Below are 70484 nucleotides of genomic sequence, written 5' to 3' on the forward strand. Positions count from 1 at the left end.
GAGCACCGCGGGGAGGGAAGAGGTGGCCCTGACGGGTCGGGGACACACGGCAGATGTCCCCATCTGTTAGATGTCTGTGGCAGGGCGACGGGTGTTGTGTTGTTTCTTGTACTTGTGGGTGCGCTGAGCTCTTCAATGGTGCGTGCAGAGCAAGCCAGCATTAGAGGAACTGGAGCCGTGGAGTCCATCCAGGCGAGGAAGCAGGAAGGTCCTTGTGGCTCTGGGGTTGAGTCCCAGGGGCCACACACAGGTTCGGCAGTGGAGGCCGGGTCTTTTCACAGAGACAGTTACCTGTTTGCATCTGCTTCCTGGATGCTGACCTCTCACCTCTGTCCTCTCCAAACGTCTCCCTCAGCGGAGGACACCAGATAGAGGGAGGTTCGCCATGACTCCCTCCAGCAGAAGTCCGACCCCTGCTCGGACACTTAATCTATTTCAGATTAATCTGAATAGACACTGAATTAAATGAGCAATCATCATCCGGAAACAGGTGTTGTGTCCTGGAACCCGGGGACATAGCATCGAAGGACACCGGGAAGGGCCAGGCGGTGGGAGGCCTGGCTCCAGCGGTGCCCTGTGCCGCTGGCCCTCGCTGGCCCTCGCTGGCCCTCGCTGGCCCTGGCTGGCCCCGGCTGGCCCTGGCTGGCCCCCGCTGGCCCTCGCTGGCTCTCGCTGGCCCTGGCTGGCCCTCGCTGGCCCTGGCTGGCCCTGGCTGGCCCTCGCTGGCCCTCGCTGGCCCTCGCTGTCCCTGGCTGGCCCTCACTGGCCCTGGCTGGCCCTCGCTGGCCCTGGCTGGCCCTGGCTGGCCCTCGCTGGCCCTCGCTGGCCCTCGCTGGCCCTGGCTGGCCCTCGCTGGCCCTCGCTGGCCCTCGCTGGCCCTCGCTGGCCCTGGCTGGCCCTGGCTGGCCCTCGCTGGCCCTCGCTGGCCATCGCTGGCCCTCGCTGGCCCTGGTCTCCATGGGCTCTCAGCGCCAGCCTCCGGCCGGCAGACTTCAGATCAGACCCGCTGGGCCGGGCCACAGCCGCATGCGTAGGAGCTCCATGCGCTCTGTGCCCCAGCCCAGTTATCTTTGTCCCCCACCCGCAGACTTTCTCAGTAGCACAGCTGGAGAATCCAGTGAGCTACCAGATGCATCCGCTGACCGCGTGCGGGTAGACACGGGTGGCTCTTCTCCCCCCTGGCATCCCAGGACAAGGGCATACTCCATTTTGTTCACCCTTCCAGGACGGTGGATGGTGCATCCTTCCAGAGGCTGAATGTTGGCTCCACGTCAGGCTGGTCCGGTCAGCCCGGGGAGGTCCGTCTATGGGGAAGGGCAGGAGTTCTGGCCACTAGAGAAGGGGGGCCCCTTCTCCACCCCAGTCCTGATCTGAGGACCGAGAGAGCATCCGCCGAGGCCGGCGTGCGGGGCCCGGCTGGCTTCGTGCTCCCGCGCCCTGGCTCCGTGTACCACTGCGAGCAGCAGAACGGTTTCCTCACAAATAAACAAGGTCTTGGGTTTCGCGTTCGGGAGGCGATGACAGAGGAGGCCTGGGGCTCTCCACGTTATCTGCACCGGTCCTGCCAAGTCCCCCCTGCCGCCAGCAGGGGCTGAGCGCAGAGAGGAAGGAGGCGGGGCGCGAGCACATTCTTGGGTCGTGGAGTCACTGTCTGGCGGCTGGCCCCGGGGCCGTCCCTCGCTCCGGCCGTGGGCGCTGGGCATCTCCAGAGCCCCCGCCCGGCCGGGCAGGTGTGGCAGCTGGGCTGGCCCTGCTAGGCAGCGGGGCTGGGAGGCGTCGGCAAGCAGGAGAGGCAGCTCCTTCCTGGCCCCGGTGGCCTGTCCTGCCTGTCCTGGGTGAATTCTCAGCCCAGTGTCCCCCATTCAGGGCCTGTCCCATCCTGGGACACACCCCAAGGACAAAGCTCGGGATCGCGCCGGCCCACAGCTGGCTCCCTGCACAGGGAAGCCACGGCCCCCGCCAAGCCACGGCCCTGGAACACGGGGCAGAAGACACCAGACCCACAGGCGTGCCACACCGTCTGGCTCTGAACCAGACCGCTGTGGTCTCCCACAGCCAGGCAGAGGGGCCGCAAAGGCCTGTGACCGTCCGGAGACAAAGGCTTCATGAGGTGTCCTGGACAGCAGGGCGGCGGCGGGCAGGGCCGGCTGGAGAGTGCCACCTGCAGGGTCAGCTGGGAGGGCTCGGCCTCCGGTTCCCCCCCCCCGGCCACGCTCCCGTGTCCCTGGGCGGCCTGGCCCGGCCACGCTCCCGTGTCCCTGGGCGGCCTGGCCCGGCCACGCTCCCGTGTCCCTGGGCGGCCCGCGGATCCCCCCTACCTCGGAAACTCTTGTCACCCGCCGGCAGGTGGCCGCCGTACCGCTGGGGCCCAATGTTCCACCAGTTTTTCCTGGCACCCCGGGCCCGGGCGGCTCAGGAAAGCTACTGTAGTGAGAAGTGAGGTCAGCATAGGTTTCCATTGACTCGGAGGAGCAAAACAAAAACAAACACGCTTGCTACTGAATGTGCTTTTCATTCCGCAGGATCCCTCCCGGAAGGCCTCCCGGGTGTCCCCGGCCCGTCTCCGGGGGCACGGAGGGCCCTGGTGGTCTTTGCCGCCGGGTGGCGGGCAGTTTGGGAGCCTCTAGCACCCAGGGCGGCGAGATGGCCGACGGACAGGGAGCGAGGGGCAGGGTATGTCTGCGTCGCCATCGGGGGGCCAGGCAGCTGCTGGTATCTGGGTTTTGGCCCAGCTGTCTATGGCCTCAGACACAGCCCCCTACTTTCCAGTCCTGAACTCTCCTACTCTGTCTTCAAAGCCCAGTTTGCCTTCCCCAGATGTTCAGGCTGAGCTTGCCTGCCCTCCCGTGCCGCCACCTGGCCGGACTCCCGGGACCACCACGGAGAGCCCCCGGCTTGGGACAGCTGAGTGACTGGATGGGGTGGGAGAGAGACCCCCACTCTGCAGGGTGTTAGACGGAGGGGCGTCGGCTGGGGCCCGGCGTGGGGCGGCATGACCGCACTGAGTGGGGGGAAGGAGAAGGGCTAGGCCGGGGCGGGCTGGACACTGCCCTTCTGGTGTCACGCTCAGGCCGAGATGGGGAGCAGGCGGCCAGCTCCCAGACGCTGTGCACACACCCCAGCTCTGCGTTCCAGCCTCGGCCCAGTCCCCTCCTCAAGAGCCAGGAGGTCACGGCTCTGCCTGCTGGAACTTTCTGAGCCTCAGTTTCCTTTTCATGAAATGGGTCATGCATGAGATCTGCATGCTGGGCGCTTGGCTCCGTGTACACAGACCCTTGCTCCCCCTCCTCTCCTCCCTCCCTCCCTCCCTCCCTCCCGCCCTCCCGCCCTCCCTCCCACAGGGGCTGAGAAGCCACGCCCTCGGCCGGCGTCCCTCAGGAAAGGGCTGCCCGGCCGAGTCCTGGTGCCCAGTGGTCAGCCCTGTCCCTGCGTGCGTGTCCACAGCCGCCTCATCACCCCGCCATGGATGGCTTGGGTCGGGCAGGTGTGGGCTGGCTGCCTGCCCCGGCCCCCGGCCCCCTCCAGACAGGCAGGGAGGGGAAACCTGACTTCATTTATTTTTACACCAGAGAGGGTGGCGGGCAGAGTGGAGGGCACCGGCGGGGCGGGGAGCGCAGGGCACGCGGCGGGGACCCCAGCCTCTCTGTGCTCTGACCAAGGACGTAGGAGAGCGGCAGCATCTGCAAACCTCGCCCACGGGCTCGGGCCCGGGGAGGAGGGCTTGCAGGAGGGCGAGCGGGCCTGGGCGCGGGCCGCAGGTGGAGCGCTCTTCCTCCCCGTTCCCGTGTCAACGTCACCGATAAATTACTCCCCTGCACAGACAGAGCATTTTTCTTTATGAATCATGCAGGGTCCGCCTCCAGCCTCACTGTGCATAAAACAACAAATCAGGAGAAATTTGACTAGACCCAAGAGGGAAATTTCCATCCATCACAAGCGGAAAGCGCGGGCGCTGCCGGGAGAGCCCTGGCAGCCCGAGGGGGCAGGGGCAGCCCGGCGCCTGGATCCGAGTTGAGGAGCAGGAGAGACACCCGGGGACGGCGGGGCACCCGGTGCTGGGGTCCCGAGCCCTCGCCCAGAAGCGCCCAAACCTCGCAGGCTCCTGGGACCAGCAGAGCACACGGGGCCCCGCCAATCTTTGTAGATTCGAACCCTTGCTGCCCGCCAAGCGCCCCCGCTGCCGCACATGCCGATAACCTCCATAACCCTTCCCATGGAGCCCAGATTCTTCCACAATGCCGTGGCTCTGTCACCGGTGCCCTGAGCCACAGTCACGGGGTGCTGGGAGCCCCCAGTGGGTCTGTCCCCCGCCCCCAGGCCAGGCCCAGCCCCCACAGGTGCCCGGGGGCTGCAGCTTCTCTTTGGGATCAGGGCTCCTGTGTGGGGGGGTCTCGGCTCTCAGCAGTGATCAGGGAGAGCCCAGGGCGGGGCTGGTACGCAGGGCTGCTGGGCCTGGTACCCCGGCCACCTGCCACCTCAGCCGCCCGCTGCCCGCCGCCCGCCACCCCCGCTGCTCAGCCCCGCCGCCCCGACCGCCCGCCACGCACGCGGCGGGGTCTGTCTCTGTGGAATGTGGGATGCGCCGAGGATGGACTGGTGTCATGAGGGCTCGTGGTTCGGGGAGTCAAGGTGAATGGTGGAACCCCAGGGGGTCTTCACAGACAAGATCAGCAGAGAGCGGCCCCGAAGACGCTCCAGCGATGCTTCCTGTAGAAAATGGAGGCCCGCAGGGGCCAGAACCCAGACTTCAGAGCCAATACAACCAGAAAGGTTTTCCAGAGAGAGCATCTCCTCCCGAGGACCGGAGGCCGGCGGTGACATGGGAAAGCAGAGGCCGGGACCCGGGGTCGCCTGCTGGTCAGTTCCCCACCCAGCAGGCCGGCCGGCCTCCTGCTGCATGGAGACCTTCGAAACCGTCAGCCACAATAACCCTCCCCTTTAAGTTGCTCACCACAGGCGTTTTGTTACTGGGAGAGACAGCCGAGCGCGTAACGGGGTGCGGTCACGGTGGACTGCCACGGGGTCCTCTATTTTAATTATTTATTTTTAATTCTACACGGAACATAACACAGCCCCCCCCTCCCCGAGCCCTAGAACACTCTCGCCAATTTGTATCTGTTGCCCTGACTTTGTTTCCCCTTAAAGGGAATCTCTGTTTCCAGTTTCCTGAGGATCACTTTCTTGCTTTGGGAGCGCGTACACTTAGGATTTTTCAGATACATATGTGGAGTTTAACAATATGTTGCTTAAAATTTTCTTGTTATAGAACTTGTGTCCCAGAAATCCGGGACATGCTTTTTCTCTTGCAGCGTATGTTTCTAAACTGTATCTGTGACCTGCGGGAGCTGCGGTGGTTGTAAGGTAACCATCTGTGCCCATTCCCAACTCTCACATTTGAGTTACCTCCAGCAGGCTTCCCTGGCACTAAGATAAAGCCCAATTGATTGTGAAATAAATTACGCCCATCTATAAGAAATCCCGTTGAGCCAACGATCTACAGAATCCAGTATTGTCAGTTTCCTGAATTAAGATGCAGCCGTGATCTCATTGTTGTAGATCTGGCTAGGTGATGATATCAGCTCTGCCCAATGTGGATGGGTCGTGTGTGTCTAGAAACCTATCCATTCCTCTTAGATGGGAATATATTGGAATATGAGTGCCTGAAGTATTTCCTAGTGATTCTCTGCATTTCACTGGTATTTTTCACCTCTAATTCTATTAATTTGGGTTTGTGTTTGGGTAGTAGAGCTAAGGATTCATCAGGCTTTACCTTTCCCAAGAATTAACTCTTGGTTTTACCAGTTCTCTGTATTGTCCTCTCAGTCTTCATTTATTTATTTATTTATTTTTTGATTTCTGTCCTGACCTTTGTTTCTTTCTGTCAATGGAGTTGGGGGTTTGGCCTGTTCTTTTTAATTTTTTTTATCTCTCTGATTTTTTTTAATGCAGACATGCAAAGCTGCTACGATCTTTACAGCGCTGCATGGGCTGTGTCCCAAAGACTCTTGTGTTTTCATTTTCATTCAACTCTAGGAGTTTCCTTTTGTCTTCCAAAGAAACATCCAAGGCGCATTCAAAGGTGTATTGTTCAGCCTCATGTGTTCAAATACTTTTTGTAGTTTTGCTCCATTTTTTCTAGTTTTATACTTTCCAGGGTTCCTATTTTCTTAATCTGTTCATATTGTGTATTAAGTGTGTTATGAATACTAAGACTCTTCTCATTCTTGGTTTTGACTTGAATCAATAATGTTACGGTTTTTGGACTCAATTTGCTAATATTTGATGGGGGAGGCAGGATGTTGCCAAGTTAGCCTCGAACTCCCTACGTGGCTCAGATCAGCCTCTGACAGTCCTCTGACACGTATATTCCCACCCCAGTCTGCTAACATTTCTTAAGAATTTCTGTGTCTGTATTCACGAGGGATGTTTATCTGGTTTTCTTTTCTTGTCATGTCTTTGGTTCCAGGATAACTGCATCGAATAAGTTGGGGAATGCTCCTGATTCATTTTCCGGATGCTTAAATGTTTGCTCACGACTATGGGACTTGACTTTTATTTGGGCTAGATTCTAAGCGATCGATAGTGTTTTCCTTGCTCCTGCGGTCATCCGTTTTTCTTGGGTAGCCTTGGTTGTCTACCTCTTCCACCAAGGTTGTTACACTCACCGTCAGAAGTTTCCCAGGGCATCTGGCATGCAGCCCTCGGGATCTTTTGGGGATCTCAGCCCTGACACTGACGCTCCGTCTCCCCAATCTCCCTCCCTGGCTGTCAGTTGGTCCGTTTTGTGGATCTTTTCGAAGAGCCGTGTTTGGTTCATTTCTTAATTGCTGTCCAGTTTTCTCTCTGGTTCACTTTTTATTTCATCTCCATTCTATCGCTCCTTTGCACAGAGTGTGCTCACCCCGCCCCCAGCTTTCTTCAGGGGGATCCAGAACACTGATTTGGGACTTACACTTCTTTCTCCAATACTGACATTTACCGGACACCTCTCCTTCCCATTGCTCGATTCACTGCACTCCGCCAATTTGGATCTGTTGTATGTCCCTTTTAATTCAGTTAAAAATATTTCCTACATTCTGTTGTGATTATTCTTTGACCCATGAGTTGTTTAGAAATATGCTTAATTTCAAAATATCGGGGGATTTTTTTCCCCTCAGATAGCTTTCCACGGTGGATTTATAAACTCAGTCCCTTTGTGGTCAGGTTACATAATTTATTATTATTATTATTATTTTTTGCCAGTCATGGGGCCTGAGCTCTGGGCCTGGGTGCTGTCCCTCAGCTCTTCAGCTCAAGGTTAGCACTCTACCACTTGAGCCACAGCGCCACTTCTGGCTTTTTCTGCTTATGTGGTGCTGAGGAATTGAACCCAGGGCCTCTTGCATGCAAGGCAAGCACTCTACCACTGAGCCACCTTCCCAGCCCACATAATTTATTTTTAAAATATATTTTTTTCTTTTTAAAGTTGGCCTACTTTGGGGCTTATAGAAAAGTTACAAAATAAATGCAGAGTAATTCTGTACATTCCTCACTCCATTTCCCCGATGATCATGTTTTATACCAGCACCAACATTAACATTGGTACAGTACTTTTAAGTAAAAGCCGTATTCTAGTCTTATCAAATTTTCCATTAATTTCATGTTTTATGTCCCCAGCTCCCATCCAGGCTGCCATGTAGTTACTTTGCATTAACCTCCTGCCAGCCCAGCAGCTCCTCAAGGCTCTGGGCAGTTCATCTGAAAACTCACCCTCCTCTGGGTTTGTTTGATGTTTTATGTTTGAATGAGGCAAAAGTCCTTCCTCCCATGAATCCCAGCCAGAGTTCATGACATCACTGACCTTGAACTGTTGGCCAAGGTGACCCTGCTGGGTTTCCTACTCTATGGTAAAGTCTTTCTGATGTTCATAGTTCATAAACGCCGTGGGCGAAGTATTTTGACAAATTCTGTCTCCCCTCATACTTCTGCCCCTACTTTAAGAATCTAGGTGTGAGTTCTGTTTTCCACAATTATTACCATGGTATTTATCTAATAGTGTGTTTCCATTTCCCACCTACCTTCTGTATTGGTTGATTGGGATTCTAGCCTCTCCCACTAGGTATGTAACTGGCCACTTCTGTGGACCTGTGGATATTTACCATATTCCATAGATATAACCTGAAACCTTCATTACTGGGCTGCTCAGGTTGGTGCAGCTGTGGACATCGGGGGCCCTTGGGGTGGCTGCGCACCTTCGTCTTTTGACAAGACCTCCATCTTGCAAGTTGGAAGCCTTGTGAGGCTGAAATGTATTTAATGTATTTAATATGTATTTAATACCCGTAACCTGCCAGGCACCACGCTTAGCCTGGGCCTCACTTGCAGAGCTATGCCATGAAAAAGTACTGAATACTGGGTGTATTTTATCCAGTGTTTGTGTCCAAAGATGCTCCAGCAGCAGAGGACAAGATTGATCCCTGGGATCAGGAGCTGGATTGAACCCTCTGATCACAGGCTGATTGACCCCTGGGATCACAGGCTGATTGACCCCTGGGATCAGGGGCTCGCCAGGAGGATCGGGTGGCTTCCTAGAGAATGGATCATCCTCCCCTGACCACCCTGCTCTGAGCTATGGCTCATCACCAGCCCCAGCACTAAGCAAAGGGCCACCCTGCAGACTGCCGGCCCGGGGAAGGGTCAGACATGGAGGCATGGCTTCTGCTGCCTTTTCCTTTCACACCATCAGAAAGTGAAGCATCACAAGGGGAACTTTTCTGGGGTTGGGATCAAATGTAACCAGAGTTCCACAAACACTTGCTGGCACGTGCAGCTCTTGGGTGCTGAGACAGTGGTGGTGAGCTCCTGGGTGTGGGGACAGCGTTGGTGAACTCCTGGGTGTGGGGACAGCGTTGGTGAGCTCCTGGGTGTGGGGAGAGCGTTGGTGAGCTCCTGGGTGTGGGGACAGCGTTGGTGAACTCCTGGGTGTGCGAAGCAGTGGCCCAGCTTCTGCCCTGGAGTGTGTCCCCATCAGACCACACCGGAGCATCAAAGCTTTGAAAATCTATCAGTATTCACAACAGGATGAACGGGCATCCATCTGCTTTTTGCTCCCTCGTGTTCTGCAGAGTAGGGGTGGCGGAAGCGTGCCCTCGCGTCACAGATGGAGCAATCTGGAGCCGGCGTGGGGCAGAGGGCTGGGGACAGAGCATCTGCGCAGCCCGGGCTGCGGGCTCAGCGCCGCCAGGCCCTTCCCAGGCCCAACCGCACCGGCAAGCTGCTCCTGGCCGTACGTTCCTGCACCAACGTGAGAGCGTCAGCGAGGGACAGCACAGACCGGGTCCCTCCTGTCCCCAGCGCGCCTGTGCGGGCGGCAGGGCAGCCCAGGGCCAGGTCTCGCCAACCCCGAGGCTGACCCCGCGCTAGAGCTCTGGCCCTTCTCCCATCTGGCCATCTTCCTCTGAGAAGGGAGGGCAGCACAGCGTTTCTCTGGACGGCACCCACTCATAATGGAAACACAAAAGACGCGGTGGTTGTTCTACGCGCGTCCACCAGACCACAGTCCAAGGCTGGGCAGCTGGGAGCGTCGTCCCCTCCAAGAGACGGACGCACTGTTGATGAATTCCTGGGAGACTTGCCTGCCGCCGCCGGCTGATTTACTGGAATGCTGCTGATTTCCCAGGACGAGCCTGCAAGGGCCGGCCCCCTCGGATGTGGAGAAGGCGGGTAATTGCGCGTCCTCGTTTCTCAGAGCCTTGCTTCTGGGGTGCTCCCCGCCGGGGGCTCCAGACCAGCTGTCCTCTCCCCAGATGCCGGACGTCTTTAGCAAGTGCTCCTAAGAAACGGTCGCTCACTCTCCCGAGATCCACAACAACCCAGAGGTGGCGCTGGGCGGCAGGGCCGGGGAGAGCCGGGCGGCGGGGCAGAGGGGCCACCGCCTGCCCCACCACCCCACCCACTGCCCCATCAGGAGCACCACAAGCCATGTCCATCCGGCATTCTTCCAATTCTCCACCGCACCCAGGTGCTGGCGGAGGCGAACGGGGAGGTGTGGGAAAGGGAAGTGACTTGTTTGCTCGCGTATTTAGCCAGGAAGGGAGCTGGGGTGTGCAACCAGTGTATAAATCCCCGAGAGTTGTGCCCAGGGGGTTGTGACTGTCCAAGAAGACAAAAGGGCATGGGGGAGGAAAGCGCCGGGCACAGGGGTCTTCGGTGGTGTGGTGATCGTGAACAGCCACAGAGGGAATGGATTAGACAAGGCAGGTGTGCTCTTGTCCAGGCGGCAGGAGCCCACGGGGCCGACGTCCAGGTGCAGCAGGGCCGGTCCCCTCGGGGGCTGCAGGGGCGGCCGAGGTCTGTGGGGTCCAGCTTCTCCGGGCCTGTGGGGTCCAGCTTCTCCGGGCCTGTGGGGTCCAGCTTCTCCGGGCCTGTGGGGTCCAGCTTCTCCGGGCCTGTGGGGTCCAGCTTCTCCGGGCCTGTGGGGTCCAGCTTCTCCGGGCCTGTGGGGTCCAGCTTCTCCGGGCCTGTGAGGCCCAGCTTCTCCGGGCCTGTGGGGCCCAGCTTCTCCAGGCCTGTGGGGTCTAGCTTCTCCGGGCGGTGACCCTCGTTTCCCGTGCTCTTAGAGTCGCACCTCCTCATCTTCCTCTGCCGGGGACGGGGCGAGCGGCCCACCTCCGGGTCTTTGTCGACTCTCTCCTGTGGCCTTGGAGGAGGAGGAGGCTTCTGGGTTCTCTGGGGTGATGTGCTCACGACTGGGAGGCGTTTCTGATTCAGCCTGTCGCAGATGAAGAGGAAGGAGGATGTGATTAAGGGAAGAGCGGGAGGCAGAAGACCTGGTGCCGGCCTTCGCGCTCAGCCTCGGGGCTGATGGGAAAATGGCGGCTGGCCCTGGGCAGACTACCCAGAATGCACCGCCAGGATGCTCATCCAGCTCTGCCTCCAGCTCCCCCCCCCAGGGGGGCTCCTGCCAAGTGCCCGCCTGGACGTCTGACCATCCTGGACGTCTTGACCACCCTGGACATCATCTGACCATCCTGGACGTTGTCTGACCATCCTGGACGTCTGACCATCCTGGACGTTGTCTGACCATCCTGGACGTCTGACCATCCTGGACGTCTTGACCACCCTGGACGTCTGACCATCCTGGACGCCTGACCACCCTGGACATCATCTGACCATCCTGGACGTCTGACCACCCTGGACCCTCACCAGTGCTCTCTCTCACTCCCAGCAGAGAGCCCCTGCGACACTCAGCCTCCACAGAGCCTCGGGCACTGGGGTTTCTGCCGGGGAGGTGACCGCCATTTTGTCCGTGTCTCCACGTGGCCCGATCTCAGAGGGTTCCGGCAGCTTCCCCGGACGGTGATATTCTGTTATCCCCACGTTTACAAATGGCCGACAAAGGTGCAGGGAAGACACACGTCTCTCGGAGAACACGCAGCATCCTTCCTCTCCAGCCCCAGGTAGCGGGTGCCTTCCACGGCCAGGCACAGATTGGAGAGTCCTAACTCCTCCCAGCAGAGAACGCACCTGGAAACTGAATCTTCAAGCAGAGGCCATACCAGTGCCAGGTGGGCCTTCCATCGGTGCTGGTGTCCTTAGGAGGGAAAGGCACTTGGCCACGGACATGCCGAGGGGAGTCAGCCACGTGAGGCCAGCAGACATCGGAGTGCTGCGTCTGCAAGCCAAGGAATGCAAGGATTGCGGCAACCCCCGGGGCGGGCGGGGGAGTCAGTCATTGCGGCAACCCCCGGGGCGGGCGGGGGAGTCATTGCGGCAACCCCCGGGGCGGGCGGGGGAGAGTCTGAGCGGGGCCAGGCCGCTTCTGTTGCACGCTGGCCCCAGGTGAGAGTTTTGCCACCTCCAGCACTCAGTCTCGCACTGTGACCATTTGTCACGGCAGCACCGGGAAGTGACCAGGCGGTGAACCCCCGCCGTCACTGGGGCGGTAGAATTCACATCGTCCATGGACGCTGGGCTCCAGCTGGCAGAAGCAGACCCAGGCCCAGGAAATCCCTCCACCTGGATGCCCGGCCGGGACGGACCCCTCCCTGAGGCTGCCCAGGCCAGGCTGCGATGCTGGTTCCGACCCCATCCCTGAGGGCCCCTGGGTTCGGGGCAGCCCCCCCGGGGCTCAGGTGGGGGATGTGTTTCTAGCCACAGTCCCACGTCCACTCCGAAGCAGCGTGTCCCTGGGGTCATGCCTGTCCCCGGAAGCAGCTCTGCTGCCACCTGTCTCCCACCTTCCTGCCCTCGCTCCACCTGAACCCCAAGTCCTGGGGTGCTGCCCCCTCGCACCCCAAGAGCTGCATCTGGATCCGGGGACAGGCCCCCACACCCCCTGCCCCAGCACCTCCATCACCTGAGGGCCAGAGGAGGGAGGGTCTGGTCTTCTGGACACCTGCCTCTGTGCGCCGACAGCCCCCCGCTACATGCTGCTTCCTTGCACACTGATTTCCAGAACCTTCCACGCTAAGCCAGAAGGCAGCAGGCAGGAGACGCCAGCCTGGAGCAGGGAGGGGCTCAGGGAGGACGCTATGAGGGCTGGAGCAGCAGCACACAGAGCGTGCCACATGCCGGCACGGACAGGAGCCTGCTGGTCACTCACAGCGTCACGCAGAGCCCAGCCCACGGGGAGGCGTGCTGCCTGCCCAGGCTGCCCGCTGCAGAGACCGCTCTGGGCCCAGAGCTCAGTCCTGCCGGCCGCCAAGACCCAGGCCCGTCCCCAGCCCCAGCCCTGCTCCGCCCCCACCCTCCCAGCAGGATCCGGGCTGCTGGCCCAGTGTGCAGGCCTGCTGGCCAGACCACGGGCCTCGGGCTGCTGGTTTACAGCGAGTGCTGGACCGGGCGGCCTGGAGCCATCACAGCGCTGTCAGCGGCCACTCCCCGCCTCTGTCTTTCGGATTGAAGCCACATGGTGGGGGCCATGGGAGAAGGCGGCAGGTGCACGGCCCGCAGAGGTTCCCCGGCTCTGCTGGGTATCGGGGCGGCTCACGGGGTTTGGGGAGGCCTGCGCCCCATCCTTCCCCCTCTGTGTGTGGAGCCCGGAGTCTCGCCCCTGCCCTTTGTCCGGGCCGACCACCTTCTCTCTGAGGCCTCTGGGATGGAGGGGCTCTGACTGGGCCCCAGACGGCTCCCCCTGGGCCGGCTCTGAGCGTGGAAAGCAGCCCTGGGGACACAGGTCGGGGAGAGGAGGAGGTGGCGGGGAGGGAGACGCGGCCACAGGGCTGAGGGCTGAGGGCTCGGGGGCCCAGGCGGCCCATGGGTGTTTCAGATTTTCTTTCAAGTCCTCTTGTTCCGTCCCCCTTCGCCTCCTGGCAGGAGTGGTCCTGGGTTTTCCGGAAGAACCTGCAGGGAGCTTGCAGGCTGGTGGGGGGAAGGCGAGGTGGGTGGACAGGCGTGCTGGCCGGGCCCTGGGGTGGGCCCGGGCCTCGGGCCTGCTGTGGGCGGAGGCTCCATCTCCAGCCACTGTCCCTTGGCATCTGCCCTGGGCCCTGGCTGGGTCCACGCCTCCCAGGTGCTGGCCGTGTGGAGGGACAGCTCTTCTCTGTCTCTGAGGTCCAGGAAGCTGCCCTGGCCTGGGGAGGTCCTGCCACACATCTAGCCAAGGTCACTGTGTCCCTTGAGATCTGGATGAAATGAACCCTGGTGACACATCGCCCGAAATCCTCTGTTGTAGACCCCGAAAACGAGAGGACTCCACTCTCCCGGGAAAGCTGGTCTTCAGGCCGAGCTTTGGTGCCAGCTGGTTGGATGGGCTCAGGAAGGCTGAGACCCAGGCCATGGAGGCCGGGGTCCCCTGCAGCTCCTGTCCAGGGTGGCCTGGGGCCTGTCCCTTTGGCTAGCTCCCCGCCGCCTGCCGCTCCACCCCCTCGGCCCTCGCTCTACGTCAGGGACCGCGGCACATGCGCGTTGGCACCTCCTCACCCCCACTCCCCTGGGAGCCCCGTGTCCAGGGTCTAGAGCACCCAGGGAGACAGTGGCAGAGAGGCTGGGGGCCGAGAGCCGCCCGGCCGGGCCACGTGTGGCCGCCCAGGCCTCCCCTGCCTCTGGGTGTCTGTCAGTCCTTGAGGACGGTGGTGACGGGGAAGTTCGTGGCTTGCTGGACCACGGCTGGGAGAACAGACGGCCAATTCATCCCGTCCAACTTGGCACCTCAAACAAAAGAAATAACAAATGTGTGCTTGGCTCCCCGGGCCTCTGCTCGGGTTTCCAGGCAGGTGACTGGAAATTCTGATGACAGGAAGTCTTGGCCAGCCTCTCTGGGGACACACCACCGTCCTGGCCAGACCATTGTTCTGACTCCCGCCCCCGCCCCCCCTCGTCCCCTCCCAAGGCCGCCCCTCGGGGTCCCCTCGGCCCAGACCCCGGGAGGCTGGCAGGGGAGGCCGGGACGCACCCACCCTCCAAACGCCACAGCCCGACAGGGCGGCCACTGCCACCTCCTGCTCACAGGTGGGAAAACGCGGGCCGGGTCCCAGCCACAGGCTCCGGCTCCAAGGGGCGCAAGAAGGGCCGGCGCAGTGTCTGCAGCCCCGCAAACCGCTTAGACACCAGATCCCAAGCCCAGGGGCTTCTGCCTTGGCCTGGCTCTGACCCCCACCCCCGGGCCTCCCCTCTACAGGTAGAGCAGCGCCGTCCCCGGCGGCGAGCACCTGCGGAGCCGTCCCCGGCGGCTGCCCCCAGCATCCCTCCCTGGGCTCTTTTGTGCCCTTGTCCCAGCGTGGTAGATAGAGCGTGGAGGCGCACAGCCCGAGAAGGCCACAGCCGGAGCTCTGCGCCTCTGCCCTCCTGCCCAGCCCCGGGGCGGACGCTAATGAGGCTGGCAGGGAGCAGCCGCACAGCCGTGCCCACAGGTGCCGGCAGACGGGGCTGGCGCCGCTCTTCCTGTGGGCACCGGGGCTGAAACCCCTCTGGGGTGGGGGGGGTGGGGGCCCTCGCACGTGAGGGCCCGCCCTTGGTCTGCGTCCGCAGGACGGCCGCCCGCCCCAGCTGGCATCCCGGGGTGGCGTGGGTGGGTCGGGGAACACCCAGGGCTGCGGGCGGGCGGGCAGGCCCGGGAAGCTCAGGGCGGGGGGATGGCCGTGAGGCCGGACTCGCGAGGCCTCGGCGATGACAGGTCCCCCTCCTGGTCTCCTGACGGCCTCTGACCTTCTCCTGGCCCCCCTGGAGTCGAAGCTGGCCTCGGTGGGAATCCCAAGGCCTGGGTTTAGTTCCAGTTGGGCTGAGGGCCCTGGGGTGTGTCTCACCAGCTCTAGGCCTCCAGCCGCTGGACTGCAGGTTTCGGACCCCAGCCCCTTATGCCCTGGTGCGTGGGACCCTCTCCCCGATCCTGGGGGGAGCGAGGCATGCTGACCGAGACAGTGGTCCGGCTTTCCTCTCGGAGACCATCTCAGGAGCATCTCCAGGTCTCTCTGGAAAGGGGCTCGAGGGAAGGGAGCAGAGGAAGGGAGGAGGGAAGGGAGCGTTCTTCATTTCATACCATATCTCACTTCCAAATTAAGTTTTGTCACCGTGTGTACAGGGCTGGGCACGCTGGGCTTTCGGCCTCCAGCTTTTGCAGGAGGGGGCAGGGGCGTCTGCGTTTGCACACCAGCCCTGGCCCCTCACAAGGCACCGCCCCAGGGGCGCTAATGCCCCATTGCTTCCAGCTGTGGCCTTTCACAGTTAGGGACAGGAAAGGTGGAGAAACAAGGGAAGCTCTCAGGCACGACCAGCAGTTCTGGACCTCTGGAACTCGGAGCTGTACCCTACCGAGTGTGTGGGAGAGGAGCGTGAGGAAAGAGGTTCTGCCGCCTCGCGGTGAAAGTCTTGAACCCAGAGGCTTTCCCCCTCACAGCCCTTCTAGAGATCAAACGCATCACGCTTACACGCTGGACAAACCCTTCCAGTCTACGCATAGATCATGCTTGTCTAAACAGATGAAAAGGTAGACACACAGACAGGTGGACGGACGGAGAGAAGATTGAACGATAGGTCTTCAGAGAGTCGGATAAGCAGTAGAAGTCTGTTCCAGCAGAATGGTGTATGGACAGATGCGTCCGTGATGGACACGTAGAGAACGGGCAAATGGGCGGCTGGATGGGGAGGGGTGGCAGAGATTCTGTTGTATGGGCAAATCGGTAGCGAGAAAGATGAATAGACAACATGGCCAGGAAAAGGGTTAGAGGCCAGCGGTGGCTGCGCAGGACGGGGCCCCGGGATTCCCAGGGCTGAGCTGAGCTCCACAACCCCCCCCCCCCCCCCCCCGCGGCGGCTCAGCCCTGGGCTCGTGGAGGTGACCTACCACTCCAACAGTGACGCAGGGCCTTGGCCCGCACGGAGGGTGTGGTGTGGTTGGGGAAGCCTGGGAGACGGACCTGGGGGAGTGGCCTGGAGTTCACTTGGCCTTGCACCGGCACGATGAGGTCTTGCCGGGAGCAGGCTGGGCCCGGGCCAGGACGCAGCCTCATAAGGCTGGCGCTGTGGGTGGATGCTGGACACATTCAGGCTTGTCCCACCGCCCGGGCAGGGCAGGGGCCGCAGGACAAGACAGGACCAGGACAGCACGCACCGCAGGAGCGGAGCTGCCTGGGAAGAAGAGAGCCTGGCCCCGGGACAGGAACCCACCAGACATGGAGCCCAGTGCAGCCCAGAACACCTGGCCCCAGCCCAAAGCACAGCTGAGGCCCGGCCCTGCCAGGTTTCAGTGCCTGGGGTACATTTTTTATGACCAGGGACTAATGAGAAGCAGGTGTCTGATTTCTGGCCTTTCCCAGTGGTGTGTGTGTGTGTGTGTGTGTGTGTGTGTGTGTGTGTGTGTGTGTGCGTGCACGTGCATGAGTGTGTGTTTGGTATGTATGCGTTTGTATGTGTTCGCATGCCCAAGCGCATAGGCAAGCGTGTTTGAGTGGGGTAGGGTACGCACAGCGGCGCACCTTTATGAATATACTTGCTCTCGAAGCGGCACTAGTGCCTGAGCGTGCACGCGTACAGGCTTTCATGGGAGTTCACTCTGTGTATGTGGCTGCTGTTTGCCCGTGTGGGAATTGTGTGTGTGTGTGCACGCCTATGCGCGTGCATGCACCCTGCCCTCCCCCCTCCCCTGCCCGGCTGAGCCGAGGGCCCCGCTGTCCAGCCCCGTCTCCTGTCATTCCCCACCCTGCCCACGCACACCGACCTCAGAAGCTAAACGGTTTTAGATGAGTAGCTGTGGCCCCTGTAGGTTGTCTCGGGCCTCAGGACATGGCCTGCTTCTGTTTGGCCAGCCTCTCATCCATCCCCAGGTTTCAGACCCACGGTAGCGTCTTCTTGGTGGCCCTGGATCTTCCCCTCTGAGACCCCGGGCTTTTTAGACCCTCTCCACCCCTTCCCCCTCTAACAGCCGCCAGACAGCGTCTGCTTTTTCCAGCCTTGGGAGGAAAACCTAATTCCTTTCTGGAACACCAGAGCCGGAGAGCTGCCCACGGTGTGAAGATGTATGCGTGCGTGTGCCTTTGGATGGGCGGGTGGATGGTGGAGGGATGGGTGAAAGGCTGGCCTGAGTGGATGGACACATAGACAGATGACTTGGTCGATGTATGGGTGGATAGATGAGAGGTACCCAGGTGGGCACCTGAGCGGATCCTACCCTCTGCTTGACTGACGAGAGGCAAAGCCAGTGTGTCCCTGCCCTTTCTCGAAAGCCCGGCTCTCCTACCTGTGACAGGGAGAGACCTCCTCCTCCCAGCGGGACCGTTGCCCATTCAGGGCTCATTCTCTCTCTCATGGGAGGGCAGGCTCCAGCTCGGCTGCCTACGCACAGATCAGGGCTGAAGAGCGTTGCTAAGTGGTTGAAGTTATCCCGTGCTGTGTTGGGGCCGGTGGGACTGCCGAGGAGGCAGGGCGGAGCGGAGGGGGGGGTGAGCCGGCCGGGCCCCGACTGCAGGCCGCTCAGAGCAGGGCCCTAGGAGATCTGAGGCGGGAAAACAGCGTTTTGTCTGGTGAATGCATTCACTTGGCTTTGCCTTGGAGAGTAGGCAGGTGTCCCCAGCGGCTGCTTTGAGCTGGTCCGGAGGGGGCAGGGCACAGCAGACCCTGAAGTACAGAGGCCTTCCGGGGAAGGGCCTTTGATGGACCGGCCTGTCGTCCAGGGTCTGCTTTGCTGCTGGCTGGAGCCTCTAATGAGGGGGAGAGGGCTCAGGCCTTCGCTCCACCCCCAGGGCAGGAGCCAGAGACCTCCTTTGATAGTCCTTAAGCCAAGTGGGGGCTAATTGCCACTGGGCACAGAACGTTCCGGCTGCCTGGGGGGTCTGCAGGTCCCACAATGCCGCAGCCGCCCTGGGTGGGGGCGGAAGGCAGCCACTGCATTGGGGTGCGAGATCTCAGGGGCTTTGGGCTGGGTTCTTGGTTTTTGATTTCGTAAGCACAGACTGACACAGAATGGGAGTCTCTCTCTCTCTCTCTCACACACACACACAAACACACATGCACGCACGCGCGCACACACACACACACACACACCTTAGTGCACTGAAGATTCAGCACAGTATTCTGGTTGAAAGCATCCATTCCAGATCAGAGTTGGCACAGGAGGAACAGCAAAGACAAAAGGAAGATGTGGGCACCGGCACCAGCCAGGTCTGAGTCCAGGTCACAGTCTGCCGGCTGCATCTCTGGAGCCCAGATCCACACTGTCTACATGCATTCCGGGGTGGCTGCTCACTGTGCACAGCTCACTGGGGGACTGCACACTTCACGGTCACTGTGCACTGCTCACTGTGTGGTCACTGTGCACTGTTCACTGTGTGTGATCACTGTGCACTGTTCACTGTGTGTGGTCACTGTGCACTGTTCACTGTGTGTGGTCACTGTGCACTGTTCACTGTGTGGTCACTGTGCACTGTTCACTGTGTGGTCACTGTGCACTGCTCACTGTGTGTGGTCACTGTGCACTGTTCACTGTGTGTGATCACTGTGCACTGTTCACTGTGTGTGGTCACTGTGCACTGTTCACTGTGTGTGATCACTGTGCACTGTTCACTGTGTGTGGTCACTGTGCACTGTTCACTGTGTGTGGTCACTGTGCACTGTTCACTGTGTGGTCACTGTGCACTGCTCACTGTGTGTGGTCACTGTGCACTGTTCACTGTGTGATCACTGTGCACTGTTCACTGTGTGTGGTCACTGTGTACTGTTCACTGTGTGTGGTCACTGTGCACTGCTCACTGTGTGGTCACTGTGCACTGCTCACTGTGTGTGGTCACTGTGCACTGTTCACTGTGTGATCACTGTGCACTGATCACTGTGTGTGATCACTGTACACTGTTCACTGTGTGGTCACTGTGCACTGCTCACTGTGTGTGGTCACTGTGCACTGTTCACTGTGTGATCACTGTGCACTGTTCACTGTGTGTGGTCACTGTGCACTGTTCACTGTGTGATCACTGTGCACTGCTCACTGTGTGTGGTCACTGTGCACTGATCACTGTGTGTGATCACTGTACACTGTTCACTGTGTGGTCACTGTGCACTGCTCACTGTGTGTGGTCACTGTGCACTGTTCACTGTGTGATCACTGTGCACTGTTCACTGTGTGTGGTCACTGTGCACTGTTCACTGTGTGTGGTCACTGTGCACTGCTTACTGTGTGGTCACTGTGCACTGCTCACTGTGTGTGGTCACTGTGCACTGATCACTGTGTGTGATCACTGTACACTGTTCACTGTGTGGTCACTGTGCACTGCTCACTGTGTGTGATCACTGTGCACTGCTCACTGTGTGTGGTCACTGTACACTGTTCACTGTGTGGTCACTGTGCACTGTTCACTGTGTGTGGTCACTGTGCACTGTTCACTGTGTGTGATCACTGTGCACTGTTCACTGTGTGTGGTCACTGTGCACTGTTCACTGTGTGGTCACTGTGCACTGTTCACTGTGTGTGGTCACTATGCACTGTTCACTGTGTGTGATCACTGTGCACTGTTCACTGTGTGGTCACTGTGCACTGCTCACTGTGTGGTCACTGTGCACTGTTCACTGTGTGTGGTCACTGTGCACTGCTCACTGTGTGGTCACTGTGCACTGTTCACTGTGTGGTCACTGTGCACTGCTCACTGTGTGTGGTCACTGTGCACTGTTCACTGTGTGATCACTGTGCACTGTTCACTGTGTGTGGTCACTGTGCACTGTTCACTGTGTGATCACTGTGCACTGCTCACTGTGTGTGGTCACTGTGGACTGTTCACTGTGTGTGATCACTGTGCACTGTTCACTGTGTGGTCACTGTGCACTGCTCACTGTGTGTGGTCACTGTGCACTGTTCACTGTGTGTGATCACTGTGCACTGTTCACTGTGTGATCACTGTGCACTGTTCCCTGTGTGTGGTCACTGTGCACTGTTCACTGTGTGTGATCACTGTGCACTGTTCACTGTGTGGTCACTCTGTGTGGTCACTGTGGACTGTTCACTGTGTGGTCACTGTGCACTGCTCACTGTGTGTGGTCACTGTGTGTGGTCATTGTGTGTGGTCACTGTGCACTGCTCACTGTGGACTGTTCACTGTGTGGTCACTGTGTGTGGTCACTGTGTGGTTACTGTGTGTGGTCACTGTGCACTGCTCACTGTGGACTGTTCACTGTGTGGTCACTGTGTGTGGTCATTGTGTGTGGTCACTGTGGACTGTTCAATGTGGACTGGTCACTGTGTGGTCACTGTGTGCTGCTCACTGTGTGGTCACTGTGGACCGGTCACCGTGTGGTCACTGGTGGACTGCACACCGCATGCTCAATTGTGGATGGGACACTGTGCACAGCTCACTGGTGGACTTCCTAGCTACTGGTGTCCACCAGAAGCTCACAGAGGGCAGAGGCCCCACCACAGACCTGGCAATCAGCATTTAGTGAGACGCACAGTTCGCCAAGGTTTTCCCGTGTGGGAAACAGAGGCAGAGTCCTCGTGCATCTGACTCCAGCACCCAGGCCCTTGGTGTCCAGCCAGCTGAAAGAGCTGCCAAATTCCTCTGGGTCTGCTCCTTCTGGTCAGCAGGAATAACAGCACCATGGCAGTGGGGATGCAGAGCAGGCCAAACGAGAGGCCGCGGCCGGACTCCCCGGAGCCCTCAGCCGTGCCAGGTTCTCGTAGGCTGGCCCCGCATCTGCTCCCTGCCCCACTCAGGAAGGGCCGTGATGGGTGCCGGCACCCAGCCACCGTCAGGCAGAGGCCCCGCCGCCAGGGGTTCTGTGCAGAGAGGCGTCTGGGCAGTGCCACGGATGGCTGTCGAGTGACGGGCGGCGCTGGACAGACTTTCCCTGCTGACGGACGCCATGAGCTCATTAGAGCCGAGGGTTTATCGTACAAGCGACTGTCCAAACAACAAATTAAGCCGTACAGTTTAGCACTTAATTATCCTCTCTCTTGTCTGCTTCACTCTGGTTCCGGGAGTCTGTCAGGCCTACGAGGAGACGGGAGATCTTGTCACCCCCAAGTCCATCCAAACCCTCGCGTCCTCCCGTGGGGTCATCTCGGGCAGCCCTGGGGTGCTTCTCCTGTCCACGTGACGGCAGCCTTGTAGGTAGCACTTACAGCTTGGTCCCTGCCTCGGCCTTCTGGCTCTGGTGCTTTGAGTCAGGGTCTTGCTTTTTGGGCTGTGAGGACCACAACCAGGTTTGTTTTTTTTTCTGTTCAGACAGAATCTCACATTGCTTTGCCCAGACTGGCCTCCAACGGGAATCCTCCCAACCCCTGTCTCCCGGACAGCTAGGTTACAGACATAACCAAGCCGTGCTCCTGGCGTCCAATGAAGTCCTGCGTCTTGTATGACAGCCGTCTGTGTCCACACGCCACGGCACACGGTCCAGGAACACATCCCGAGTGGGGCAGGACACCAACGAGGAGGCCTGCTTTGAGAACCAGCATCACGCGCCAAGCCGAAAGGGAGCCCAGGGCCTGGGCAGAGATGGGAGGTGGGCCTGGGTGCGGGTGGGCCTGGGTGCGGGCTGGGCAGGCGTCTGGGCTTCTGGGAAGTCGGCCTCTCCCAGCCTTGGGAGTTGCAGGGAATGTCTGTCATCTCCATCAGGGGGAGCCGGTGTGCAGGAGATCCTGACCAGCCAGGGCGGCCTTCCCACCCATCCTGTCCAGCACCCCTTCCGTCCGTCCACTAAACACCAACACAAAGCCTGTGGTGCCCGGGGTCTCCGTCCCCACCCCTCCCGCACAGGCAGCCTTTCAGCAGACTTCCTCAGGGTTGAATCCACCCCCAGGCCAGGCAGAAGCTCGGGCAGGGATGGGGTGGGGAGGGTCTGCCCTCGCCCACATTTAACAACCAGACGCTCTTCTTTCTCACGCAAACCCTGGTGCGGGCACGTGTTTGGCTGCACTTGCAGTTTGCCAGGTGGTTTTGCCCTCCACTGGCTGTGGTCTTGGGTTGGCACCGCCCCACCTCCGCTCATTTGGTTCTGGCTGGAAAGCCACGTGCGTATTTCACAGGCCTGTGGAGTCGGCGCTGAGGGACGCACGGCCCGCCCGGGTGCTCTGCCCCGGTCCCTCCGCTTGATCCAACCACCGCTCTGCACATGGCAGCTGCTCCAGCCCCCGTGAACGCTGAGGCTACGTCGGTTTGCAGGACATCGGAGCAGCAGCTCTGCAGACCCTACCCGGTCTGCCACGGTCACGTCTTACACAGCTATAGAATCTTACAGAACAATGTCAGAATCAGGACGCTTAAAAAACGACCCATTCTCTATCTTTGAGTAGTTTACATAGAGGTTCTCACTGAACAGATCAGTTTAAAAGTGCAGTGCATGCTGATGCACGTCAGCCCCTTGTCAGAATCTGGGGTCCTCACGTAGCGCCGTGTGCATAGGCCTGTGTGATTATTCCAGGGGTGCATTTCACCCCATGTACCGCCCGGCGGCCCTCCCTCCCCCCTGCCCCCATGCTGGCCAGCCTGACCTGGCATCGGCCTGCAGGCCTTTTCTGTTTGGAGCACACATCTCACAAGATAACAACAGTCGGTGATCTGTCACGCGATCCCACGTCACATGGGTAACGTTATGCACGCACACATGTACACATGCCACGTTCCACTCAGCACGGCAGCCTTCGACCCCCGCCCACGTCCACGGACCCTTCCTTTTCATGGCTGAGTAGTGTTTTGTGGCGTGAGCATACCATCCCTATGAACCATTCCTGGTTTAAGATCTTGAAGTTGCTCAGAGTTTTCTCTTTAACCAATAAGGTGCTTGAAGCGGCTTTGGTGTGGATACCTATTTTAATATGCCTGGGACAAATACCCAGGGTGTGATTGCTTCTGGATTTGGTGAAACTTCTTCCAGAGCAGCTGGGCCAGGGGACATCGCCACCGGCTTCTCTACAATGGCACTGGCACCTGGCGGTGACCCAACCCGCCTGCTTAAAGCCTGGTCAGGCTGGGTCACGGCGGCTGTGCTCTTGGAGGTGATCAGGAGACGTCAGCATCTTCTCCCTGCTTCCTGGATGCTCGGGGTGGACAGCCTCCTCTGTCACCGGGAGTGGTGGAGCACGGGGACAAAGGAGCCATGCCCTGAACCCGACTGTGAGTCCCCTCCGTTACCATCTCCAGCGCTGTGTCCTGGTAACAGGCGCCGGGCACTGCACCGACAGCTGCCATTTTCATTTCTCACACCAGCAGGTGAGTCGTGGGAGCCTCAGAGTCCGTCTGCCTTTCCCCGGTGGCTAGAGGTGCTGAACATCTCATCAGGGGCTCATCTGCCATCTTCGGTGAAATGCAACATCTTGTTGCGCATTTGCTCATTTTCTTATACCAGAATTTGTGGTTTTCCTGTTGCGTTCCTGTCTAGGTGTACATTAGGAACCAATCTGTATGCTCATATTTTGGATGTGAAGCCTTGTTCAGATCTGTGGCTTGAAAATGCCTCCCCTTAGTTTGTATCTTGTCTTTTTATGCTTTCAACGGGGTCTTTGCGTGCAAAAGTTTTTAGCTTCCGTGGAGCCCAGTTTGTGGAGTCCTTCAACCCCTTCTATGAAGTGTGCTTTCGGTGTCACGTCCAGGAATTCTTCAACAACTCCTGGGGCCCAAGGATTATTTCTGTTCTGTGTTTGTTTTTGAAAAGAACGCAGAACGTCGTGAAGCCTCTGCCATGTTGCTTTCCCCAGCAAAGAGCACCTTGCAGCTGGGAAGCTCAGCCAGGGCTGTCCAGGCCTGATCATCGCAGCGGTCCTTGGGAAGGACCCCCCCAGGGAGCCGCAGAAGGGGTCCGAGGCGGAGGCAGAGCACAGGAGGAGGGCTGGGGGCAGAGGCCGAGTGGGCGTGGTGCCCAGGCTGCTGCGGGCCCCACAGGACCCAACGTGGACTTTGGACGTCCAGGTCCTGTAAGAAAGCAAGCATGTGGTGCTGGAGGCTGCCCCGCGGACTCCGATAGCGTTTGCTGAGCGTCCCTCCCATCTGTCCCTGACCCTCCCTCAGGCTCAACGAGGCTCCACCGCCAGGGCTCCACCGCCTTTGTGCCACTGTCATGGAATAGCCCAGCTAGGAAACGTCTCAACGCCAGAAGGTTGTCTGGCTGGTGACTCTGGAGACGGGACCTGTGCGGTGGAGAGGCCAGGGCTGGAGAAGCTTCCTTGCTACAGACGCGGGTGAGAGCCGGTCATGGAGCGCCAGCCCCGGGCCGGAGGACGGAGCCCTGGCCGCCGAAGCGCCTCCCAAGGCCCCCAAGGCCCCCGCACTCCACAGCCGCGAGGCGCGGGGACAGCTAACCACGCACGGCGGCTAGCTCGCAGCCAGACTCTCCTGCCCCCAGGAGCCCTGGCGTCACCAGTGTAAAAAGAAGCGTGAAATCCTCTTGCTTTATCTCCTCTCCCTCCTTTCCTTCCTTCTTTCTTTCGTCTTCTTTTGTTTTTTGGGGGAGGGGAGGTTTGGTGCTGGAACTGAGGCTGGAACTCAGGGCTTGGGTGCTACCCCTGAACTTTTCCTGTTCACAGGTGTGTGTGTGTGTGTGCGTGCATGCGTGTGAGTGTGTGCATGCATGCGTGTGTATGCATGTGTGTGTGCCTGTGTGTCCCATGGCTCCATTGGTAGCAGGTCAAGGGAGAGCAGCGGGAAGAGCGAGGTATTCTCTGACTCACCAGAACTTTCTGGGCCCACGGTGGCGGCTACTGGTGGTGTGCAGCTCTTAAACCCAAGATACGGATGTTCCCCAGTGAAACGTGCTGTGAAGATAAAGGATTTGGACTTCAACTCCTTCATGCAAAAATAAATAAATGACAGACAGCCAGGAAGGGAAGAATTTAAATCACAACGTTTTACATCAACCATGCGCCAAAATTACATTCCAGCAGACGTTAGGCTAAGCAAAACGCACTGACAAAATTTAGGCGACCTTTGCCCTTTGCCCTGGGAGAGGGCAGGCCTGAGCCGCGGGTGTGGCGTGGGGGCCCCTGCTGTCCCCACGGCCCCTGTGGTCAGCGGTGAGAAGCCACCGCGGGGCACACGGGTCTGCGGCTCTGCCTCCACAGCCAGAGCTCCACCGCAGGCCCGGCACCGTGGCTAAGAAGGCCCTCGCCCCCCAGTCCTCATGAACTCTGTGGGGTCAGCTGTTCCTTCCTGACCCCGCTCTTGCGGACTGCAAGGGTCACACGCTGAAGGTTCTAGAAGTCTCGGCCGCGGCTGCCATGCGTATTGTTATGCGTGTGCTCATCGGTCCTGTTGTCTTTGAAGGGTCAGACCAGCATCCAGGAGCCTCTGTGGAGTAATGAGCCAGGGGCCAAGAGGAAAGATCTAGAAGGTTTTTGTGTCTGAACAAAATGAGAATGAAGCCCTTGCGCCTTTGGGAAGTCCACACACACACACACACTCAAGTGACAAGTGTGAACTGGATGTCGGTGGCCCATGACGCAGGCTGCGGGCTCAGGCCAGGCAAAGGGCACACCCGCCCGGGCTGGGAGGGCTGGCCTTGCTGCCCACCCGCCCGGCCGGCCTGGCTCCAGATCCCGGAACCGCCGCCCCGGGAACCGCCGCCAGGCTCTGCCCACGCTCTCTTCTACTGTGCGGAACTTGCAAACCGCTGGTGAGCCATCGGAAAGCAAGCGCCCCGGGGAGCTCCCTGGGGCTCCTCAACTCCCGCTCGGCCGCTCTGTCCTGTCCTCAGGACTCAGCTGGGCCCCGGTCAGCCCAGTGTGGGCGCTCTGTGTCTTCCTCCTCCTCTCTGGTGCTTTGGTTTAAGTTCCGCTTCCTTCCCGGCCTCCAGAGGGCTCTGGTTCAGAGGGGCGCGGCGCCCTGCGGCACAGCCCTGGGCGGAGGGCGGAGCAACCCTCCTGCTCCGGGACACCCATGGCGGTCCCGGGCCTCACTTTCTCCAGCCCGAATGTGAGCCGAGGAGGCACGGGGACCCCTGCAGATGTCCGCATGGCACGGACCGGAGACCCTGCCATCATGCCCGGAGAGGCCTGGCCTCCGCAGGAGGGACTGAGGGGAGCCGGCCCCGCCACACCACGGACCGCAGCTCCCGCCTCCTTGCTTGGACTGTGGAGGCCGAGCCGAGGCTTCCTCCAGGTCTGCTCTCTGCTGGGGAGTTGGCCGGGCCCGGCGCTGCTCACCGGCGCGCCAGCCCGGCGTTGTCACGTGATGCCGCCTGGCTTTTCTCGGGGAGCACGAAGGAGGCCCTGTGTCAGGCCATCATCTGGGACAATCCGTATCAATCATTCCCGCTCCTGGGACGCGCCATCCCCAGACCGGTCGGGTCCGCAGGATTCAGACCTGAGTGAGACTTTAAGAGGCGGCTGCATGGTGGGAGGCTGGTGACCCCCAGGGAAGCACGCCTCTGCTCTGATTCCTGGGTCCCTGCGGAGTGAAGCGAAGGCCTCAAGATATTCAACTGGACGCAGCTCCACTGACTAGAACTGGGAATGCCCCACAAGAAGGCGGAGGCCATGGAGACACAGAGAGGTGGGGGGCCCGACGCCCCACGGCACCGCCGCACGGGGGGCTGTGGGGCGTGGCCAGGAGGGAGCCCTCTGCAGGGCGTCGGGACCTGCTCTTTCTCTGCTTTCCGTTTCCCTCGAGCCAAGCGCTCCTCTGCCAGCCTCGATGCCCTGTGCCGCTCCAGACCCAAGGCAGCCAGGGCCGGCTGCGGAGACCCGGGGCCGCTACGGACCTTGCGCCTCTGATGGTTTCTGGTGTTTGCTCACCGCACCCCCGGGCATTGTCACGGGCTGCATGCTGAGGGCATGTAGACAGCTTTCCTGTGGAACACTGGTTTTAGGTACTTGGATGGGACGTCCCTGCTGTGCCGGGCTGCGTGGCGTCGGACACAGAGCGGCCTTTCCAAGCTCACTGCGGTCCTACCCCACGCGGGTCCGGGTCCCAGATCCCACGGACGTGACAAAGGTCCTGGGTCTCCATCTGGCGCCCTGCAGGCCACTCTAGACAGGGGAATTTTGGATTGGGCGGGATCTTTGGCGAGTAGGATTTACTGTAAGCAGATCGGCCTGGTCCCTTCATCCCAGCCTCTGCTTCCAGCAGCTGATCGTGACGAGGGTCCCCGTGAAAACCAGGGTGCAGCCACGGAGCCGCCGCGTCCGCACTGGCTCTGCTCTGCAGCGGCCCTGTCTCCAGAGCTGAGCGGCCTCTCCTCCCGGACTCCCTGTCCACCTCCGTCTGCACGGTGGCAGCAGAACTAGCTGGGCTGTCCTTTTGGTTTGTGACCTCAAAAGCAGAGCTCGGTGAACCCTCGCTGTCCGGTTCGTGGGTCTCTGCGTCTGCATGCCAGTTGGGAGACGTCGGACTTTTCCTTAACATCCCTGAGCCCCAGTCTCTCACTGGTACAGAGGTCAGAACTATAGCTGTTCTACTGCACAACTGCCATTGGATTTTGTCGTGACGGACTCGACGCTGAAAGACCAAAGGTAATCCTTATTAGGATCCCCGGACTGCCCGGTCCTTCCAGCTCGGGGCATGGAAGCCTTGGATTGTGGCGCTCTGATTGCCCACCTTCTCCTACCGTGATCGGTGGCTCTCGTCGGGACGGCCCCACGCTTCCCGCGTCTCCGCGGACAGACTGTGGCCCAGCCCCTCATGCCGGCCGTGGGATCTCCACACCTGGCCTCAGTGGGTGGCAGCCTGCACAGCCTGCCACGCAGAGGAAGAAAATGCTCTCCAGTCCTGACCTGCACGCTCAGCCTGGTTCTGCCTGGTCACGGGCACTGGCCAGCACAGCCGCACCCCGAGGGCTCGTGGCGGGCGCTGCGGCCTGCTCTTCCCGCTCTGTCCCCGCACTGCAGGGCGCTTGGCCACCCCGAGGTCCTGCCCGGGCGCCGACTCCACCACCGCCACGCCCCCCGCAACCTTGAGGGTCTGCGTGCGGCCCGGGAGATTGAGGACCAGCTTGGGTCTCTCTCAGGCATCTCTGAGTGACAGACCGAGGGGGCATCAAAAGCCGTCCAGACGTCACTGCAGTAATTAGAAGTCATTGTGGAATGAAGTCCGGTGTTTAATTTGGCCTGTGTTTGACAGAGCTGTAGGCCCAGCTAACAGCACCCACGCAGGGCCTCGGGTGATGGCGGGGAGGGGCGGGATTCTTGGCCTGGGCTCAAGCAGATTGGTGGAGAACATGTCACATCCAATTAAGCCTGATTGGCCCTGACAGTTGTCTGGTGAAGTTTATAAGGTACATCTAATCTGGACGCATCTGGTCATAAAAATGCAAAACAAGCTGCTCCCACCCAAGTTCCCCTCCAGATGTGGCCGGGCCGGGCTGATTGACACCATATTTCTTGCAGCTGTCCTATATTTTAAATCCTTTTCTATTTAAAATCGATTCATCATAATTATGGAATGCAATAAACAAACCTCAGCCTGGTGACACGCGTTAAGCATGAAAACGTTTCTGCTTAAAATACTTGCCGTGATCACTCTGCCTGGATGGAGGTGGCACATGGGGCACCTCCCCGGCCCTGACGGATGGACGGACGGACAGAGGCCTGCGGGGCACCTCCCCAGCCCGGATGGACAGATGGATGGATGGACGGAGGCATGCGGGGCACCTCCCCGGCCCTGACGGATGGATGGACAGACAGAGGTGGCACGCAGGGCACCTCCTGGCCCTGATAGATGGACGGACAGAGGCAGCACACGGGACACCTCCCTGGCCCTGATGGACAGACAAATGGATGGAAGTGGCACGCGGGACACCTCCCCGGCCTGGATGGATGGATGGACAAATGGAGGTGGCACACAGGGCACCTCCCCAACCCTGACAGACAGACGGACAGATGGAGGTGGCAGGCAGGGCACCTCCCCGGCCCTGACCCGGCACGCCGGCCAGACACAGCTATGTTCTCCAGAGCAGCGACTGATATTCGGAGGGAGAGAAGTCCAAAAGCTATTTATAAAAGGTGGAGAAATGCGCCGGATTTGTCAGACAGCCACACACAGGGCGGGGTGAAGACTTGAGCTCCACGTGAGGGGCTCTGGGCTGCGGTGGGCGGGGCCTGCGTCAGGCCGACCCCAGCCCCGTCCCCCCCCTGCTCACCAGGAGCCTGGCCGCCCTCTGTGGTGGGCGGGGCCTGCGTCAGGCCGACCCCAGCCCCGTGGGCCACCCCCCCCCCCCCGTGCTCGCCTGGAGCCTGGCCGCCCTCTGCGGTGGGCAGGGCCTGCGTCAGGCCGACCCCAGCCCCGTGGCCCCCCCCCCCTGCTCACCAGGAGCCTGGCCGCCCTCTGTGGTGGGTGGGGTCTGCGTCAGGCCGACCCCAGCCCCGTGGGGCCCCCCTCCCCCCTCCCCCTTCCCCCCCCCCGTGCTCACCAGGAGCCTGGCCGCCCTCTGTGGTGGGCGGGGTCTGCGTCAGGCCGACCCCAGCCCCGTCCCCCCCCCCCCCCCCCCCGCTCACCGGGAACCTAGCCGCCCTCTGCGGTGGGCGGGACCTGTGTCAGGCCGACCCCAGCCCCGTGGGCCACCCCCCCCCCCCCCCCCGCTCACCGGTAGCCTGGCCGGAGCCTGGCTGTCCTCTCTGCCTTCGCTTCCTTCCTTGGGGAATGGCAGGGGGAGTCACCGCGGTTCCCTCGGTGTGGGTGGGGAGGAACGAGCAATCGCAGGTGAAGGGCGTGCGTGGCGTGAAGCCTGCGGGCATCCAGCCTCGCTCCCTCCCAGGTGAGGACCCTGGTCTCCCTGCCACGGGCCCAGCCGAGACTCCAACCTGGGCTCCTGACTTCAGGGTCTTCAGCCTCAGTTGTGTTTGTATTTCCTGTCCCACTGACGCTGCCCCTGTACCCGCCTCTCCTGCGTTCGGGGGCTTGGACGGACCAGCTCCACAGACCCCGGACTCCTCTTGTCTGTAATGCAGCCGATACAGTGAAATAACAGGCACTCAGGTCGACGATGGACAGGTCAGTCTGCAACCAAGCTGCACGAAGGTTTAGCCGTTTAAGCTGTCAGCCGGGGACTGATGATTCCACCACTAGCAGAGAAGACAGTTTAGGTCCTCGAGAAAAACAACAGCTACCTGGAGTTCGTGTCAACAGTCCGCCTGGCCTTAAAAATGGGGCCATAAGTCACCAACCCTGGGAGCCCCCAGAAGCGTCTGGAGCTCCATGTGTCGCGAGGCTGAAAATCATTCTCTCAGGTGGATGAGAGGAGCAGGAGGGCGGCTCTGGGGTGTGGCCACAACTCAAGCCAAGCTACAAGTGACCGTCAGCTACAGGCTCCACTCCAAGCGGGACTCGGAACCCAGGAGGAAAGGGCGGCTGCGTTCTCAGGGCCAGGGAAGGCCGTGGTGCCCAACACCAGCCCTTCGGGGCTGGAGAACGCAGACGTTGCCCGTGCTGCATGCTGGGGCTTGGTGGATTATGAGCTGGTGACCTGGGGTTGGAGTCTGTGAAACGGGGCAGAGTCTCGAGTTTGGGGGGCCCTTGTGACGTTGAATGAGATCCGCGAGGAAAGACCGGGCGCCTTGTCTGTTCAGGAAGGAGGGCCACTTGAAGCGGTCCCGCTGGGCGCTGGGACGCGGGCTGCGGCTTCTGTAGCTGGGAAGGTGTTGTGCTTCGTTCTGGGCTCCCGCAGGTCAACCGGAGGCTGCGTGGAGGTGCAGAGGCCGCCTTGTGTCCACCCGTACAGGGAGACGGGAAGAGGGCAAGAAGAAGGGGGCCAGGGAGGAGGAGGGGAGAGATGCGGAAGAGACAAGAGAAGGAAAGAAGCGATGCCGGGCAGACACAGACCTGCAGATTAGAAGGGAGGGCCACCCTCCTCCCGCCCGGCCGCTGCCCCTTCCGGTCAGCCTGGGTCCCGCAGCGTCCTCTCTGGCTGCGACTGGGCCCGCTTGGCCCACGGCTGACTCTCTCTGGAAGAATGTGTCGCCATTTAGTGTTTTAAATAACTCTGCTTTCATTCCAGCCATTGTTTGAGGCTTCGTGAGAATTTTCAAGTGTGCAAACACATGGGCCTGCTCTGCTGACCGGGTGGCGGGGGGGGGGGGGGGTGGGAGGGGCAGCCGGGGGGGGGCAGCTGGGGGTGCAGTGGGGGGGGCAGCCGGGGGGACAGCCGGGGGGGGTGCAGCCGGGGGGGCATCAACTGCCCCTCAGCCTCCCGCCCTTCCCAAAGCGCTCCAGCGTGCCAGGGCCGCGGCGTTTGCCGGAACCTGTCCAGTCACCTCCACAGTATTGCTAAGACCAGACGCACCTGCAGGGTAAGTTCATGCCGGCCGCACGCTGCTGTTTAAGGAGTCACATAACTCTGCACCTGTTCACCATCGCTCAGACTCTTTGTCCCTGAGTACTTTTAGGTCAAAGGTCAGCTGGGACCACCAGCTTGTGCAGAAAGCCCAAGAGACCCCAGCCCAGGCTGGCAGGGACGGGCCTGGGGCTGCGGGAACTGAGCCACTAGGGGTTCCCAGGAGGGAAGGTGCAAGCAAGTCCTCGGGGACCGGTGGGGTGGCCAGGGTCCCCGGCAGAGGGGAGGCGGGGGGGGGGGGGAGGCGGGGGGGAGGTGGGGGGAAGGCAGAGGGGAGGTGGGGGGAGGTGGGGGGAGGTGGGGGGGAGGCAGAGGGGAGGTGGGGGGGAAGGCGGGGGGCAGGGGTGACTGACCAGACCTGGTGGGGGTCGGCGGAAGCCCTGTGGAGGAGCTTGGTGAAAAGCCTCAGGAAAACAAAGCCCAGGGCCTCGGGCTGACCAGCCACCCGCTCACCGCCCGTGGGACACTGTTCATTCTATTCTCCAACTCATGACGACAACCTTGCTCCTTCTTCTCCACTGACACGAGAGAGAGGCCCCACGTCTGTGCGGTCAGACACTGACCCGGGCAGCCCACACCGGCCCCTCCTCTTCCCCACACCGTGGCCAACACACAGCCGGAGAGGGGCTGTGGGCAGTGGCGGGCAAAGCCCCAGAGCGCACCGGAGAGCGCTCAGGGCAGCAGGGAGCGGCCACAGGGGGCCCACAGGAGGGCCCTTCCCCATGCGTGGAGTCGCACGGTGTGCGATTCACACCGCACGCGGTCGGATTGCCAGGTCCCAAACGCAGGCTCCCTCTGGGCCTCCCCCCTTCGCACCCAGTCTTGGCGCTCGTGGGCTCCTGGAGAAGAGGCAGAGAGTGTCTCTGGGAAATCGGGCGTCTTTGGGGCATCTCTGTGTGGAGAGTCCCAGGGAAGATAGTAGCTCCTCAGCACCACTTGAATCCCAGGCTGGAGCAGATGCAAGGGTGAAGTCCGTGTACCTGACGTGGCAGACTGACGTTTGGTAAGCAATCATTCTCTTCAGTCCGTTCCTCTTTCCTTTTCTCTGCAGAGTCTGGTTTCCCTGAAGCGATGGCCACAACTTTGCTCTCTCGGCCGGGGGAGAGACGGTGCTCCAGGCTGGCGGTGCCACATTGCTCCACCTGCCCGCCCGTCCCTGTATTGGTCATGGCCGCCCAGGGTCTGGGGCTTAGGTGAGTTGTGTGATGTGGCTGAGCTGGAAAGAGCAGCATCATCCATTAGCAATGTCCGCCCGGGGCTGGTAGCAGGTGGAGGGGGGTGGATGGGGGCAAGGCGCGGTGCCACCTCTGTGGAGGTTTGAGGATCGCTTGGACGACAGGAGATGGAGGGCCTGTGCATTCTTCTGTGCAAAGACTCGGCCCCCATCTCCTGGAGAATGAAAACACGGGACGGTGGGGCGAGGTGGCCGCTTTCCTCCCTCCCTCCTGGTCGGTGTTTGAAACCTGAGGCTCAAACATGCACCCCGTGCCCGCTGGGAGCGGGACTCCAGGGTGGGATCTCAGAGAGACTTTCATTGCAGACAGATTCTGGGTACGCGGGCCGTGTTAGCATGCAGGGGGCTAAGTGCCTGCTCTCAGACCCTTTGATGTGTTAAATTCCAGGGACTCGAGCGTAATAGAACTGTAAACCTCAAATCAGAGCTAATCACACTAATTTGCTGAACTCCCAAACCACACCGTCATGTTCATTTCTTCTTAAATCGAACCACAAATCCGCGTTGTTTTGATCTACAAATCTATCTAACAAAAGATTTGAGGTGGCTTACAAGAAATGCATGTAATAAAACAAACATCTGACTAGATAAAAACCAGGATGGGGGGTGGCTGGAGAGAAGGAAAGCCAGAGGGAATCAGCCACATGGATACGTAAGACCTGAGCAGTAATTTAAGTTGAGTCAGTGAGTCTCGGCTCTGGCAGCCAAGGCAATATGGAAGAAGCATTAGTTACATGACACGCGTTGCTCATAACGAGAAATCACTCTTAAACAGCAGTTAACCAGTTTGAGACCAAACTGAATCGTTTCTGATCGTGGGGGGAAACATAACAAAATACCCTCTGAACCACTCAAAAATGCTTCGTTGGTTCGCATCTACGTGTCACACACGTAGTAGTTTCAAAAGCACCAATTCCTCTGTAATTTCATTGATATTTTCTACTGGCTCTCAAGCCAAGATGTTTCCTGAACAGACTTTGCTTTTTTGCACTCTATCCGACGCGATTTCAAGCTTGTGCTGCATTGGCGTTGTGCACGGCCTCATTGTTTTAGCAATTAAAGTATAAAACCTGCACACGCATCTCCGGGGAATGAGAATTCACGAGGTTAAGTGCTGGTCCTGCCCTGCGGTGTGGTTCTTAATCTCCGGGGAATTCCGCCAAATTGTTTGGATAAACTGAGGAAACGTCAGGACACTGAGCATGACATTAATCTTTGTAACCGTTTCTCCAGATGTGTGGGGTGTTGGGAGGGTGCTGCATCTCCAAGTTCACCCCGAAGCCGGTGCTCCTGGGGGAGGCCCGGTGAGCTCACCCCGCATGCACAGGCTGGCCGGGCCGTCCGTCCACCCGGATTCCTGGGCCGCAGGGTCCCCGCTGCAGGCCCGCGCGGAGCGCGTTGGGGGCCACGGCCCCGGGGTTCGGGCAGTCGGGAGGCACAGGCACCGGTCAGCCGTGTGAGAGGCAGCATGGAGGGAGGCCCAGGCCACAGCGGTGCGTGCGTGGAGCCGGGCGGCCGGGTCCTGGAGGCCGTGGGAGCCAGCGCAGCCAGGCGGGCCCGGCCGAGGCCACGCCGGCCCCGGCACCAGCCCGCACCCACTCCACGAGAAAAGAGCGGTCGCCTCCTTCAGAGGCGTCCAGAGGTATCGATTTCTCGCCCATTTCTGGCTGTGTGGGCCACATGTGTAAGACAGATGTGTAGGCCGGAGCCCGCCCACCCCCTCGCGTGTGGACATGACCTGGCCACTCCCCAGCCCCCAGGACTTCAGGAAACTCTCTTTGCTTCTCTGAGTTTTGCTTTCCTCGGTTAGAAATGGAACGCTTTTCCCCCCTGACGTTTTCAATGGGTCCTAAGTTGAAGATAAAGAGGGTTCCAAAGAAGGCCCGCTACAATCAAGTCGGTCCTGATGGACTTCAAACTCTGGGGTCTACCACACGATGTGGTGACGGGGCAGGCCTCTAATACCGGCTACTGGGACGCAGAGGTAGGAGAACCCTCGTCGGAGGCTGGAGATGCTACAAAACAAACCTAAGCAGAAAGGGCTGGAGGTGTGGCTCCAGAGGTCGAGGGGTCAGCGAGTGACCTCCAAGCCTTGCGTTCAAACCCCAGGCTTCACCCAGCAGCTCATTGAGAAGAAGCCAACCCTAGGGAAATAAAGGTGCCACGGGAAAAGGTTTTCGAAATGGAATTTGCAGAAAGATGGACGTGTGCTGTAAAGGAACCAGTTAAATAATTCACGCAATATCCGTTCCGAGAACATTATGTAGCCTGAAAAGAATGCAAAGCCTCTCATCACAGAAGGGCCAGAAAAGAGCATAGAGCAGAGCTAGGTGAGACATATATCACGTCACACTCAGAACAACGCAACGCAAGGTGGGGAGCCGTAGCCCAGTGTTAGTTCCAGTGTGGTGCGAGTTTACTTTGATTTTAGCTTGCATTCTCTGTTGGAATTTCTACGTTTTCTCCAGTGAGCATTTTACATGGAATCATCAGAAATGCACATGCCTGCTGGATGCGATAGGCCCCGTCCTATCTGGGGCTGGAATATCGTGTTTATTTTTAAAACAAAGGCAGAAAGAGAAACTCGAGAGAGCAAAATCCCACAGCTAGGACCATGGGTGCCCTCTTCTACTGATTTACACTTCTACAGATTCTCCCAAACTCTTTACATAGATGTGTTCTGAAAATTGGCAAACAGACAAACCATAAAATACTCCCTTGCGCTCATGACTGGCCCTGGCCTGGAGAAGTTCTTGGCAGAGAAATGACGCGCGGGACCCAGATTCTGCTCCCTGGCTTCTCCGTTCCGGTCTTTGTACCTGCTCTGGTCACCATGGAAACAGATGCTGGAGGGCTGAGGTCATCTATGGAGCAGTTTAAACCTAAAGGCACTTGAAATCAGGACCGTCTTGCAGCTCAGGGAGTGGCTTAGCTCCTTAGGTCTTCAAGCCCGCGTCATCTGCTTTGTCTGCAAGAGACACGCAGTGGTGGTGTGGAGTCAGGGAGGAGGCCGGGCTTCAGCCTCTGCCCGGCACGCGCTCCCAGCTCTGCCCCGTCCCCGTCGGGGAAGCCTCCATGTCTCCAGGAGCCCTTCCTGCTCTGGTGTCCTGTGGTCAGGGCCGCAGGTGGCGTTTACTACCTGCCAGGGGTCATTCCCGTCTACACCACCATGCTTCCTATTCCCAACCCAGCCGCCTAAGGCTGCCTCCTGCCCGGACGTCTCCTCCCTGAGCCGCAGCTCCTCCAGCCTCGTCCTCCTGAGCCTGCGGCTCATGGCCCAGCTACTCAGGGGTTCAACGCGGCACCCGCAAACGCTGAGCACAGAGCTGCCGGCGTTGCCCGTCCCTCCATCCCCCTCCGCCCGGCGTTTGTGTATGTTGTCGGTTGGTTCCACACATCACCCTACACTCCCGGGGCTGGAAGTTCTCAGATAGCTTCAGGATGGGAGCTGGTCCCCGACAAGACCAAGGGCCTCCACCCCCGAGACCAGACACAGCCTCCACCCCAGAGACCAGACACGGCCTCCAGACACGGCCTCCACCCCCAAGACCAGCACAGCCTCCAGACACAGCCTCCAGACACAGCCTCCAGACACAGCCTCCACCCCTGAGACCAGCACAGCCTCCACCCCTGAGACCAGCACAGCCTCCAGACACAGCCCCCACCCCAAGACCAGCACAGCCTCCAGACACGGCCTCCACCTCCAAGACCAGCACAGCCTCCACCCCTGAGACCAGCACAGCCTCCAGACACAGCCCCCACCCCAAGACCAGCACAGCCTCCAGACACGGCCTCCACCCCCAAGACCAGCACAGCCTCCAGACACAGCCCCCACCCCTGAGACCAGCACAGCCTCCACCCCTGAGACCAGCACAGCCTCCAGACACAGCCTCCACCCCTGAGACCAGCACAGCCTCCACCCCTGAGACCAGCACAGCCTCCAGACACAGCCTCCAGACACAGCCTCCAGACACAGCCTCCACCCCTGAGACCAGCACAGCCTCCAGACACAGCCTCCACCCCCGAGACCAGCACAGCCTCCAGACATGGCCTCCACCCCCGAGACCAGCACAGCCTCCAGACATGGCCTCCACCCCTGAGACCAGCACAGCCTCTAACCCCGAGACCAGCACAGCCTCCACCCCCGAGACCAGCACAGCCTCCAGACACAGCCTCCACCCCCGAGACCAGCACAGCCTCCACCCCCGAGACCAGCACAGCCTCCAGACATGGCCTCCACCCCCAAGACCAGCACAGCCTCTAGGTACAGCATCAGAGGACATCAGCTGTGTATTCTCGGCAGAAGTGCCTACTTGCAGGTGTCGGAGGCCAGTTGTGAGGACACAATGGGTAAAACGGCTTGGCGTTCCCCGTGCCCTCAGAAGGGGCAAGGCCGCTAGCTCTGTTGTACAGGGCACAAAGGGCACCGCGCTGAGGGGACCCCCGCCCCCCATCTCGGCCCCTCCCCCAGCCCCCCCCACCGAGAGCCCCAACCGTTCCTAAAACAGGCAGCGAGTGAGAGCGGGACCCTGCACCTCAGTGGCACGTCCCCTCCTCTGCGCTCCAGGCCCGTCCGCTCCCTGGCCTCCCTCAAGCCCATGCTAAGAACCCCGGCTCGCCCGGCGTAACCTGTCTAACCTGGGGGATAACCCCAACTTCAACATTGCCCAAGCACTCGGGGTCTCTCTCTGCCTCAGTCTGGAGCGAGGGAGGCTGGGCAAGGGTGTGGTGAACGGAGAGCTGGCCCCTGTGTGTGGTGAGCCTGCAGTCAGACCCCTGCGGGGGAGCCCCGGCCCGGACCGCCTTCCGGATGTGCCAAAGGATTGGATCAAACCATGGGAGGGAGCCCTCTGGGAGGACAGGTCGGTTAAACTTGGAACATTGTTCACAAAGCAAGAGAGAGAGAGTCAACAGCAGAAAGAAAATTGAGCACATCTGTGCATCAGAAAAACTGATCACATTGTCTAATTAACGTGCGCATGCAAGGCAGGAAGGGAGCTAGTCAGACCTGCCTAGGTGAACAGGGTTAAATGGACCGTTCACAATGAGCAGATGATACGTGGGGAGAAATGTGGGGACACAACCTCGTGAGCAATCAATGGGTTTCATTGATTAGCACTGATTTCTTTTTTAAATAAGAGGCTACGTTGAAGAGCGTGAAGCAGAGTAGACTCGCGTGCTTGTGCTCTGGGATCAGAAAGGTAAACCGATCTAACCCTTTTGGAAAACAAGAACTTCAGAACCAAGTGTTGTGAAAACTTGTCTGATGTCTGGTTTGGGGAAAACTGAGGAAATGTAAACCTCGACTTTCTACGTTGAAGCACGTCTCTAAGACAGATACTAGATATGAAGCACCTGACCCGAGAGGAGGAAGTCTGAAGCGCATGACAGAAATCGGAGATAGCAGCGCTGTCTCCTGGGGCTAGCGTTCGCTCCCAGCCTCGGCTTTCCATCTGTAGAATGGGAATGCCAACGCGCACTTCACCGGGTGGCGTCGGAGGAGCTCTGGCTCACGTGGTGTCTTCCGCAGAGCTGGCTGGGCTCCATCTCCCTGGTGTAGATCCTTTCCTGTGCTCTCCTGCCTTCCATGGCCGCCTAAGAGAGGGCAGAGTGCCAGGAAGTGAGCAAAGTGGCCAGCTTGCATCCAGGGCCCACCACGCACGGCCTCCCGGTCTCTTCCCCGCTAGAAAAGATGTGGGGCAACAAGGCAGCCCAAATCCGGGTCCCGAAGTCTCCCCCTACTTGGCTGAGAGTCTCCGAGTACATTTCATGGGACGAGACAGGCACTTCTGTGGGCTTAGGCCGCTTGACATGGGCGTTAATTGTTCCAGCAGCTAACAGCTCTTATCCTAAGCAACACAGTGCTCACTCATCGTTAATGCAGTCTGACCAGCAAGCCTTCCCTTTGCCCCCCCCCGCCCGTGGGAGGTCCACCCCCACCGTGCGCCCAGCCTGGACGGGGGCAGCGAGGGGCCCGGCCTGGTCTGCGGCCTGGACGGGGCAGCGAGGGGCCCGGCCTGGTCTGCGGCCTGGACGGGGCAGCGAGGGGCCCGGCCTGGTCTGCGGCCTGGACGGGGCAGCGAGGGGCCCGGCCTGGTCTGCGGCCTGGACGGGGCAGCGAGGGGCCCGGCCTGGTCTGCGGCCTGGACGGGGCAGCGAGGGGCCCGGCCTGGTCTGCGGCCTGGACGGGGCAGCGAGGGGCCCGGCCTGGTCTGCGGCCTGGACGGGGCAGCGAGGGGCCCGGCCTGGTCTGCGGCCTGGACGGGGCAGCGAGGCTTCTCAACACGGTCACTGCTCCCAGCCCCACGCTGGACGATTTCCAGAGACGTGTCTGGAAAAAACTTCAACTGGTTGACTTAAGTTTTGCTCTGAATTATGGACATTGGGTTGTACGCCTTCTGAGCTTGGGACTGGCGTGCCTGTTTTGACTAGGCTGGACCAGAGCTCAGAAAGTATTCAAGGGACGAGCCAAAACAAAGCCGGGAGAGAGCAATGTGGAAGTGTCTGTATCAGCTGATAATGGCCTGGCTCAGGCCCGTGGCCAGGGGTGCCAACCCTGCCAGCAGGTGCGAGCTTTGGTATCTGCGGGTACAGATAACCCGGCCAGCCTGGGCAGGGCACAGGGGGCAGGGGACAGGGGGCAGGGGGCAGGGAGCAGGGGACAGGGCACGGGGGACAGGGGGCAGGGAGCGGGGAACAGGGGGCAGGGGACAGGGCACAGGGGACAGGGCACGGGGGACAGGGGGCAGGGAGCGGGGAACAGGGGGCAGGGGGCAGGGCACAGGGGACAGGGGACAGGGGCAGGGCACAGAGGACAGGGGCAGGGGACAGGGGGCAGGGCACGGGGGACAGGGGACAGGGGCAGGGCACGGGGGACAGGGGACAGGGGGCAGGGCACGGGGGACAGGGGACAGGGGGCAGGGCACAGGGGACAGGGCACGGGGACAGGGGGCAGGGGACTGGGGCATCGGAGGAGGCAGCCTCCACAGGTGATGTGTCTGATTGGGCCCCAAAGAAGGCTGGGACGCTTGTTTAAACACCAGAAGGCTGGGACGCTTGTTTAAACACCAGAAGGCTGGGACGCTTGTTTAAACACCAGAAGGCTGGGACACTTGTTTAAACACCAGAAGCAACCGAGATGCTGTGGGAGGTACTGCAGACCCCTTCCAACAGTCAGGCCTCTGCCTTCTGTAGCAACAGCCAGGCCAGCTCGGAGCTCGCTCCCTGGTGAGGCCCGGGCTCCATCCCCAGCCATGTCCCAAGACCCTGGCCTGCCGCGGTCTGCTCTGAGCCGGCACTCATGGGCTTCCCCTCCCCTCCTCCCTGGTGGGCGGCGGTCGCTGCTGATGCGCCCTGGACGCAGCGCCCATCCCTCCTCCTTTCTTTCTTTCTTTGGTCAGCGCTCTGAACAGCCTCAAACTCACGATCTCTTCCTCAGCATCCAGAGTGCTGGACTTACAGGCCTGCACCACGGTACCCGGCTCCTGTTTTCATTCATCTCTGCCAGATTCCCAGGACTGAGTGTTACGGGGCCGTGTGGTGGTGGTCAGCCCCCGCAGGCCGGCCCCTCGGGAAGCTGCCAGCTGGGCCGGCCGCAGACAAGGAGGCTCTGGGACCAGGGGCTGGGGGTCCGGTGAGGATCAGGCGTCCCACGGAGGGAGCAGTCTGTAGGGCCCTGGCGTAGAAGAGGTTTGAGAGAGTTGGGGCAGGTGAAGGATCCCCGGGAGGTGCAGCCTGGTCCAGAGCTGAAGCCCGCACCAGGGGGCCCAGAAACCCCGGGCAGGGGCACCGGGGCTGGTGGAAATCCCGGCCCGCTGGGAGAGGAAATTCCATGGCGTTTGGCAAAAGCCCGGATGTGGGGAGAGGGAAGACTCCTGGGTGAAAATCAGCAGGAAGACAAGTCTACCCTTGACCTTCGTCTCTTTTTTTTACTTTTGAACAAACACATTTTCTCCAGATTTTTTTTTCTTTTTACCAATTTCCCAAGTTTTTTTCCTCCCCCACCCTCCTTCAAATTCCTTAAAAATTATCACAAGACTGTTTGATTCTCCGTCTGGAAGTCCCAGCCCGAGCGTGCCGCGCGGAGCAGGCTCCCCAGCCGGGGACGGGCCCCCTGCACGCAGCCCCCGCTCCCACCTGCCCAGCCCACCCGGGGCCTGCCGGTCTGAGCAGACTACGGCAGCCTCATTTGTCCACGTCTAAACCTCCAGAAAGTTCTCAGGCCACACGTTACACTGAATCCCCCATCAACAATGGGGGAAGGAAGTGCAGCCGGAGTGGGGAGGGAGGAGGGAAGGGAGGGGGAGGCGAGCGTTTGGAAGAAGACGCAGTGTTGACCAGAATAGCTACGCCACCACTTACGATATTTCACAAGAGCTGTTTGATGTCTGGGGTGAACAATGACCTTGCCGGGGCCTTCAGAGAACCGCCGCTTCAAAGCCGGGTTTGTCTCGACGCCCTTGGTTCATCAGTACATGAGTGCTAGACGTGTGGGTCCTGTTTCAATGGAATCGCAAGATTTTCATCGGAGGAAAACTGCTGTAGGGAAAACCAGACAGACACGGAGGAGGGGAGGAGGCCTTCCACAGCTCTGTTCTGATTTCGGTTTGTCGGGGCCTGGAGCTTGATATCAGGCTGACGTGAAGTTGGACACAGACCGGACGGGGCGGCTCCCGGTGTTTCTGGAGGATATAAACCTCCGATTCCCAGCACGGGCCTCTTCCCAGAGGAAGAAAGGCCGGGCGGGTGGACCTGCCGTCCCTGTGCCCAGTAAAACCCGGCCAGGGAGCTGGCTGGGAACCCGCGGTGGGCGCAGCAAACCAAACTCGCTGCGGCCACCGGGTCCCCGGGGACACCGTGTTCTGGAAGACTCCAGGCTTCTGTGCTTCACTCCCTGCGGCCACGGCAAGCCGGCCGGACCTTCCTGCCTGCCGGGCTTCTAGACCTGTCGGTCAGGGACGCGCTTCATGGGTGATGTCTGCGTGTGGCTCAGGACAGGGAGGTGTGCACACGTCGCCGCTCCAGCCCGGGCACCTGACTGCCGCGGGCTGACTGAGCCGGAGCTGGCCCAGCGATCCTCCGGACCACGTGGAGACCCGGCCGTGTCCTCCCGCACCACACTGCTCCTGGGCCCCAAACCTCACCTCTTGAAAATGCCCCCAGCCTGGTCTGGGCTGCGGGCCCGACTCTGCCCATGTGGCTGCCACAGGCTAGGGAGAGCGGGCTGGGCGGCTCACACGTCCCGTTCAAAGTCGGTCTTCCAGGGGAGGAAGGGACTCTGTCTTCACCCACCCACGGGTTCACGTCTGTCTGTCTTTCCACGCCAGCTGGCCCCCGCTGTCATCTCTCCAGCCAGACCGGTCATCTCCCCACGCCAGCCCCCGGGACCCCTGGCCCCCCTCTGCCCACGCCATCCCTGAGCCTGGGACCCTCTGAGGCCCCAGACACGGCTTCACCGTCCCCCTCTCCCAGCGGTACTGTCTGGGGTGACCCCCCACTCCGGGGCCCCGCGGTCCCCCTGGTCCCCAGCTGCAGCTTGGGTTTGCCAGCCTGTTGGCCCAGGGCCGCATCAGCCCCTGACCTTGCCGGGGCGCTCTCCCAGACCCAGCGCCTTCCGCGCCTTTCTGTGCCTGACGTGTAATGTCAGCCCGGAGCCCGGATGAGCCTGGAACACAGAGTGTGCTCAAGAAACCGATGCTGAGCAACAAAAATGATCCTCAGGCCCCAAGTTCAAGGGGCGAAGGTACACAAACAGACGTAAAACCTGCGGGGCTTGCTGAGAGAATGTCCCCCTCTGCCTTCCGGGCTGTCCTGAGTGCTGGTGCGCCATGGGTTGACTTTTCCATTCGACACACACATGGAAGGCTGGGACCTTGGGGTGTCAGCTCCCTGTCCTGGGGAGAGGGGCTCCGGGACAGGCTCGGGTCGCCCGCGCCATGGTTTGATGTGGCGGTGGACGGGGCCACAGCTGAGCCCTCCCAGGGGTCAGAAGACACCGGCGCTGGCACCATGACCCGCGGAGTCAGCGAGGCCCACGAGGGGAGGCCCGGCCCTCCGGGAAGCGCGCAGACCAGCAGGAGGAAGCGGGGGGAACTCCAGGAAGACCCAGGGCTCAGTGCCCACGTCGGGTATGGCCAGGCCACGGCTGTGGAGCTTCCTACAGACAAGACCAGCCCCAGGGCCGGCAGATCCTCTCAGCACACAGAGGCCGACTGCCGGAGACACAGGCCGCCACCCCTCTGCAGCCAGGTCTTCCGGGGCTTTGAGAAGAGCCAGGAGTCCGGGGGGCCATTTGCACATCTCAGAACCTTAGTCTATATCCATGGGCAGAATGGCAGCAAGGCAGCCGGGCTGGGTCTGCGCCACAGGGCAGGGCGCATCCGCAGGCCCTCAGGCCTCTGCGGCGGGCGGCGTCTCTCCGGGACCTGTGTGCACGCTCCTCTTTGCTTTAACCCATCGCTAGGCTCTGGTAGAACCCAATGCAGTGTAGACACTCTGAAGACAGTGGTTAGATGGAAGAAGAAAAGAAGGAAAGTACTGCTGGGCACAGTCTTTTCTGGATAGTTTCAGGCGTGACTGGTCCAGCCAACCGATACAGAACTGTGCCCATGGAGGGCTGGTGGCGGGGTTCCTGGTGGGAGATGCTGTCTGCGGAGGAGTTAGGAAGGAGGAGGATTCTACGCCCAGGCCTCCCACGGAGGAAGAGACAGATCTGTGCCCCAGAGGACCCAGGGTGCCCTGGTGCACCGGGGAGTCTGGGGCTCTGCTGACTGAAAGGGTCCAAGTTCCTGGGGTAAAGAGGGTCTCGGGGGCCGAGTCACCAAGGGCAATGCCTGGAAGCCGTGCCCTGGGAGCAGGGGAGGCTACGGCGTTCCGGGGCTCAGTGAAAATGGGGGTTCCTTCCCTCAGTCAGAGCCACGCAGCGTCTGAAGGCAGTGACAGAGCAGGCGGTCGGGACCCAGAGCCAGCGGTGGCCCGGCGCCCGGCGCCCGCTCCGCTGGACACGGCCGACCCTGTGCCACCACCCCCAGGACCATCGGCTCCGCGTTATTAAGGCTTCGGAAGTCGAGTCTGCAGTCAGCTGACCTCTGATTTAAGCCTGAGACGAAGTCGGGCATCATTACAGCCCTGTGCAGAGCAGAGCAAAACCTACTCACCTCGGGGCAGGGAGAGAGGGGGCGGGTTTACTGGATGACCTCCAGGCCTTCCCGCCCCCCCCCCCCCCCCCCCCCCGCTTCGGGGTTCCTCCATTTCCCAACAGCAGCTCTCTGCGGGCTTCGGGGCCGTTTACCTGGAACACAGCCGAAGCCACTTGAGGCCCCGTCCGCCCGGCACCCGGAGAGTGGAGGCCGGCCCGGAGGAGCCTCTGCTGAGAGTCCTCTCAGGCGGGAGAACCAGCCCTGCGCTCCATAGCGGCGTCCCGGAGTCTAGAAGCATCTAGCTGTGCCCTCAAGCTGACGCTCGGAGCCAGCGTCCCGAGGCACATGGAGAAGATGGCCGGGAAACAAGATGGGGTCCAATGCCCCCTCCAGGCACACCCCGGGGCCCACCTCCTCCCGCCCGATTCTGGAAGGGTGCACCTGGGCCAGGACGGCCACGTCCCTTCCTGGGGAGACCCGTCTGCCTGGGTCCCGGGCCTCTCCGGGCCCTGAGACCGGGCGTTTCCCTCCTCTGCCGCTCCGGCGCTCAGGGCCCAGCCCTCAGCACGCTGCCAAGGGCTCAGACCTGATTCGAATTTGGGGTTCTGTCTGCTGCCATCCTGCAAAGGTTTTTGTTGGAAGGGCCCTCACATTTCCAGACTTTGAAGATGGTTCAACAGCACAGTAAAAGGCAGGTCTTGGCCACAACAAAAGGCTGAAATATCACAGCGGAGTAAACAGAATTCCTTGGCCTGCTTGGAGCACGCACGTCAACATCTTTCTCCCTCCCCTCCCCCTCCCCCTCCCCTCCCCCCACAGCCCCGCCCTCCCCCCCCCCTCCCTGCTTCATCTCCCTGCAGACCCTGAGCTGGAAAGCGCAGTGCCTCAGAGGCTGCCCGTGGACCACAGTCCCATGGAAAAGCCGTTCTGGGCCTCCAGCCCAGCCCCTGGCACACGCGTGGTGGCCTCGGCCCAGAAGCGGCCTTCCCAGAGCAAAAGTGCACATGGCGTGCGCAGCGCAGCCTGGTCTCCACGGATGGCAGGAAACGCGCGTGCCCCGGTGGGACACACACCTGTTCAATCCCGCTCTCCTCCCATCCGGCCCTGAAGGTGACGCGCTCCAGCCCTGGGCCCCACTGGAACTCCGCTCCCCAAGGACACGGTACCAGGGCAGCAGGCAGGAGAGCGTGTGCGAGCGTGTGTGCACGTGTGCGGTGCGCCATCTATCTCCTCCGTGCACGACACGCACAACGTGCAGAGACGGCGCGGGTCGTGCCTGACCTGACACTGATGCACGGTGAGCCGGGAGCGTCATTCGCCCGGAGTGACCGCAGCACAGGCCCAAGGCAGAGCCCAGGGCCTCGGCTCCTCAGACGGTCAAGGCTGTGCCACACAGAAACAGCTTCCAACGCCACATTTCGCCTCCCACCCCCGGCCCCCTCCCTTGCTCCCAGACAGACTGGACTTGCGGGAGAGAGCCAGGTAAGCCCGGCCTCGGAGACGCCCGCCACTGCCCTCCACCAGGCTGGACAGTGGGAAGGCAGCCAAGCTGGTGGGCCCGGGACACCGGCTCCAAGACACAAGGCCCTCCCTCTTGGAGTGGGGAGGTCAGCTCCTGTCTGCTTGGCTTGATGCCCTGTGAATTGGAAGCAGGCCCGAGCCAGCCCTGCCCTGATGAGTGTGGCCACTCCGGGGCCGTGAGCCCCTGGGCAGTGAGCCTCAGACGGAGACCACAGCGGTCCAGGCAGAGCAAGCCTCCCTGTGGGCTGGGCCACCTTCCTTGGAGCAAGTCTGGGTTACGGCTGCAGAGCTGAGCAAAGCAGTCACGGCCGGTACCATCTACTGAGATGTCACCTACCAGGTGGCTCCACGTACCCGACCGCCTGGGCCGGGCCCCTGGGCGAGCTACAGCCTGGGCCGGGCCAGGAGCCTGGGGAGGGAAGCTCCTTGCCCGGGCTGCCGGGCTGGCTGGAGTGCCTCTATAGTGCGTTTGCCTTTTTCTGATCCTCGGTTGGTTTTAGATAGGCACGAAGTTTTGTGGATCAAGTTTTCACCTCCAGAAACAAAATGGAATGGCTGTTTCGTTCTCTTCTGTACATTTGAGTTTTTAATCAAGCTGTCTGGTCGTTTTGGATAGCTGGAGACTCGGCCTGCCCCCTCTGCTCCGAGCAGGGCCTGGGACTACACACCTGTAATGCAGCCTTCCGGGGTGACCAGCCGCCGCTTCCCGGCATTGCCGAGGGCCACCCCGGGGGTAACACACCCTCAGGGAGGGACGATGGGACGCCCCCGGCGGCCAGGGTCAGGCACCTCTCCATCCCTGACACTATTCCCACCATTCCCCGGCAGTGCGAAGACTCAGCCGGAAGAAGAGATGGTTTCCACAGCGTCAACTTCAAAAGCATCAGGAGGCCCTCCACTTCGCCTGGCACGCTGCGGTGAGAATTTCGGGTGCCCACCGACGGCCCCTGCGGGGCTCAGGAGCCCTGGTGAGCTGGGGTTTCAGTCTTGTTAGTCACCAGCTGCCAGACACGGGGACATCATAGTACAAGGCACTGTGGTTCCAGAGCAGCTGAACCTGCGATCGAGTGCCGGGAGGGCCCCGGCTGCCAAACTTCAGGGCAAGAGGGAAAAAATAGAAATGTGGAGTGTGTTTCTACTTACTGTCCATTCCAGTAAGACAAAACGCTCGCTCCTCCAAACATGTGTTACTGCTTAGGCCAGAAACTGTATAGACTGGCCTAAATCCAGAGTAGGCTGTGCGACAAAATTACTACAACCTGTGCTCTCCGAAGAGAGGCCCAGTGCAACGGTACCGGATGATAATTTGTTGTACAACAAAAGTACATAATAACTTCATGTCGGTGTGGGCCAGGCCTTGGGATTTGCAGAAGGAAATCTTGGATGCCCGGGGATCAGTGCCGAACACCAGCCCCCTCCCTCCCCGCCTTCTTCCCACCCTCACACACGGTGTGTAATCAAAATGAGGGAGATGAGCTGCATTTATAACATACTAGATTCCACTCACAAGTGGCAAGAACACACACACACACACACTCACGCCTGCACAATCAAAAAGCTAAAAGTAAAGCCAAATGGAAAGCTGGTGCTCGCATGCACCAGGCACAAGTGGCCAGAGCTGGTTCTACCAAAAAGGGAGGGCAAGGAGGCCGGATCGCCGGGCCCGGTCACCTTTCAGCGCTGGGCTGTTTTGAACCTGTCCAGAGCAAAGCCGCGTGCGCTCCTCGAGACCCCTCCAAACCACAGCCCCCTTGGCTGGTCTGGGCCCCACTCCAATGCCCCCGCCCCAAGCGGCTCAGAGCCCTGCACCGTGCATGGATCTGCGTTGGGATAATGTCTTGGAGCGTAACAACCTGAAACTCGATCCAGTCAGAGTGTGTCAACGGAAAAGCATTTCTTTATGACACGTTTCACAAAGCAAGGTTGCAAACCAGGGAGAAATACATGACTAAAAAAAAACTGAACGCAGAACTGAAACCTCTCCATTGCGAATACATCTGAGTGTGACGCCGTTTTCCTGATGTGGCAACTTTAGTCCCAGGAAATCACTCAAGTGTTCTTTCTCCCTTCCCTACCATCCCCCTCCCTGCCTCCCTCCCTCCCTCCCTCCTTCCCTCCCTCCCTGCCTCCCTCCCTCCCTCCCTCCCTTCCTGCCTCCCTGCCTCCCTCCCTCCCTGCCTCCCTGCCTCCCTCCCTCCCTCCCTGCCTCCCTCCCTCTTTCCTTCCTTCCTCCTTTCCTTCCCTCCCTCCTTCCTTCCTCCTTTCCTTCCCTTTCTCCTTTCTCTCCTCTCTTTCCTTTCATTTTATTGCTCACTGGACAGTTTGCAAAGCAGGAGCACAGATTCTCCCCAGGGGACTTTGTCAGATTCCCCTCTCCTAAAAGAAAACCACATGCCCAGAGTTCACACTCACTTTTCTACCAGAAAATGAACAAGGCCCTCCTCACGTGTACTGCAAATCCTCCTGCAGAGCAAAGGACGCTGTGAAAGCCGTTTGCATCTCAATCACACCAAATCCAGAGGGTCCCCAGCTGAAGGGCCGGGCTGTTCCTCATCCGCAGACAGCTGGATTCTGGGTTTGATGGCCATCAAACATCTATCTTCTTAGAGTTTTTTTTTTTTTTGTTCAATAAAACCTGAAACATATTTTGCCTGGCATTTTTCCTCAGGATTTTTAAACCCGTGTGTACTTTATGGCAAATGGAACCCATATGTCCCTGATCCATTGATACTTAAGCCATTAGGACGCTGTTTTGCAAGAATACTTTGATGTGTTGGGCCACCCCACGTTTGAAGGATGCTGTCTTCACAAACAGGAAGTTTTCCCTTCATGGGGAGCACCCCAGACCGTGGGGCAGCGAGCGGGAAGGAGTCCCGGCTGGCTGAACCTTGGCTGCAGGAGGGCCCCGGCCCCGGCCCCCAGGCAGGGTGGGAAGGGCCTTGTGTAAGGGCCTGGGAGTTCCTGGCCCTGGCGCCTGGGCTGTTACCAACTGCCCACGCCCTGGAGACTCAGCCCATCTCAAGGGGCCTCAATGTGCCTCCACGTTTATTGCTTCTGTGGGACGTCTAGGAGAAGAAAAGGTTTCCGCCACGCCAGAGGAGAAGCCTCGAAAAGCTGATGCACTGGCACACACAGAAACGTGGCAGAACACGGGAGTGGGAAGACTCAGGCCTGAGCGCTGCGAGTGTCCTGCGGGGAGGGGACTGTGCGGTGGAGACAGGACTCCAGACCGGCGCTCAGTGCCCGGCAGAAAACGCACATTTGTAAGACGGAAGACTGACCCGCTGCTAGCCCCGACGCGGTGACGTGTGGGCAGTCATTCTCAGCTCCTTCCGGGACATTGCAGCTCTGATAAACACACAGGTATCCTGCCCTGCAAAATACACCCAAACCCATAATACTTGGGTACAATTTCACATTTTCAGGCCTACCAGCCGCGCACAGACTGGTGATGTATTGACCCAAGCAGGGAATCTGTGGTTTCAAAATGACTGTTTCCAACAGGTGCTTATCAGATTAGTTTCTTTGTTGTAGATTCATTATTTACAATGGGAGAAATAGCTAATATCCCTTTCTGGTTGGGTGAGGGTGATGGGTTTGTCAATAAGGAAGAGATTTTGGTTAGCCATTGAACCTGATTTTTCTTTTTCGTGCTAGCATCTAAGTCAGCATTGGAAATCATTCTCACCACATTGGAATTTGGTGACCACAAATTACCTTGCCTGACTTGCTCAAACATCAAACAGTTAATTGCTTATATATATAAATATGCATATATATATATAGAGAGAGAGAGAGAGGGAGAGAATAGAAAGAGAAAGTGAATTAAAAGTCAGAAGAATCCATTCAGACCATCTGAAGAAGAAATCATTCAGACATCTGTTCATATGTTAACTATTTCTCTAGCATTTTCTTCTGTTTATGGAATCCTGGTAATAATCATATGTTTGTTTATGTTTAGTATAATCATGTTTCATATTTAGCAGCAGACTTTCATTATACGTATTAAATTATTGCATTTATTTTATATATTCACAGACTTAAATATATGTATTTAATTTTACGTATGCTTATGTGTTTATACAGATATACAATTAGCTTGTTATTGCTTAAGCATTTCTCTGGAATGCTCAGGCAGAATTCCTTCTTCAAGAAAACCTCAGTTCTATGCTGAAGGCTTTTCAACTGATGGACTCAGGCTTACTCCAAAAGCCAGCTGATAATGGACATCAATTCCAAGTACTTCTAGATTCCTGTTTGACTGACAGAGACCAGCTCACCTATGCTGAAACATCACAAGACAATGAGAGACTCAGGCAGAAGAAACCAAGTCTGAGAGTCGGTGTCAGGGTAGCCAGTTGTCCGGCAGCTTCCAGGTGAGTGACCCGGGGGCAGGTGCTGACCAAACTCTTTTCTTTCTTTCCCAGCCACACAGCGAGGCTGCATTTCCCGACTCCCCTGCAGCTAGAAGCGGTCATGTGACTGAGCTCTAGCCAATAAAACTCGAGAAAAGGGGTGTGCTGCTTTCTGATTGGCCCATCACAGCTTCCTGCTCCCTCCATGTTCTTCCCTTTCTGTCCGGCTCAAATGGAGACTAGCCAGAGTCGCAGAGGACTGACTAGAAAGGCTTCGTGTTGGGTTTTTCACCCACCCACTGACCCTAAGTGAACAAGAGAGGCAGCAGGGGTTAGAATGGGGCCTATTGGTTACAGCAGCTATAGTGACACACTTGGGATAAGCTATCGACCTCTCTGAACCTAGATTTTCTCCGTTCAACAGAAGACGGAAGGAAGTACTCATAAAAGGCACCTGTGTTGGCTGGGATCTGCTCGACAGCCACAGAACTCGTGTTAAACCATACACAGGCCTACCTGTCTGCCATTCGGCTCCACGCACCTGCAGCTCAGGCCGCTGGGGGTGCCAGCACCCTGCAGGCCACCACGTTGGTACACAGCCTGGATGTGAAAGGAAGGACGCAAGGTGCTCTTTCCTTTCAAGGGTGGTACTGAAATCGCACATCTCTCTTCTGCTCACCTTCTACTGTCCAAGGTTTGATCCGGCCAGCTGAGAGGGAGAGGGTGGAATGTGTTGCTTTCATTCCAGACCACGGCATGTCTGTTTCACCGTCAGAGGCTCTCGATCTACAAGAGAGAGAAGGGGAATGGAGAGAAGACACGGAGGAGTTTCTGCACACAGAAACACGGAGACAAGGCCTGAGCAGCCGTGGGTGTGGCCGATGATCCGCCAACCCCGACTCCTCAGTGTTCTGGGCCTCCAGCTTCCTCATGCGCAGGACCATTGCTGTAACCCCCCACGCATCCTTCGATGAGGCGGTAACAGGTGCTCATCAAACCAATCACAACACGCGCCCGGTCCCCGTCCCCGAGAGGACAACACACGCCCGGTCCCCGTCCCCGAGAGGATGCTTTGCAGCTCAGCCCGGGCTGGCGCCCAGCTGTGTCACTGTGTCTGGCCTGGTGATGGAGACACCCCCTCAGCACGTGCCTTGTGGAGCCCAGATGTCAGGCGCAGAAAGCTAATGATCTGCAGCTTGTCCTCAGGCATCGCTGGGCTCCCAGCGGCCCATCCAGGGAATGACAACAATTAGGGTAAACACTGCTACTACTCAGTGCATTCTAGGTCTAGGTGCCAACCAGCGGGAGCACTCTGCGTGCACACCCAGACCTGAGTGCACACCCGGGCTCTGAGTGCACACCCAGACCTGAGTGCACACCCGGACCTGAGTGCACACCAGGACCTGAGTGCACACCCAGGCTCTGTGTGTACACCCGGACCTGAGTGCACACCCGGACCTGAGTGCACACCCGGACCTGAGTGCACACCCAGACCTGAGTGCACACCCGGACCTGAGTGCACACCAGGGCTCTGCGTGCACACCCGGGCCCTGAGTGCACACCCAGACCTGAGTGCACACCAGGACCTGAGTGCACACCCAGGCTCTGTGTGTACACCCGGACCTGAGTGCACACCCGGACCTGAGTGCACACCCGGACCTGAGTGCACACCAGGACCTGAGTGCACACCTGGACCTGAGTGCACACCCAGACCTGAGTGCACACCCGGACCTGAGTGCACACCCGGGCCCTGAGTGCACACCCGGGGCTCTGTGTACACACCTAGGCTCTGCGTGCACACCCAGGCTCTGTGTGTACACCCGGGCCCTGAGTGCACACCCAGACCTGAGTGCACACCCAGACCTGAGTGCACACCCGGGCTCTGTGTACACACCTGGGCTCTGTGTGCACACCCGGGGCTCTGTGTACACACCCGGGCCCTGAGTGCACACCCGGACTTGAGTGCACACCCGGGCCCTGAGTGCACACCCGGGCTCTGTGTATACACCCGGGCTCTGTGTGCACACCCGGGCTCTGTGTGCACACCCAGGCTCTGTGTGCACACCCAGGTTCCAGAAGCGTGAAGGCTGAGCTCACCGCCGGGACCCCTTCCTGAGCTGTGGCTCCCACACGTATTCCTCAAGGCCCGCGTGCTGCTCTGGTCTCCAGGGTGGGAGGCGGCATCTTCACGAGGAGGAGCCTAGTGAGAAGACCCGTGTCCCCGGGCTCCGCTGGAGAGCACCGTGGGGCCCTCCCCCTCCCCCCCTCCTCCCTTCGCTCCTGCAGGTCATTGTTTTAAAACCCACTGGCCCTGTTAGCTTTAGCTTGCTTTCTGACGGGGTCTCTCTCCCTCTCTCTTTCCCTCTCCCCCCCCAGCTAGGACTGACCCACACCCTCCTGCCCGCACCACCTGTTTAGAGGAAGGACCCCTCTGGAGGTGGCCGGTGGCCGCCACGGTGTGTGGCTGACCTCTCCCTGCAGAAGCTCCTTGCCCGGTGTTTCATGCGGCCAGGTAAAGCTGACGCGCGCTGCTGCTCTCCAGGGACCCGCCGCGACGGTCTCGCGGAGCTCCGGGAGGCTTTGCCCTCTGCCTCCCCAGCGTCCACCCGCCTTTGTGTGTCTGGGTGTGGGAACCCTTCCCCAGCCCCCAAAGTGGAGGGTGCAGCCGTGCCGGCGGCCTGCACCACGCTCCTGCTCGGGAGCGTTCCCAGACAGCTGCCCAGGCCGGACGGGGGGCGCCGGGCTCGGGGGGCCAGCACGTGCCGCTGAGAACGAGGCCGCAGACTCAGAGGCCATCCCCGGGTGTCGGGAGTCCCCGACCCGCTCTGCTCCTCCCGCTCTGGGACAAGGCCGTTCTGCAGACGCGACCCGCGACCCGCGACGCACCCCACTCCCGGTGCGCGCTGCCTCTGAGCCGCCCGTCCTGGCAGGAGTCCCGAGGCCCTCGGCGCTGGACACAGGCCATCCTGCCCCCTGCGAGGGCCAGGGCCCCCGCGCTCCCCCTGCCCAGCCCAGGCCCTCCTTCCTCGGGGACGGATGAGGTGCTAAGACAGTCCTAATAGGCCGTGTCACCGACGTGTGGAAGAGCCGGCGTGACGCTGCACACCACCTCCGCTACGCACCGCTCTTATTAGAAACAGACTGGAGGAAGGATCTAGAAGACTCGCCTTCTGGCCTCCCACCCCTTTCTGGTCCTCATTAGCTCGCCGGGCCCAGCTGCTTCCCCCCGGCCGGGCAGGTGAGTCCACGCCGCCAGCCGGGTGCGGCTCAGGCTTGTGCTAGGAAGAGGCCATCTTTGGAGAAGGGAGGGTTTACTTCACGTGAGAGCAACGGTAAATGGAGGGGAAAGGTCTGAAAAGGGTGGCGACGAGTCCCGACGGGGGCGTTTCCGTCAGGTGTGAGATGCTTACCCGGCCCCATGTCAGATGATGTCAGGTCCGGGAGCAGCTGCGGGCTCCGGGCTTTTGTTTTCTAAAACAAACACGAGGAATCATGGCGCCTCCCTCCTGACTTCAAACGCATGCTTTCTCCCATCTCTACGTGGGGAAAGGGAGCCATTAAACTGTCTCCTGTGTTCCCCGCAGTTCCAGGGTGGCTCATTTCACCCTCAGACGGGAGACTGGGCTCAGAGAGGCCGTGCAGAGCGAGCTGAGCCCCGCAGACACCGACCTGCCTTCCTCCAGCCCGCTCTCTCCACGCCCTCCGCCCGCGTGTAGCCAGACAGAGCTGCCTTGCCTCCAGACCGATCCGGTCGTCTGGTTTGTTTTGTTTTGCTCAGTCTGGGTTTTTGACACCCTGGGCTACGTGGTGTGCGGTGGATCCTGAAATCACAGTCCTGCCTCAGCCTCCAGAAGACCGTGTTCGGGAGTTCACCTGACCCCCCATTCTCTCCACCACGTCTGCCCTGGGAGGACAGGGCGGCCCACCGCCCGCCCTTGCTCGGGGATGCCGCTGGCTGTCAGCGGTCAGCCACCCTGTCTGTCCGTCCGCGCCATGTGGACCGGGTTCTGGGTCCTGCCGCCTGCCTGTCTCACGACACTCAAGGGCAGGTGGCGATCCGTGCCCGCCGGGCAGCTGGGAGGTGCCCGGGGGCCGGGTGGCACCAGCACGGTGGGGTGGGGGCAAGCGGGACCCCTGGGAAGGGCTCCTCTGCCCGCCAGAGAGACCACCGTCCCCCACAAGTCAGCATGGAACCCCGGGGCCACCGCAGCGGCTCTGTGGCTGGGAGAACCAACTCCAAGCAGGGCGGAAAGAGGTCGGGCCGGCAGCCATCCCTCATCCGAACCGCTGCTTTCTGCGGAGGGGCTACGAGGATCGGTCAGAGGGAGGGCAGTTGTGGCCTCGTCGAGATGGCCGCCGAGCTCAGCTCCAGTGAGGAACACAGACGTGGAGCGTCTCTGTGCAATTGCTCACTGTGACTTATTACTGAGGAGTCATGCACAGCTGCATTCACCTGTAGCGACAATCCATGGCGCAGTGACCCACGTCTTCAGCCGTGACGGCGTGACTCACGGTACAGCGCTCTCCGCTGGACAGAGAGCGCCGTGCAGCTGGGCGCTGGACTGTAAGCAGAGGGCCCCCGGCCGGCAGGACTCGGACAAAGCCAGGCACACTAGAAAGGAGGTGGCAAACGCGAACGCTCGCAGCTCTACCTACAGCCTTGCGGCATCCGACGCGGTTGGCTGAAGGAAGGGTCCGGGCTCCCAGCAGAAGCAGCCTCTGCGAACCTGGGAAAAAATAGAGAAGTGCGGTTGTTTTCCTCCACACGGGAGACTGGGCTCGGAGTTAGAACCTAGCCAAGAGGGACGGTTTGCTGGAAGAAACGCCGCGCTCCGCAGAGGAAGCTACCCGGGAGGCCGCCACTGGATAGCTCAAGGGGGAAAGTGCGGCGGGTAGTCAAGGAAAGTCCTGGAACCGGCCTGGCGCAGAGCATTTCAAAGCGGGGGGAGGGGGGTCCTTTCCAGTGATTTACAGGGAATGTCAGCCCAGACCCAAACTGTACAAAGCAGCAGTGCCAGAACCAAGAGCGACAATGGGCGTTCCTGGATGGAAGACACCAACGGCAGGGAACGGGGCCTTCCCGTCCGAGCCAGCCTCGCCGCAGGAGGATGCCACGCCAGTTCCTTGACGTCCATGACAGCCCCTTAGTGCATGCTGACAAAGGGCTCCTCAAAAGAATAAATGACTGTGTGGGGACAGCTCTTTCTCCCAAGAGCATGTTCCCTGATTACCACAAAAGGGGCCACAGGAAGGCCGGGAACATGCCTAGTGGTACAGTGCTCCCCTAGCATGCATGGAGCCCTGGGTTTGATTCCTCAGTACCACAGACACAGAAAAGGCCGGACGTGGCGCTGTGGCTCACGTGGTAAGAGGGTAGCCTTGAGCAAAAAGAAGCTCAGGGACAGCGCCCAGGCCCCGAGTTCGAGCCCCAGGACTGACCCCCCAAAATAAAAGCAAATCACATTGCTGCCCCAAAGACAGACCCTGAACCAAAGGGCAGAACTCAGATTCCAGAAATGCACACGCATCTGCAGCCCACTACAAAATGATGCCACACAATGTATATTTGAGAACAGACAGCACTGGGCACCGCAGCTCAGGGACAGCGCCCAGGCCCCGAGTTCGAGCCCCAGGACTGGCAAAAAAAAAAAAAAAGGACACAGCTGGGTGCATCCTAGCTACTCAGGAGGCAGAGAGCTGAGGGACACAGTTTGAAGCCAGCCCCAGAAAGAACGGCCATAATACTCGTACCTCCAATTAACCACAGGAAAAGCTGGAAGGGCAGGGGATGCACACACTGTGTAGTAGGATGCACACACTGTGGTGTGTAGTAGGATGCACACACTGTGGTGTGTAGTAGGATGCACACACTGTGGTGTGTAGTAGGATGCACACACTGTGGTGTGTAGTAGGATGCACACACTCTGTAGTGAGATGTGCACACTCTGGTCTGCACTGAGGGCTGGCCCCCTGCAGGGGCACTGGGACTGTCGGTTTTGGGGTCCCCTGCCTTGGGGGTCCTCTACCCCTCGCCTTAAGCACAGACGTCCTCAGAGGCCTCATCCAAGCTCAGACGGGGGGGAGGGGCGCTCTTGGGACCCTCACATCTCAACACACCTGGGAGGCCAGGTCCCGCCCCGCGTCGCATGGATGGACTCAGCGGCGCTGGCCGGTGCCCGCGGAGGGCGGGAGGCCAGGCCCCGCCCTGCGTCCGCCCGCCCCTCTGGTCCGCTTCTGCTCGCGCTGACTTGGTCTCACCCTGGCTGGAGACGTTTTACCGGCTTTCCAGGACCTCCAGGACCTCGGCACATCCCTCAGGCCGGCTCCCGCCTCCTTCTCTAAGTGCTTCTTAGCAGCCACGTTGGACCAGGTGCTGGTTTCCTAGGGCCAACCAAGAAAAAGTGAGACTCGTACTGCCCCGAAACCAGCGTACAAATGACGACCAGAGAACGGGAGCGGTGCAGGCTGGGAATGGGAGCCCGGGCAGGCTGGACGGGCCTCGCGCAGGGCGGTGGACGGGAGCGGTGCAGGCTGGGAATGGGAGCCCGGGCAGGCTGGACGGGCCTCGGGCAGGGCGGTGGTCGGGAGCGGTGCAGGCCGGGAATGGGAGCCCGGGCAGGCTGGACGGGCCTCGGGCAGGGCAGTGGTGCAGGCTGGGAATGGGAGCCCGGGCAGGCTGGGAATGGGAGCCCGGGCAGGCTGGGAATGGGAGCCCGGGCAGGCTGGACGGGCCTCGGGCAGGGCGGTGGTCAGGAGCGGCCATACTGCCTTTCCAAGTCACCTGACACTCTGCAGCTGCCCAGGGCCTGCTCCGTCCTCCACAGTGTCGGGTCCACCCAGCCCCACACCATTCCACGGGGAGGTGCTCCCCAACCTGCTGTCTGCGCCCCTCCTCTGCACCCATGTCTGCATCGCAGCCTTGCGCCTGATGCCACCAGAGCGCCGTCCGCCTCTCGGGAGAGAGGGAGCAGCTCTGGGGACGGAGGAGGACCCGGCTGGCCTGAGCCTGCGACGTCCACCCCTTTCCAGCATTTTTGTCTGACTGAATCCCAATGGACGCTTTTCCCCTCCACTCTTTTTCTCCCTGCAGCTTTTAAGCCATATGGTTCTGATTCATTTATGCTGAACTAATTACAACGCTGGTTTTGCAAGCGCTGTTTGATGTCCCCGATCTTCTGAGCTCTTTCCTACCATTTCTAACTTTTTCTTTTTGACCAGAGGTAAACAGGGTGCAGAGCCAGAAAGTTCCGGCTGGTCTGGGTTCGGTCACCAGGACCAGGCCTGTGGTTACGAGGCCTCCAGAGCTGGCAAAGCACGTTTGACTCCCAGTGAAGTTCCGAAAAGGGTTTCAGAAGAAGAAGGGGATGAGAGGCCGGGGAGGGGTGTGGCCTGCGAGGGCGTGGCCAGGGAGGGTGTGGCCTGTGAGGGCGTGGCCAGGGAGGGTGCGGCCTGCGAGGGCGTGGCCGGGGAGGGTGTGGCCTGCGAGGGCGTGGCCTGCGAGGGCGTGGTCAGAGAGGGTGTGGCCTGTGGGGCGTGGCCTGCGAGGGTGTAGCCGGGGAGGGGTGTGGCCTGCGAGGGCGTGGCCGGGGAGGGTGTGGCCTGCGAGGGCGTGGCCGGGGAGGGTGTGGCCTGCGAGGGCGTGGTCAGAGAGGGTGTGGCCTGTGGGGCGTGGCCTGCGAGGGTGTAGCCGGGGAGGGGTGTGGCCTGGGATGGCGTGGCCGGGGAGGGTGTGGCCTGCGAGGGCGTTGCCGGGGAGGGTGTGGCCTGCGAGGGCGTTGCCGGGGAGGGTGTGGCCTGCGAGGGCGTGGCCGGGGAGGGTGTGGCCTGCGAGGGCGTGGCCGGGGAGGGTGTGGCCTGGGAGGGCGTGGCCGGGGAGGGTGTGGCCTGCGAGGGCGTGGCCGGGGAGGGCGTGGCCTGGGAGGGCGTGGCCTGCGAGGGCGTGGCCCCGGCACGGGCTGGGCCGGCCTCCCCTCCTGCCCGGCTGTGAGCCACGCGGCTTTGCTCCACCACTTACTCCCACCGCGATGGCGGCCTTGCCATGGCCCAGAGCAACGTCCTCGCCACGGGCTGGGACCCTGAGAGCAGAGCCAGAATCGACACCTGCTCCCCTGACGCTGACGACCTCGGGTATCCGTCACAGGGAGGCCTCCTCCCCGCTGACCCGTGGCCACCGGAGCCCGGCCGGCAGCGCCCGGTGTCGCCCACTCCCCGAGGATGCCCTGGGAGTCCGTCCGGTCACGACAGCGAGGCGGAGACGGTGGTGTGCGAGAGACACCGGCCTCCAGACAAGGACTCGGAGTAGAGAAAGGCCGTAGCGCGTCCGGCCGTGGCACGAGCACCCCACAGCTGATTTGACATCACCCACATTGGGAAACCGAGGCTCGGAGGAAAGGGTTGCCGTCAGGCAAGGTGGGACAGGTGCGTCTGCGGCCTGGCCAGGAAGCCCCCGGCCTGCGGGACGGTGACGAGGCCATCGCCGGGCGGTGGCTCCTGGCACGACGCGATCCCGTCCCGGGGTGCGGCCCCTCCAACGGAGCCTCGGGCCTCATCAGCTCCCTGAGAGCCTGGCAAGGAAAAGCTTCCATCTAAAGAGAAAAAGAGAACAAAACTGACAAGAGCCACCCGCTCAAAACCACGTTCACATCGGCACCGAGACAGAGCAAAGCCTCACAGGACAAAAGCATGGCCCTGTCTGCGGCCCTCCCGGGGTAAAAGCGTGGCCGTCTCTGCGGCCCTCCCGGGGTAAAAGCGTGGCCGTCTCTGCGGCCCTCCCGGGGTGAAGGCATGGCCCTGTCTGCGGCCCTCCCGGGGTGAAAGCGCGGCCGTGTCTGCGGCCCTTCCGGGGTGAAAGCGTGGCCGTCTCTGCGGCTCTCCCGGGGTGAAGGCATGGCCGTGTCTGCGGCCCTCCCGGGGTGAAAGCACGGCCATCTCTGTGGCCCTCCCGGGGTGAAGGCATGGCCCTGTCTGCGGCCCTCCCGGGGTGAAAGCGCGGCCGTGTCTGCGGCCCTCCCGGGGTGAAAGCGCGGCCATGTCTGCGGCTCTCCCGGGGTGAAAGCGCGGCCGTCTCTGCGGCCCTCCCGGGAGGTGAGAGGCCACGTGCGCATCTTCTCCGCCCAGCATCACGGTTTCATCCTGTTGGCCCACACGCGTGTTTACAGAAGCGTCTTCTTACCATGAAGAGAACATCGACGTAACAGCGGCTCTGGATCCATGTTTTGGAGACAGAAGCAGCACCACGCCACAGCTCCGTTCTCCTTGCGGTTCGACTTCACCCTGCACATGCCCAGCAGCAGCTTGAAGAAGATGATGTCTCCTCGGGCTGAGGAAGCGAGAATTCTGCGTGGCATATGTGTTGGACATTGTATGTTTGCACACAAACAAAAGCTGAGTTTCTGAGAGCTCCCGTCCCGCAGCATTCCCTTTCTTTAAGCAGAGGATAACGTGTCCTGTCTAGAAACATCCGTACTCTCCATCTTTCCACACACGTGGTCAGCCGCCCAGTCCACAGCCATTCCCCTCCACCTTTGTCCTTCCTGGCAGAGGTCGAAGGCCCTCGATGCTGTCCCAAGCTCGCTTGCATTTATGGTACTGATGGGAGAAATGGAAGAACAGCTCTTTAACAGATTCCTTGCCAAAAGAAATCCATGCAGGAGTGGAGAGAGGGGCCGGTGTGCCCAGCTCCCCGGAGCGGAGCTGATGGACAGCTCCATCGGATGGCCGCCCTGCTCCCAGGAGTGGAGTCCTGGCGGTCACAATTGTGCCTTCTACCTCTGCTCCCCTCCTGGCCACAGCTGACTGGGCAGGATGGACTCAAGATCAGACCAGGAGCAGTCCTGCCCCATGGGCTGCCGGGCGGGGGGGGGCGGGGGGTGTTCTCAGCCCCTGCTCTGGGCGGGCGCTGCGTCCTTGTGGCTGGCAGCACAGCCACGAGGCGGACCAAGCTCTGCCGCAGGAGGCGTGGGGCGTCCGTGACTCCGGCCGGCGCAGCGGACAGGAGCGCTCCTGTCCTGTGTGGTGGGCCTTGGCCTGACCTCTGCCTCCGGGTGGCTGTTCGTGACAGGCCTGGGCGGGCCTGGAGGGGCGGGGGGTTCCGGAAGGGCTCCGGTGCTGCCCAGGGGGGAAGCGGGGAGAGGTCGGGGTGAGGGGAGGGGGGAGGACCGGCCCAGGGGTGAGTTCTGGCCGGCAGCCCGGGCCCCCGCGGTCAGGTCACTGAGAATCCCGGCCCACACAGAAGGCCGCCCCGTGCCCCCCGGCCCGCCCTTCCCCCGGAGCCACGGGACGGCTCCCTCGAGGCCCCGGCTCCCCGCCCAGCCCTTTCACTGTGGGGAGGAATGGGGCCGTGGGTCCTGTGGGCGGGGGCTGGGTCCGTGAAAGACCCTCAGATGGGCAGGGTCCCCCCATGCCCATGGGAGACCCCGAGGGCCTGGCCACCTCTGCGCCATGCTCCCTGCCTCCGCCCAGTGCTGGTCCTGCCGGCAGGCTGGCCGGCACAGCTCCAGGGCAGGAGCGCGGCCCCACCCCGGGCCTGTGGCCCTGCCCGCTCTCAGGTCCCTCCCCCTTCTTCTCCGCGCTCCTCCCTCCTCCCTCCTCCCTCCTCCTTCCTCCCTCCTCCCCTCCTTCCCTCCTCCTCTCCTCCCCTCCTCCCTCCTCCCTCCTCCTCTCCTCCCCTCCTTCCTCCCTCCTCCCTCCTCCCTCCTCCCCTCCTCCCCTCCTTCCTCCCTCCTCCCTCCTCCCTCCTCCCTCCTCCCCTCCTCCCCTCCTTCCTCCCTCCTCCCTCCTCCCTCCTCCCCTCCTTCCTCCTCCCCTCCTCCCTCCTCCCTCCTCCCCTCCTCCCTCCTCACTCCTCCCCTCTTCCCTCCTCCCCTCCTCCCTCCTCCCTCCTCCCCTCCTCCCTCCTCCCTCCTCCCCTCTTCCCTCCTCCCCTCCTCCCTCCTCCCTCCTCCCTCCTCCCCTCCTCCCTCCTCCCTCCTCCCTCCTCCCTCCTCCCTCCTCCCTCCTCCCCTCCTCCCTCCTCTCCCAGCAGCCTCCAGCAGAGGCTGGGAGGCGCAGACCTCCCAACCCTCTCCCCACCAGGGACTGGAAAGGCGTCCTTGCCGGCGTCTATGGCCAGGGCCAGGTGAGGGCCTCTCCCCGGAGCCACTCAAAGACGCTGGATGGCGACAAGGCCTGAGTCATTTCTTCTGTCTCCCGCTGCCGGGAAGGTTAGCCAAGGCTGGGCCCACAAATGGCGGGGTTCGGTTCAGGGAGAGGGCAGGGATGACCAGGCCCACGACCAGGCCTTCCCTGCCCCGAGCCTGGCGTTCCAGGCAAGGGGCCAACCAGGCTCGGTTTTCCCGCCCTCCCAGCCCTCGCTGACAGCCTCGCCCCTTCCCGCGGTCGGAGATGTCCCTGCTCCTCCCGGAGGAGGGACGCGTGTGCAAGGCACACAGCCCTTCGCTTTCTGCTGGGAACGCTTTTCTTCCCGGGATAGAAGAGACAAAACAGGAACGGAAGGCACGGCGCAGCAGGTGCCGAGCAGGGACAAGGCCCTGAGTTCAAATCCCAGCATCACCAAAAGAACAGCAGCAGGTACCACTGCAGACAGCTAAGGCTGTTGCCTGTGGAAATGAGCTTCCGTCCGTGTGGCGTGTGAGTCTGCGCATGCGTTCTCCGTGTCCCTTGCTGCGTGCGGAGAGGCTGAGGTGAAGTAAGCCTGGTGAAGCCCGTTTAGTGGCAGGTTCTGTTGCTTGCAGCCAAATGCAGTCACCCCTCAGCACCCCAGGAGCTTCTCCCACAGGCCTGCAGCCCGGAGCCTGTGGCGTCGGCGCCAGCCGCCGGCAGCGCCGGCACTCGGCAGTCCACGGCATTGAACGCGCTATTATGCAAATGGTAAGTGGCAGCGGTAGAGGAAACATCACTGTTTTCCAGTTACCTGCTTTGGAAAGAAGCAATACATGCAAATCCCGGAAAACGTATCTGTCGGAGAGAGGCGAGGAGAAAATTCCAGGCTGGTGACAGAACCTTAACCGTCCAGAACGGTGGGCGTGCAGTGATCCATAGAAACTGAGCTCCGACTGCAGGGAAAGTTCCACAGAACTCCAGCTACCACACCCGAGGAATCCATTTTGTTTTCTGGTAGTACGCAGGTTAGAACTCAGGGTCTCGGGCTTGCTCGGCCGGCTCTCTACTACTTGAGCCAATGCTCCTTACCCTCTTCTTTATGTTGCTTGTTTCTCAAATGGCGTCTTTCAGTGTTGCCCAGGGCTGACCTCCCCAAACAGCTGGCTGGCAGGTGTGCATCACTGTACTGGCTGAAAAAGACTCTTTTCTGCATAGAAATGTGGATGTAAAGTGCATACAACCTGTCGTTGAAGTAGAAGATTGGCCAGGATTGTAGCTCAGGAGCACAGCACTTGCCCTAGACTTAATCCTCAGGGTGTGGACGTCATCTCTATAGTTGCCGGTGTGAACTGTGACCGAGGCTCATTTTGATTGCCTGCCGTGGCTCATCACTGCGCACAGGAGCAGATATTTAGTGTGAACTCACAGACGCAAAGCTGCCGCCACTACCCCACTCGTATTCTGCTCCAGCCCAGGGCTAGGTGTGCAGGGGCCGGGCCGGGGCGCTGGGGGGGGGCACGGGGGCTGGAACAGGTGCCGTTCAGAGGAGCAAACTTCTGAATAAGTGAGCACACACGCCACCATCACCACATCTGATCCTCACAGGGACTGGCTCAAGGAAGAGCCTCGCTCACCCAGCCTCCCCTGGGACGGTCTCCGGCGTAGTGTCTGTCCAGCATGGATGCCTGGCCTGTATGTCCTCTCCACAGCGCACACAAACACTGACCCCAGATGACCCAGTGAACCACAGGGAAGCGCTCTTCAAAGAAAACAGGGCCACTCCACGAACTTGGGGTTGGGGGAAAAGAAAAACCTCCTGTGACACCAAGAGTGTGAGAAACGAAAGAAAGATAGATGACTCGGACTTCTTCAAAAGTTAGAGCAGCTGAGCATCAAAGGACATTATCAAGAACATAAAGGGCAATCTACAGAGGAGGTGGATGATTCTAACCTGCCTTTCTTACTCCCGCCACCACACAGAAGGGTGACGCTTCAAGGCTCCAGTGTACTTGTATCTCTGAGAGCTCACGGATTTCTGCATCCCCTGGCCTGGTGCATTTCTTCATCCCCCGGCCTGGTGCATTTCTTCATCCCCCGGCCTGGTGCATTTCTTCATCCCCCGGCCTGGTGCATTTCTTCATCCCCCGGCCTGGTGCATTTCTTCATCCCCCGGCCTGGTGCATTCCTTCATCCCCCGGCCTGGTGCATTTCTTCCTTTGCTTCCTGAAGTCTCTTGTACCAGCATAGGACTCATTCTTCTCCTAGCCCCACCTTTGATTGTTTCCCTATGAATCTTCACCTCCAGTGAAAGCAGAATTTGTATTTGTGTCCAGTTCTTCTTGCTTTATTCAAGATGTTTATTTGGCCAGAGATGCGCTTTCTGTTAGCCTTGCCTATTTGCATTAGACCCCATGCTGTCATCTTTATCCGCACCGCCTCTAGGAAGCCTTCCTGAGCTATCTTTCCCCAACGCGTAGCCAATCCCCTTTCCCCGTCTTACATTGTATGCTCGTTGAGAGTTTATTTCCCCACAAATCCTCACAGTCCTGAGGTTTTTTGATAAGCAATTTCAGAATCCCTTGTCTCACTGCCCTGGGCCGAATCCTTTAACTGGAGGGTGGACAAACAAAAAGGGCAACTGGACGCTGTCCCGTGGAAGAGGTGAGTGTTTGTACAGCAGCCTGCTGGTCTACAGACGGGGTGACACCGAGAGGAAACACGTGAGCCCAGCGGGCCACAGGAGCCTGCGACACAAGGGGCATCCCGAGGTGACGGACGCACCGCGGCTGCGGGGAGACCACAGCCCTGAGCACACGGGAAAACCACAACCGGAACACACGGGAAGACCACAGCCCTGAACACGGGAAAACCACAGCCCTGAACACACTGGAAAACCACAGCCCTGAACACACGGGAAAACCACAGCCCTGAACACGGGAAAACCACAGCCCTGAACACGGGAAGACCACAGCCCTGAACACACTGGAAAACCACAGCCCTGAACACACAGGAAGACCACAGCCCTGAACACACGGGAAGACCACAGCCCTGAACACACGGGAAAACCACAGCCCTGAGCACACGGGGAGACCACAGCCCTGAACACACGGGAAAACCACAGCCCTGAGCACACGGGGAGACCACAGCCCTGAACACACGGGAAAACCACAGCCCTGAACACACGGGGAGACCACAGCCCTGAGCACACGGGGAGACCACAGCCCTGAACACGGGAAGACCACAGCCCTGAACATGGGGAGACCACAGCCCTGAACACGGGAAAACCACAGCCCTGAACACGGGAAGACCACAGCCCTGAACATGGGAAAACCACAGCCCTGAACACGGGAAGACCACAGCCCTGAACACGGGGAGACCACAGCCCTGAACACGGGAAGACCACAGCCCTGAACATGGGGAGACCACAGCCCTGAACACACGGGAAAACCACAGCCCTGAACACACAGGAAGACCACAGCCCTGAACACGGGGAGACCACAGCCCTGAACACACGGGAAAACCACAGCCCTGAACACACGGGGAGACCACAGCCCTGAACACACGGGAAGACCACAGCCCTGAACACACGGGAAACCACAGCCCTGAACACGGGAAAACCACAGCCCTGAACACGGGAAGACCACAGCCCTGAACACACTGGAAAACCACAGCCCTGAACACACGGGAAGACCACAGCCCTGAACACACGGGAAAACCACAGCCCTGAGCGCACAGGAAGACCACAGCCCTGAACACACGGGAAGACCACAGCCCTGAACATGGGAAGACCACAGCCCTGAACACATGGGAAGACCACAGCCCTAAGCACACGGGAAAACCACAGCCCTGAAAACACGGGAAGACCACAGCCCTGAACACACTGGAAAACCACAGCCCTGAACACACAGGAAGACCAGAGCCCTGAGCACACGGGAAGACCACAGCCCTGAGCACACGGGAAGACCACAGCCCTGAACACACGGGAAGACCACAGCCCTGAACACAGGAAGACCACAGCCCTGAACACGGGGAGACCACAGCCCTGAACACGGGGAGACCACAGCCCTGAACACGGGAAGACCACAGCCCTGAACACGGGAAGACCACAGCCCTGAACACATGGGAAAACCACAGCCCTGAACACACGGGGAGACCACAGCCCTGAACACACGGGAAGACCACAGCCCTGAACACACGGGAAGACCACAGCCCTGAGCGCGTGCATCTTCTCAGGTGACTTTATAAACCACGTGCACTAAAAGACATGAAAAGGCTAAAGATGGGTTAAAGAAGTCCACGGCTTTCACTGTCTCCCGGCGTGACTGCTCGAGGGACCGACTTTCACCGTCTCCTGGCGTGACTGCTCGAGGGACGGCTCTGGAGAGCAGGGGTCGGCGGCCCCACAAGGGCTGTCCTCCGAGTCCGCAGAGCTGACCCTGAGCGTCCTGAGCGCCCTCACGGTGGCCTGGCCTGTGGCCCCCTCCCACGCACGGCCTTCCGAGTGTAGGCCAGGCCGGCCTCGTCTGGACGGGCCCGGGAGCTTCGTGTGGATGCATCCGCGTGCGTCCTGTGGGCTCCTGTCAGTCACAGACGCTCCGGGACCCTCATGCTGGCCGTGCTAGGTGGGCAGCTGCCCAGGGCGTTCCTCAGCGCGTCCTCCCGATGCTTCATCCACGGTGGCGGCACCGAGTGCCCACAGCCTCTGACCGCCGGGCCGGCCGGTGGGGAGGGGGCGAGAGGCCAGCGCCCGTCCGGACCTGCCCGCGGCGGCAGGCAGCGGGCCCCGCCGCCCACCTGGGCGCCCGGCCCTCCCTGGCTGACCCTCGCAGAGCGGGACTTGCAGCGTTGAGCTCCCGACTGCCGGTCACGCGTCCTCCGTTCCTCCCCGGGGTGGAGGCGCGAGGGGCCGTGTCCCGGGGCGCCCCCCCCCCCCGCCCCGTCTGTCCACACGCTGCAGTCAGCTCCTCGGGGCTCCTCTGCCAGACGCAGACGGCGCTCAGACGCGGGGTGGGGAGCGGAGCCCAGAGCCAGGACGCGGCGTTAACAAATCACATTTGCCTAATAGCATACCATCCCTCGATCACATGCGTGTTTGTGGGCGTGCTGGAAATCGCTAATCAAGTGCAGCTGGGCTTGCACCGACCGCCAGGACACACGCCTGCGTGCGCACACACACACACACACACACACACACACTCACAGGGTGCCTTGCCAATATCTCGCCTGGCAGGCCAGAGACATTTTAGTGGTTTATAAATACGGGCCCAGTTTGGCTCGGGGCCCCTCTCAGGTTCAACCCCATCCACGTCAGGTGTCCCCAGCCTCTGAGTCTTTTTTCCATCCACCCCACCAGCCTCCACGTCCGCGCTGCTCCGCGTGCAAGCGTCCGGTCCCAAACATCCGAGCTGGACGGTTTTGCGGGCTGCATCTCTCATGTCTCCATTTGTTCTTTTTTGCGCGTGTTATTGAAATGTTATTTTTTCCACTCGTACGCCTCCACCTCGCGCCCCTCCCAGGCCGGCCTGTTGGAAAAGATGTTTATTTTGCTTTTCCTTGGCATAATTTAATATCAGACAAGTGCATCCTTGATTCAGATAGTATATTCTTGGGGCGTACATTTGAGATTCTGGTTGATTAGAATTACAAATTTGTCATGCAATCCTGGCCAATTTGGAATTTGGCGCCCTGACATCAGGTTTATGTCCTTTGGCCCTGCCAGCGGTGGCTGGGCTTGCGGGCGGGGGGGTGGCTGCAGCAGTGAGTTAGATTTCATAAATACTTGGCAGTCCCTTCAAAGACGCCTGCTCTTTACATGAGATAATGTATGTTTTCTTTCTACTTACTTGGACCAGGTCACATTGGGAGCCACCCAAGCTCACTTTTAAATCATTTCTCTGGATGCCAGACGCGGCGTTTGAAGTCGTCTGCACCAACCACAAAGGAACCGGAGCCCTGGCCTCTGCCCCGTGGTCCCACTGTGTGCCCGCCGCCCACAACAGGAAGTGTGTCAGACCGGGGTGGGCACGGGGTGTGTGGGGCGGGCGGCTCGAGCCGGGGTGGAGAGCCGCCCGCCCGCCCGCCTGGGGCACGTCGGGGGCAGGGGCAGGCCCAGAGTCAGCGCGTGCCCGGCCGCGATGCCCTGGCCGCGCAGCCCCTCGGCCGCTCCCCGCGGCCCCAGCCTCCGGAGGTCACACTCGGAGGGCCTGGCCCGGAGGGTATTTTTATACCACTCACTTTTTCCCTTTTCATCTGTTTTCTGCATTTTTTTCAGCTTGCTTTTTCTTCTTGATTTATTGTTGTATTATTCTATTTTTAAACCAAGACATACTTTCCCATCAGACTCTTTAATGTAACGCATATGAAGATGAGGGGCAGGGGCCGGAATCGGCGGGGATCCACTTCCCAAAGCACAGAGGCCACGGCGGCCTGGGGAGCGGGCGGGGTGGGGAGCTGGCCGCCCTCTTCCCAGCCAACCTGGGGTTCCAGTGTGAGTCCCCGACCCATCACTGGAGCCACAGAGGCTTCTTGCCCTCTGGTGGGCCGGACGCCACCGGTGCCTGGGAGTGTGGGGAGTCTGGAGGCCCCGGGGATTCCCGAGACAGGAAGGGAGGAGACCAGCCGGGCCGACTCAGCTCTCCCCTGCATTACCAGATTTCCAAGCAGGACGGGGCGGGGTGCCTCGGACACTCAGCCGGCTCAAGGGCCTTCTGCCGTCCAGGGGACGGCTCGTCTCCCAGGCCCAGAGGCCCTGGCTGAGCCTGGTAACCGAGGCCGGCGGTGAGCATCGACTCTGCGTGCTTAGGGGTCTGTAAACCAGAATAAAATACAATGGCTGCCCCCCGTCGGCAGGCTCCACACCCAGGACCCCACCGACCTCTGACACACACATCCGTGTGAGTAAATACAGACCTGTCCTGCGGACCGTAGGAGGCAACGGCTGCGCAGCATTCGAGCTGTGTCACGCGGGGCGAACGTGCGTGGCTCACACGCAGCTGTGTCACGCAGGGCGAACATGCGTGGCTCACACGCAGCCGTGTCACGCGGGGCGAACGTGCGTGGCTCACACGCAGCCGTGTCACGCGGGGCGACCGTGCGTGGCTCACACGCCACGCGGGGCGACCGTGCGTGGCTCACACGCAGCCGTGTCACGCGGGGCAAACGTGCGTGGCTCACACGCAGCCGTGTCACGCGGGGCGAACGTGCGTGGCTCACACGCAGCCCGGGAGCTCCTCGTGCCGCACGGAAGCGCGTGATTGTCCCCCTCTCGTGACCCCCAGGGCGCTCAGGCGCCACAGTGGACAGCCACACCACCGCCCTCGCAGAAGAGACAAAAGCCGGCTGCGCTTCCTGCGCCGATGGGACGGTGCGCGTCCGGCCGCCCACCCGCAGGTGCCGTGTGCGGGAAACGGGCAGTGGAGGGACGCAATGCCACCCGGAGAATGGGAAGACTACGCAGGCCAACAAGCTGGGGAAAAACGTCCAGACGAAGAGACGCAGCAACGCTCAGCCATCGCGACTCGGTGCCCTTGTACATTTCCCGTGGGGACCACGGGACCCCGGAGCCTGGGGGATTCAGAGGACAGAAGCCAGCGTGCGGAGGGTCGGGCCGCCGGCGTCTGCTGGCTCTGGCGGAGGCCTTGGTGGCTCCACGCGTCAGGGGTCCCTCCCGAGAGGACCCCGGCGCCCCCGTGTCTCCCCCTTCTTAGAAAGCCGTGACAGGGCCTGGCCCTGCCCCGGCTCTGCTTCACATCCCACGGACTCACCAAACTTAAACCACACGTTTGGTTGATAAACACATGAGGGAAAACCAGGCCGATCCACTGCACGTGAAGAAACTGGCTCCCGGGGAGGAGGGAGAGGCGTGATGCGCGGCGGTGTGGCCGCGGGTGGCGGGGACGCCACTCTGTGTGTAACCGTGCTCGCGATCCGCGCTGACGCACCGTGTAGGGTGCAGGGGAGGGCAAGGGCGTAAGTTCAGCCTCGCAGGAGTCTGAGGAGGGCGGGAGGACTGTGCGGGAGGAGTTCGCTAGGCCTTATCTCAGGAAACAAGCTGGTCACGGTGGTGCGTGCAGGTGCGCGTGCCCCCAACCCCGGCTATGTGGGAGGTAGAGGTAGGAGAACTAAAATCCAAAGCCAGCCCCAGGCGAAACAGGAGACCCGGCCTGAAAAGGAAAGGAAAGCAAGAGTGATAAGGTGTCCCCACCCCAATTCCTCACCCCCCAGGCCCAGTCCTGCCCCTCCCCACTCAGTCCTCCCCCCTCCCCCACCCCTCTCCCTAACCCTCGCTCCTCAGCCACACCTGGACCCAGGAAGGAAAGAGAAAGGAAGGAAGGAAGGAAATTTGAGAGGGGAGGGAGGGAGGGAACAAGGAAAGTGCTGTGGGCCAATAATGACAGCATTCAACTGCGAAAACAAGCGAAAAATGGATCCCCAAATGCTATTCTGTCATTCATCCATCCAAACACCTACTCACACATTCACACACACATGCACACACATACCCACATGCATATACATGTGCACATACATACACACGCATACTTCACACATCCACACATATTACACCCTCAAACGCGCGCGCACGCACACACACACACACACCCCTGGGTCCCCTGGGGGGAATGCTGTTCCTTTTTCTTGACAGATCAATGCTCAATGCTTCCCTAGCTATTCAGGGAATACTAGCCTTTTCCTTGGACTCGAAAAACTATTTTATCCATTAAAATCTAACCAGGGTGTAGTAACCATAAAACCCGCCACTCTGTTAGGAAGACGGATATCCTCAAAGATTTATGTCTGGCTGTCTCAAAGCAAATGAGTAAGATGGAGTTTTCTCAGAGACGTCTGGCCGGGCTCCACCCCACACATAACTTCTGCTTGTATAAACCTCAGATCAAAATTCAGGAAGAGTTAGGGGAAACCTTTCTCAACCACACGTGGTGTCTGCTCACCACCCTCGGTTGACCGTTTGGAATGAGCCGGCCCGCCCCTCACAGCCCACCACGGGTCCTGGGGCAGGGTCCCTGCGAGGGGCTGGCCGTTTAGAGTCTCGATTCCACCCAGCTCTAGGGTGAGGGCTTAGCTCCCAAACAACATCCGAGGCGGTTTGCATGTCCCCGTAATTGTGGTGCGAGACAATGGACTGGGGCCACATGTGTGTCTCCAGGATATGGTGGAGACGGTTGGAAACACCAGTGTTCAGGAAGGGTGGAGAAGGAGGTGTGACTATTTTGAATGAACCTGAAAGAAAATACTACCCAAAGGTAATTTCAGTTCCAACTTTTCATAAGGTTAAAAAAAGTTAAGCAAATGAGAACTATAGACACTGGTTTATAGGAGGTTTTTCTCTCTAATTACTGTTTTTGTATCGTGAGAGAAACGTCTCATAAAATGGAAGCCCGCTGGGGGTTGGGGTGGCGGGAGACTCCTGGGAAGCCCGCGGAAGGGCGTCCCGATGCTGGCGGCCACGGAGCCCCCAGACCTCAG

Source organism: Dipodomys merriami, unplaced genomic scaffold (genome assembly GCF_024711535.1).
Source record: "Dipodomys merriami isolate MVZ:Mamm:240054 unplaced genomic scaffold, mDipMer1.0.p SCAF_911, whole genome shotgun sequence".
Taxonomy (NCBI): domain Eukaryota; kingdom Metazoa; phylum Chordata; class Mammalia; order Rodentia; family Heteromyidae; genus Dipodomys; species Dipodomys merriami.